We start from the raw sequence: 72,089 nt of genomic DNA, 5'->3' as shown, positions 1-72,089 counted from the left end.
TCCATAAAGAATTCCTGTATATTCTTCCTGTGCCGTTCCAAGTCATTACCAATAACTTTGTCTGTGAATTAATATTTACTGAGAACATTCTTCTCCTCAAGAACAGGAGTGTCCAACTCATTTTCTTCTAGAGCCAAACCAAGATCCTGAATGTGTTTAAAGAGCCGTTTGTGCAAGAATGTATTGATGAATCACATTAACAAACTGTCTCTGCATTTGATAAGTACTTCTTAAAATTAAATAATATTGAACATCTTTTTACATTATTCAATCCGTCCAAGATTTCACAATAGTTTATGTGGATTTATTTTATTTTATTTTTTTTGCAATCAAAATCATCGATTTTGTGCAGCTAATTTTGAAATATTGGTAAGTAATTTTGCAATATTTGCATCTATGTGTTACGTTAATTGTGACTTTGCTGATCGTCACATCGATCATGGTTTAACTAATAAGTTGACATGACACAAGGCGGAGGCAGCAGTGTTGTAGAAGTAAGAATACTGCCCCTTACAGGAGAGAGTTAGCGTCAATGTTCTTCACAATCTTTGCCGGAAAATTTGCAAGAAACGTGCAGCTATGCAGTAGAACAACAAAAATACGGGGATCTATCGACTTTATGTAAAATTCCGTGATTGCTAAAAACCAGAGGGACTGACTGATGTAATTTAGCGTAATTTAGTCTAGAGGGCCACATAAAAAAATAAACTAATGATGGGCCAGATTTGGGCCCCAGGCCTTGAGTTTGACACGTGACCTAGAAACTGGTGCATTCCTGGCTTCGATGGCCCCTACAACAGAAATTGCTTGTGCTTGTGAATCCAATTTTGCCTTTATTGTGTGAGTAACCTATGAGAAGCTTTGGTTAAAAGCCTCTCCAGAACTAATAACAGAATGCTTACTTACAAAATCCAACCTGTGAGTTTATAGCCAAGGTTAAGCCTCTGAAGAAATACTGCTCTGAATAATGGTGCTTTATCCTCAGCAGCTGCTTGCCAGACATGTTTAAATATCCTCCCAAAACGGTGACATTACCGCTTTTTATTTTTTACAGCTCGCCTTCACGCCATCTTGCTTCCACAGAGTTCATCAAGAGAAAAAAATCTCTTGATCTGGGTTTTTAGGAAATCTCTTACTCCATAAACACTTTAGTAAGAGATACTAATGGAGTCCCATTAGTCACCAGATCAGCCTCCGGCATCTTGGCATGGATTCATAAATCATTTGAAACTCTGCTGGGGAGGAGGATCGCTCCTCTTCCAAACGACGGTCCCTCACTTATTATTATGTACTTATTTTTCCTTGAGTGGTGACCTTTTTACAGCAGGTTTGAACAGCAACACTGGGGAATCCAAAAATAGAAATATTGTTGCTCGAGTACTTCCATTCAAACCGATGCGAATGAAGGGTTGTTCATGCACATGTACATTTTAAAAAGTTATCTTTGTTTTCTGTGTGTGAAGAGTGTGCTTTCTGTTAACTCTTCTTCTGCTGTTCCTCGTAAGTGGGATTAAACAGGAGCATCTTGTGTGAAAGAGTAATTCACAGCCGTAAACACGCCGGGTGATGCTAGAGCTTGATTGTCGCACAAAGTCTTGTATTAGTATTAATTAGTCCATTTTTATTTTATTTAGTGGAGGAAACACTGAAAAGTGTCAACAAAGTCACGTTTGGGTCTGGTTTCTGCTGGAAAGTTTGCTTTGCGCCGTTTTCTGTTCTCTGGTTTAGAGGCGACGCAGGATTTCACAACCACAGCGTAAGACGGGAGCCATTTATTTAAGTGATTTTCAGTGATGAATGTGTTAAGTAAATTGTCCCAAGAATTGTGTCTTTAATCTATGAAGACATAGTTGGAAAGAAAACTTCAAAGTCTTAAAATAACATAAAAAAAGCAATGAAGTTTGCAATATCACTGCAAGCTTCTCTCAGCAAATGGTAAAACAAAATTCCCAGATAATGTTTTAGGAAAGGTTAATATTAAAAGCAGAGGTGTGCAGTAGTGCAAATATTTTTTTATAGATCCAATCCTAAGTAAAATACAGGGCCTGTATCGACAATACCGATACTGATACGATACTTTTTATTATTTAAGTTTGTTATGTCATCAAACTTCTGACCGTTGGCTGTTTTTGTGCTTTTTTGCCTTTGAAATATTTCTGTTAAAAACTAGGAATTCAGACAAAGTTGCGAGGCATCTGCAATAACACCAACGTACTGAGCAGAAAAAATAGAAATAAAAAACAAAGTTGTGTGCATTTTCTTCTAAATGAACAAAGTATAAAAAAAGTTATCATTTGCGATCAAATCAAAACATATTTTCTTAGGTAGAGTTGAGAAACCACAATGCAAAATTAAAATCAATTTCCAGACGGAACCTGAACTGAAGTATTGATTTTGCATGCTATTATCGATCCGATACTGATATCAATATCGATATTTTGGATCTATCTGCCCACCTTTAATTAAAAGCTGATGGTGTCCAACCAAAGTGTTTAGCAACCAACTACAAAGGCCAGGTATGAAAAATGGGTGGATGGATATTTTCTAATCCCAATACAAATTCATTTTATGAGCGACTTCCTTTCTTTGTGTAACTTCAATTAACCATCCAACAATTCCAGCAGTCATTGTAAGAAATGACTGCCCCACTGTTTCCCTTTGATCCCTTGTAGCGTGAGATTAATTTGTATTTCGGTCCCTCTGGAAATTGCTTAGGGATTTTGTAGCAGCAGCACACTTGCCAAACAATTAAAACACCCAATTTGATCTGCATTTTTCCTGCAGGGCTCTCTGCTGACATTGGCATTAGACAACAATGACCCATGTTTGATAAGTGACTTCTTTTATGCATTTCATCAAACAAAATCCCAACCCTCAAACAGAGTACCAGCAAACTCAAGTAGAGCAAAAAAAGATCTACAATGCAAGTTTAATGCGCAAGTAGTACAGTAAAATATGAGCACGGATGCATTTCCTTTTTAGATGTGCTTTAATAAAATATGAAGATTTTTTTTAAAGTGACCCATTCAAGGCTGTAATGTTTGAAAATGTAACCTGAAGGACTCAGGTTTGAAGTCTTTGCTTTATGACAACATTAATTATCTGTCAGTTATAAAATGTGGGTGTTTGATCTTCTGCTCTCGTTTGTGTTTCTGTTTTGATCGGAGGCTTTCAAGGCGGCTGTAATTACACCTTTACCTATGAACAAAATGACAAATTACAGACCCACACAGCTAATCTTCCTTTCTTTTCTAAAAATCCTTGAGAGAATTTGTTGCTAGTCGACTGTGTGAAAGCCTAACCAGTAATGGGCTGTTTGAAGGTCTCAGAGATCTGAAACAGCACTGGAGAAAATCACTAATATTATCACGGCTTCAGATAATGGACTCATATCTGTCCTGGTCTTATTAGATCTTTGTAATTTTTTTTGACACGGTCGATCACATTATTCTCTTAGAACGTCTTGAGCTTGTTGGAGGGAACAGCATCAGGCTGGTTCGAATCCTTTTTGTTTGACAGATTCCAGTTTGTTCGTGTGAATGATAAATCTTCTTCACACTTCGTGGAAGAGTTTGCACTAGATCTTTTTGTTGTCTGTCATTTTGACTGACGGGAACATAAAAGAAATTTAATAAAAATTATGCCATGATCCATTTTCACCCATCACTTTTTAAATGACAATGACACATTATACTGCATTTCCTATTCATTCAGTGTAATTAACATCCAGTGTGACTAAGTGGTTGCGTTTGTGTTTATTTACCACTTGTCCCTAAAATATATTTGTAATGCTTGAATTTAAACATTGCTGTCGTAACTTTGCTTCACTCACTATCCTGAGTTTGTTTGCGGTAACAATATGCTGCAGACTACACACCGTAAATTCTGGACTACAAGCCTGTACTTTTTTCCCACACTTTGAACACTGCGGCTTATGCTGAGGTGCAGCTAATGCATGTTTTTTTTTTCATACCGGCAAAAACAGTTTGCCTCGTAACAATAGACCAATCAATTAATGACTAGTTCACAGAGGTCCAATGAAATTTTGCCATAAATTATGAGGACTTTCACAATTCAATGACCGGTATAGTAAATCCAGTAGCGCCTGCAGCTGTGCGCATTTTGCATACCTTGAGATATTCCTTTAAGTAAAATAGTCTTTGCTCCAGCTGGGTGACAGAAAACAAAGGCATTAGACAATAAAATCCACCAGAAAAACTAGGAACCGGCTGCTGACGCTGCTTTCTTTTCACTCTTTGACCACACAACCTCACATTCAGTTCAAACAAGCTAAACACAGAATCCTCCACATCAAGCAGATGAATAAGTTTAGCTAACTCTCCACAGTGACCAAACATTTTTATTGAGAGTAGCAAATTATGGTAAAGGTGTGCACCTAAGTCAACACACAGCTAGAAAGTAGTAATCGGGCCCGAAAACTGGGTCTGGTGATGGACCCAGACCTGCAGGTTCAATTCTGGGTCTGAAAGACTGTTACCAAGCCGGCCTTCTGTCGCCTGAAGAACCTTTTCAGGCTCAAAGGACTTGCGTTGCAGCAAAAGCTAAAGAAATTCATCCATACATTCTAGTTGCATTTACTGCAACATTGTCTTCACAGCTCTGCCTAATCTAAAACATCTGCTGTTGTTGCATCAACCTTCCAGGTCCTGTCAGGCCTCCTGGTTCTGGTCTGCTCTACCTCTCCAGAACCAGAACCAAACATGGTTTCTTATTCTGGAACAAACTTCCAGAAAATTGCAGACCTGCTGAAACACTGAGTCTGTTTAAATCAGGACTAAAAACCCTCCAGTTAAAGAGTTGATTAGTTGATTAAGAGTATGTTGAACATTGATTAGCATATTTGCTGATGATTATTTGTGATGATTCTGATGATGGCATTTGACAAAATATGTTGGCTTGTTTCATAATTGATGACTGTATGAATTTTTTTTATTGTCACGCCTTGCTTCAAAAACGTGTTATGCAAAAAAACTTAAGACTTTGCTGAACTAAGTTCCTTTCATCTTTTTAATGGTCTTCTATATAAATATTGTCTTGTGCATTATTTCCTTAATTATGTTTTTGCTCTTTTGTTTCTCATCCAAGATTTCGCTACAACAAATAGTTTTCAGTTTTCTCCCTCTTGCTTTGACCTCAATAAAAATGCCAGGTCAGCTGGACGAAGCAACAAAAAAAACAAACAACAAAACAAAAGTTCTTTATCCCTCCTCTGCATCCCTAATAACAAGAAAATAAACACAGGAAATGGCCGGTCTCTATTCTCTGCAATTAGGTCACCAACACGCACACATGCTCGCGCACAGAAACACACGTTTTACTGCTCGCTGCATCATCTGGTGTGTACGCACGGAAAAGCTGCTTGTGTTTAAGACAGAAATCAGCAGCCCAAATTAGTTTGGGCTGCTGAGAAAGGCAGTAACTGTGTTCAGTGCACAGAACTGGCACAAATAAGGTCAATTACAAATAATGAGCCTAGTGGGCTTTGACTGTTCCAGCCAGATTACCCACGGATATCATAAACCTCCTCACAGTTTCACTAAATCACAACTACTCATCACTGCATCACTGAAATTCTGAAGGAAAAAAAAAAAGTTACATGCAAGCAGATAAAAGACAGATTAGATCAGAAAACTTTTGACACTTTCAATTATTTTCTCCTTTGCCAGTTTGTTCCACAGCATGCACATATATATATATATATATATATATATATATATATATATATATATATATATATATATATATATATATATATATATTATATAATACAAAAGCTCCCTGCTGCCAAGCATTTCCCCAAAGGCCACTATTATAGTAGCTTCTGAAAAGTTTTGGACTTGCAGAACTTTGTGCAGTGAGCATAATTTATAAATGTGGAGTCGCCCCCCAGCAGTGAAAATGCATCTAAATTTTCTTTCAAACTTCACAGGAATACTATAAATAAAACTGCAGTTTTATTGACATGTAGTAGAGTTAATGAGTGGAAAAACAGCAGCTTATCAGTAAGCGTTGTAAAACATGTCCTCAGAAGAGCTAGCTCAACTGTTGGCTCCCCTTGGCTATTTTTTTCCAAGCCTAATTTTTCAAAACTTTGAAATGCTTTTTTTTTTTTTTTTTTTTTTTTAATTCGGACAGATCTTTACAGTAAATTGAATTGTTACTTGAAATATGTGAAGAAAAATATACTTTTAAAAGATATAGTTTAAATCTCCTACAAGGGAGGTATTATGTATTTTCCAGGCACATAAAATCATTTTATAGCACAATCAAGTAACTGTTACCTTGGTTTGTTATAAAAAATGATGTAGATGTCAAACAAAAGAATTTGACTTTGCAATTTGACACAGTGAAATTGGTCTCTATCTCGATTGATATGACTTGAATATGGCCAACAAAAAAAAACTACCTCATCCTAGCGGCAAAGATTTTTATCGATCAAAGGAGATTTTTTTCAAAATTGCCACATTTTCAAAATGCAAATTTGAAAATGAATGAAAACGCAATTCATGTTATCAAATCAAATTTCATTTGTATAGCACATTTCAGCAGCAAGGCATTTCAAAGTGCTTTACATCATATAAAACACAGAAACACAAAGTCATCAAGTGGGGGGTTCTTGCTTTTGCATCCATGAAAGTTATATTCAGCTGTTGTAAAAATTGTGGCAATATCAAATATAACTTGATGCTTTTGAAATTAGGCCTCTGTCTCTTTAAGAAGTCCCTGCTCTCTCCAGCATATGCACAGTTTCACCAGGTGTTTAATTACAGCTGACACTTGTTTGAAGGAGCAGTGTGGGGAAGGCAGAAAAACCTGTGCGCCTCATTGCACAAGTTCCAACGAAGGGGGAGTAACGTCTTCAGCAGCCCAATCTAATCTAGCTTGACCAACGTCTGCTCCTATCGGTCAAGCCCTTAAGACACTGGGGTGAATTGTCGGGTAAGACTAGCCTGGATGTTGTCTTCCTACGCAAGTCCGCTCGATTCCTCTGGCAGAATATCAACCAGGCCAATCAGCGAACAGAAGTTCTGCAGTCTGACTGTAGTTTTAGCAATGGGAGTGGAGGAAGTGAACAAAGCCATTTGGCCCATGTTGGTCACTCTTCGAAACATTGAATAAACGTCAACAGACACATTCGACTCAGCACTTCTGACTTTGCAGTGGAGGATGGTTGTTTGCAGCACAGGGAATTTTCAGTAAGCTTCATATTGTCAAACTGACTCATAACATATATCAAGTGCAAATGTTAGAAATTAGGTACATTTTGAAACCTTCAACAGAGTCCACACCTCCAGGAAGCAATTGTTTCTCAATATCTGAGAGTACGAAGCAAGGCGGGTGGTTTTACCAGACTATCAAGTAGGTATTTTGCAGTAGCCATGGGGTTTCAGTCAGGGATAGTAGTATTTGTCAACTATACCTGAACAATATACACGTTGTGCAGGACAATGTACAACGTGTTCATATATATGCAGCCCAACAATGCATATATCAAGCAATACATCAACGTATTAACAAAATACATAATTGAACAGCCAGCAATTTAGCTAAACTTTTCTATGTTCCCCAGTGAAGCTCAGCCTTAATCCATACTGCTCACATGGCACATGTGACCAATTAAAAGAAACAATATTAAGTAAATTTTGTATGAGAATGTAATAGAAAAGTAACACTCACCCATTACTTGTAAATAAAAGCCACAGGTTGTTTGGCTCAGTGCTAGCTGTTAGCCACTTGTAGCGCTCATGGTTACAGTGTTTTAAAATGCCTTACAAAGTTCTTACTGGTCTGTTAGTGAATCCAGGTGTGGTGTGGGTTTTTAATCATTTCTTTTTTATCCGTTAAAAAGCGTCTTGAAAGAAGGTGATTTTGAAAGGTCTGCCATTGGGTCAACCGGAGTTGATGCAGCTGCCATTTTGTAAATACCAAGTTCACTACAGGCAGAGAGAAGCTCTTCACTTGCAGCAAGGCGTGAAGGACGAACCGTCATTGTGTGTCAATTTTGATTGGCTGATAATTCTGTCAGTCACGCCAACTACGGCCTGTTGCAAGGCATTTTTGACACAGGGGTAGCTGAATTTGGTACGCAGGTCTTGAGGCAGAGCAGCTCGCCAGATGCATTTAAGGCACTTTTTAAATTAGGAAATTAAAGTGAAGCCTCAATCATACCAATAAGCAACTCGTTTGTAGAGTAAAAATTTAATTATAGATAAAATGAAATATGATTAAAACATTTTACGCTTTTTATTTTCAGTTTTCTAGGGCTAGCAGAGAAGGCCCAGCTGGCCCTGACAGCCCACCACTGGTATTTTGCTTACCTACAAAATACCTACCTAGTAGGTGGAAGGGTGGCTCATAAACCACCTCTGGATGATGAACAAACTTCTGGACAATTTAGCAAACTAGAACAACCCACAGTTTACCAGTTTTGTCTCTTGGCTGCCTAGACATTTCATTGTTACATTCCCCACTTTGATTGTAGTTTTCAACAGCAGAGTTAACTCAGACAGAATATTGATGCAAACGAAATGGGGAAACCCAAGAGGGACTCAAAAGAGACCAAACGCAACTCAGGTTGGCCTTGTTGCCTCCATGCGGTGAAATGAGAACGTAGGGGAGAAGAGTAAAAGGACGGTAGCAGCTGTCACCAGGTGCTGTCCTGACCACAGTCTTCATCTGTGAGCCCCATGTTTAGAGCTGGCACCACTGCTCTGACCATGACTGAGCCTATTTCCCAACAAACAACTCACGCCCCCACGCACACACAGAGGACAAGCCAGGAGAGTGGGGCCAAAGCTGCAGTCTGATATTGTGTGATAGCAATTAGTTATGTCTAAAGCCAAATGGCCATGTTTAAAAATTTAGAGAGGAGGGGAGAAAAAGGACAGAGAAAAGAACGAAAGGGATATATCTGGATAAGGGAAAACGACAGGAGGGATTGATCACAGAGACAAAACTGTTGCCAGAGAGACATAATGAGCGCAGCACAGAGGATGAAATGAAAGACAAAACGAAAGAGAGGACGGGTTTGAAGGAGGCTAGGACTAGGTGGAGCAATAAAGTTTGGACAGAGAAGTAAAGTCAGCTTGATCTATGTGCATCTCTGTGTGTGTGTGTGGGGGTGTGTATGTGAGAGAAGAAAGCTGTCAGTCTAATTGATGCTGGGACAGCCTGACCATTTATTTTAATAGTGTTGTTTTGCAGTGCTTCATCACAGTCTCGCTCTCATGTTGGACAAGTTGCTACATTTTTTTGACAAGAGGGGGAGAGGGTGAAAGTCAGAGTTACAAAGGGATCGTTATATGTGTGTGTGTGTGTGTGTGTATGGGGCATTTGTGTCTTATCATCTTTGCTCGTTCTGGCAAGACAGAAATAAATGTCTTTGTGGACGTGTCTGTGTGGGGGAAGAGTGTGAGGTTTGTGCAACACATGCTTTTTTTATGGTAGTTTCATGAGCATGCGTGTCCTTTGTGCTACATCCTGCAGGATGGATTGTTTCCTAGTTCCTTTCCTGCTTTGTCTTATTTTAACCTCTGGACACAGGAAACACTCGTGCGTTCGCACACTAAAACCTCTATATCCCCTGCGCTGCTTCTGACCAGAGCTGCACGCTGTCTAATCACCACCTTTCTTATTTGCTTACACATCTGTGGGCAGCTAGCATTCTACTCTGTGAAAGATGTGTTAGCAGACCACACATGGACTGCAGGGCAGTGACAGTAGCAGGGGTTTGATGTTATTTTTCTTACCCACACACTGTGGTCTTTTTTTTTTCCTGTAACACGTACACAATGGAAAGGAGCAGGCCAGCTACCTAGGGACTGACCTCTGACTGCCTCTTCTTCCTCTGACTGTTTTATTAATGGCTTGCTCTGGTACTGTGTAAAAGCTACAATGCCCACAAATCTGTCTGTCTAGGCACGACACACACACACACCCACAGCCCCAGGCACAAGCACAGACACTGAGTGAGACCGAATGATATACAAATGTACTTGTGCATGCACACTCAAACACACAATGGGAGCAACAGTCAGATGGGTCCACTTGTGAGAAGGGAAGCCAAGAGATTTCCCATCCCTGAAAAAGTTTGGCAGCTTCTTCCATCCTCCGGACGTGACCTTAACCAGTACACACACGCACACACCCCTGTGTGTCTTTCTATCTTCACAAGGACTTTTCATTGACTTCCATTCATTTCTATAGCCCAGCCCTGAACTTTGTCCAAAATATAACCATTACTAGTATAAGTCTAACCCTAACCTAAACTTAACCTAACCCATTACCCAAAACAGGACTTTGTCAGTTGGTCCTCACAACATGGTGTTTGTTGGAAGAATGGGTCTTGCAATGTGTCAAAGGCCACACACATACAAAACTTTTTCATTGACTTCCATTAATTTTTCAACCATTTTTATAGATTAACCTTTACCTTAAATAAAAATATTTCAAGTACTTTTAAATATAAAAAAATATATATATATCTTTAAAAATATGTACATTGGATCTGCATTTAATTTTTTTTAATGTACAAATTAAAATATTATAAATCAAGAATATACACTTTAAAAAAGTGACACGAAACATTTAACGTTAAAGAGGCGGACACCTCCTCAGAGATCGACGGCACATTTTCTGGTTCCTGCCATCTGGTAATAAAACATGAAGCCTAGGCGCAAATTCAAACTGGAAGACTCTTTTATCCCCACCGGGACCCGTTAATTGAAGCGACCTGCCCACAATCGTCGACCTATCAACGCTGGACCAAGCCACGTCACGTCCAATCATCGACCAAGTCCCAGCTGATAAGGACCTTCATTCATCGTGTCCTTCGCTCTCCAGCCGAGCTCAACCCACCACCACCCCGTCTCCTCCATTCGCCCGGTCCTGAGGCCCGCACCCTTCTTCAACCTCCACCACCTGGGGGATGACGTTCCTAACAGCATCGGGGATGCTCATCTGAAGCTTATCACTAACGCTGCGATAACCGTTATCCCCAGCCGGGGCCCGAGCGCCAAAGACTTTAAATTCTGTTTGTCAATAAACTCTTCTAATTGTCTTCCTATCTCCGTCTGAGTCTCTCCAGATTGAATTATATTACCAGCACATGCCTCACAAAATGTCAGTCCCCACAACAGAGATTGTTAGGTACATAGTCCTCACAATGTATCAAATACAAGAACACACACACGCATATAATAGTCCGTTCAGCTGGGAAACCTCATCATTTTTATTGGATTATTCCCGCTATTATAGTACTTACTGTAAGTGGATAAAAGATGTCATTTTGAACAGTGATTTATTCGATTTAAAATGTGAGACATGCACACACACACACACACACACACACACACACACTGTGAGAGGTTTGATTTTCCAAAGTAGAAGTTCAAAGAATTAAGTGTAGCAGTAGCTCTCAAAAGACATGAATGACATGGCAGAAGACAATGCCTGCATTAGCATATTGTTATGCAAAGAGAAAGTTTGTCTGAAGATAAATTTTTTTGTCCCTCTTTTGATGTCGTCAGTCACACAGCTTCAGAATCAGATAATGCTAACTCGATTGAGTAGCTGTCGTGCTTTTTCACTGCTTTGAACTTTGTCTTTTAGGTTTAAAAAAAAATCACATCTTAAAAACTGTGCAGTGCCCAGTGTTGGTGCCACTGTTGCCTTGTAGAAAGAAGGTCTTTGGTTGAAATCCTGCGCTGGTTTCTTTTTGCATAAAGTTTACATGTTCTTCCCATGCGTGCTTCCTCTCCTGGCAGAAATATGTGACTGCTAGGTTAGTTAGTCTCTCTAAATTGTTTTTGTAAGTCTGTGTGTGCATGGATGTTTGTCCTGTGTCTCCCCAAGACGTCCAGTGATGAACTGGCAACCTATCCAGAGTCTACTTTGACTCTTGCCTAATGACTGCTGCAGAAAATAACCACTTCCCCTGGAGGGAGGCAACAGATAGATGGATGACATTTTGAGCCAAAGGGAGAAAAAAAAGTAAAAACTGTGCCCTGCTGCGGTACTTTAGGCTGGCCATTACCTTTCTACACAATTCCACTCAATTCTCATCTCCCTCCAGTGATCTGTCTCAGCTTCTTCCATTGAGATGGATTCCTCCAGTAGAATTTCAACTGGAAAAAGTTTTTTACTTTAAAATCAAATTTTTGCTCACTTTTTGAAATGCAGTCTGCCTGTCGTCGTCGTTTGACAATGGCAGCAGAGGAAGTGAAGGAAACCGTTGAATCCACATTAGCCACATTTCCAAATATTGAATCAACATTAAAAGCCGGGCCGGCCCATTCAGATTGACACTTTGTAGTGTCGAATTGGTGGAATAAGTACACCACGAAACGTTTTCAATTGGATAAAATTTAAAACTTCAAGACAGCACGCCTCCAGGAAGCCATCGTCTCCAGAGCCCCGAGTCCATACCCTCTGTATGAAGCAAGGGGCTGGTATTTATCAGGCTAGTAGTATTTATTACCCCTGAAACTTACTCACAGATTGTCTCATTATTACTAATTTCAGAGGATTTCACTAGGAAGAAAAATGTAAATAAGATGTATATATATATACTGTACATCTGTCATTTTATTTTTCAGTTAAACCATCAACTCATTGATAACCTGTTTAAAATATCAAATATTTAGGCTAGACACTGGAAGTGTCTTTTTCAGTGGAGGTTATTAGTACTTAAAGGATAGTCAGAGTAATATTATGCAGATTGTTTTAGACAAAGGTCAAAATTCTTGTAATTGATGTTTTATTATCTCTAGAAGCCTGTAAGTTCCCATGAGAGTAGCATTGAAGTCGGAAATTGATCTCATTTAAATACCATCCAGGTTTAATTGCCATCTCTAGTTAGCTGCAATTTTGCCAATTAGCCTCTGTTAGCTACCTTCCTACTAACACTTGTGCTATCCAACAAGCTGGGCTCCATCTGTCTGTGGACATATGGTGACAGTAAAATGGGACCTAAAGGACCAAAGTTGCCAGTAGTCGGAGATCTAAGATTACTTATTGTGATAAAAAAGAAACAATTATTTTTCTGGCAACAAATTGTAGAATCCAAAAAGACAAGTCAACATAATGGCATGGGAGAAGGTGGTGTGTGTGTGTGTGTGTGTGGGGGGGGGGGGGGCGGGCGGAGGTAGAGCTCAAATTACTTTTTAATCACATCATTAAAGGATTTTGAATTATGAATTTGTCATTATAGATGACTTAAGGCATGAAAGCAAAATGAGATATTTCCTTTTTTTTTGAAAAGTGAAGACAAAGATAGCCGGTGCTGTGTGTATGCACATGCTTATGGAGGCATGTACATGTGTGTTATTGAGGAGGTAGATTAAAGCAAATTTACAATGGCAAATAGACCTGGATCAGAAAAATAAACAATGCCCTATTAATCGTTTGTGTACCAAAGCTTCAGGCAAAAAACAGCAAATATTCTGCAAACTTTGCAAGATCCTTTTGAGGTGGATCAATGACGGCTTAAGTGTTTTCACACCTGCTCTGATAGACTCGGTTCGATTGGGGACCATGACTGTAGTTTACTTTTTCAGCTGGTGTGACTTTCTTTCACATTGCACTGGGTCAGACAATTGAAAAACCTGTTCGCCTCTTCACCTGTGGTGGCGTTGGACCAGGAACCACTGAAGGAAATGACAAAAACCTGAAAAAAATACATGAGTGCAACTTTCTTCTTCAAAATATGTGAACAAATGGTAAATTTATTGAACTTACATAGAGGTTTTTCAATCATTTTGACCACACATAGCGCTTTACACTATAGAGTCACATTCACCCATTCGGACTCACAAATGCTCACACATTTATACACAGACATGCAGATGGGTAGGCAACTTGGGGTTAAGTGCCTTGCCCAGGGGTACATAGATATGTGACAGGAGGAAGCTGAAATTGAACCTACAACCCTCTGGTCACAAGACGACGACTCTACCCACAAAGATGGAGTAGCATCAGATTTAAGCTGTTGTGGCATTTTTATTTTTTGGGATGTTGCGTAAGATGTAAATAAACTCAAATTGCAACAGTTTGGACATTCATTTACATCTTTCCTTACTGTGTGGGAGTCACTGCAAGTTTACAGAACGTTGGACTTTAAAAGAAGACAAATTATTCAGAAATTGTTGAAAATCATTAGATCAGAATAAGAATAAATTTTCTCCCCTATTCCTTCATCAACGAGCCAGTTAGTTTCCAGCAGAAAGAGGCGTCGTAGAAAACCCCACACCTACTTCCACCAGCCAGTCGTTGCTTGCAGCTCACAGCTTAATGACTGTAGGCCAACATAGAGCAAAGATTATAAATTAAAGTACATGATAGCTATGCTCTTCATAAAAAATGACCAACAAGCTCTGGTAACATTTTATTAGTTTGTGAAACTCTTGCTTTTAAGTTTAACCAACAGGCCGATGTTGTGTCAAATGATAATAGGTGTCATTGTGTTAATGAGCCACATATCGAAGACATCCAATAAACAATCATCATGCAAAATAGGAACTTGTCATTCTTTTAATACTTTGTGACAACCATGTAAAAGTAACTGGTGCCAAAGCAGTGAGAAGAAACTCAAGGTTGTGACCTTCTTGAGGATCAACTTTTACATCTGTCTATGTGTTATGAACTATGGGTTATTTTTCTGGCTGTATGATAGTCAACTTTACCTCTTTGGAGGCTTCAAATGCTGCGAGTTTCCAGGTTGGTTTGTGCTTTGGTCTCTTCAGGCTTCAAAGTTTACAGACTTCTATTGTCTTCTCTTCTGTAGGCCTTCGAATGGCTGACATTAAACCTCTTTTTAAAACTTGTTCCTTCTGAATTCTTCAGGGTGGCTAGTTTTCCACAGAGTTGATTGTAAATTGGCCAGAGAAATCTGGCTCCATCCTTCCCACTTTTCTTCCCTGTTTCCTCATATTTAGAAGGAAGACTTCTTTGTGATTTACACCCTAAGTCATGAGTATGAACCAGACACTCGGCGGCAAGTCGGCTGCAGTCTCTGAAGGGAAGACTGTTTCTCTCCGATACGTACATCAGAAGAAATGGGGAGCACTTTGTTGTGGTGTGTATTTTCGACCTCAGGGAAAAGCGTGTGGCTTCCAAGATCAAATCCCAGTTGTTCTGTTGATCGGCGACCACCTTCTTTAGGGCGCTACAATGTAAGCAACAGAAACCCCCCAGAAAACCATGAACCGCTGTGAAAGAACAACAGAAAATGTTTCCCCAAAAGATTGAAATCATAGATTTTACCGTTTGATGTTGTCATTGGTCTTTGTCTGGGGAAGCTACGCAGCAGTGATACTTCTCTCAATTCCAAGGAGTGGACTTATTTTCTGGTTTACCTATTGGTGGCTAATAATAATGTTTGAAATCATCAAATGTGTATTAAAAATTTCCCACATATTCACTCACCTTATTTACAAGTTCTCTGCCTCTGAAACCAAGTCAGCAGGAGAAGTTGGAAGGCGTCCACCAGCACCTATCAAATGAATTACAACTTACTAATTATAAAACATGCCTCAGTAGTAAAAGTAGTACAGTAGATGTGCTGCCTATATAATGGGAAACAATGCAGTAATAAGAACTGTGGTTGACTATCTCCTAATCCAGATTATTTCTCTTTTTTTTTTGCACTGACCCAAAATATTAGCAAAAACTGTGTAAACTTATTTTTTCTGATTTATTTTTCCTGTGAAACAAAATGACAGAAAAGGTGATGAATAAATACATCAATCATCTGTCATTTTGTTTTATCTTTAATTAGCTGAACCCAGGGGTTTGACTGGCTAGCTATTAGCCTTTCTTCACTTACAATGACACATTATTTTAAGCTAAGAGAGATGTTATTGAAAACACCTTAACTGAAAAACTAAATCCAAACTCTGCCTTTAAGGGGGAATTAGCAAAACACCAGGCAGTACTATAAAATCAAGGGACATTTCCTCATGTAACTAAAGATAACTATAACAAAATATAGCTATAAAAAAAAGCTATATTTTTCTGAAAGTAATAAAACAGCAACTTGTTGCTAATAATTTGAACTGACTACATTTTGTTTTGAAGTGTGCTGCTAGCGTCTAATTTTGAGCTAACTTTGCTAACATGATGTAGAGGTGCTTTTCTCTCGAGTGCTATTTGCTTTGTAAGATAAAAAGCAGAATTGGTTTTTAAGGTCGGAATAACAAATGTGTCTATCATTTACCTCTCATAATAGATGCCAATGTTTTTTTTATACCAACCAAAGAGCCAGTACATTTACAAACTCTTCAGTCTTCATGCCTTTTCTACCCAACAATCAACATAAATTCCTCCTAAATGACTCGTTCAAACGAGACTGCAGAGGCTTCTGCCACACCTATAAATCAGCAGGAAGTTTGCTGTTTATTGGATGAGGTGGGAAAGAAGAAAAATCTATTGCAGCTTCCAGCAGCAGAGGTGCTGGCAATAGAGTCAGTAATTGAACTTAATTTAATGGAGCCACTTTTTCCACATCTCGGTCCTCTTTACATAAGAGAAGACAACATCATGGCTGAATGCTCTTTGAACTGTAAATTATGCAAAGCTACTTAGGTGTGCAGAATATAAACACAGAGCAAGAGATCCCTCTATTTCCACTTTAATGATGATTTACCTTGTAAAACCAATACACGACATTAAATAGTCAACTGCAATGGAGATTTTCTTTAGCAACTTTTCAGAGTTATGTGAACCTAATTAGCTGCTGAAACTTTTGATTCAGTTGGAAAATGATCGAGTTGGTATAGTACAACCTTGTTTTCAACATCATTCTGATATGTTTAAAATTAACAATTTATCTGACTGACCTTTAAACATAGGAATTTTCTAGCATCTTGTGTCTAATTGGAAGCCAATGAGAAACTACAGCACATGTTAATTAGGATATTAAAAATGCACCACGGTACTTCTGAAGATCTCTCAACTTTAACATTTCGCAAATATTAATTAATGGATGTGCTTTTTAAAGGGGCAGCACTGTGTAGTTTTCAGCTACATCATTTTATAGTACAATCAGGTAACTGTTACCTTCAGCTGTAAAAAAAAGATATATATACAGTACAGACCAAAAGTTTGGACACACCTTCTAATTAAAATGGGCTTTCTTTATTTTCATGACTATTTATAAGGCAAGAAATCCCACTTATTAACCTGACAGGACAGGTTGACCTATGAAGTGAAAACCATTTCAGGTGACGACCTCTTGAAGCTCATCAAGAAAATGCAGAGTGTGTGCAAAGCAGTAATCACAGCAAAAGGTTGCTACTTTGAAGAAACTAGAATATAAGGGCTATTTTCAGTTGTTTTACACTTTTTTGTTTAGTGCATATTTCCACATGTGTTATTCATAGTTTGATACCTTCAGTGTGAATCTACAAGGTCAATAGTCATGAAAATAAAGGAAACTCATTGAATTAAAAGGCGTGTCCAAACTTTTGGTCTGTACTGTATATCAAATATGACTTAAAAGAAATCTGTCTTCAAAATTTTATGTCTTGAAATTGGGCCTCTAAAACCTTCTGCTCTTTCTAAAACTCTGCCTTCAGGAAGTCATCACAACAGCGTTCCTCTAGTGACCCTTTAACAATGTCTTTACCAAGGTCTCACTGAGAAACAGCATCCGAGGATAAAGCTCCAAGGAGGAGCTTTATCCTCAAAGGCGGAGCTAGGCGCCCACCCAAGTGTTTGGCACAGCTGAATGGTTACAGTGGGAGATTAAAAGATTTTTCAAACATTCATGAAAGAATCAAGCCGGCGCTCCAGCTATGTTTTTGATGTGGAAATAGCACGATTTAAAAGCTCAGAAAAGTCAATTTTCTATAATACTGCCCCTTTAAACGTATATTAGTTATGAAGGTTTCTTCATAACTAGATATTTCAATCATACAGTATACCCTTAGGAACGTGTGTGGCTTGATAGGGAACATTAATGAGCAAACATCATGATAACCAAGCAACCATATATAAAGCAATATCATTAGCCTTTAACATCCAATGGAACATTGTTTAATGAGGACGGAAAGATTATGGCACAACTGCAACCCTACAAAGACATGGCCGCCCACCTAAACTGACAGGTCATGCAAGCAGATAATTGTGATTCTGGCGGTGCTACAGCGAGCCAAAGCTCAGGCAGGCTAATGTGTTGACAAGACAACTGTAAGTCATGCCCTTTACAAATGGCCTTTGTGAAAGAGTGGCAAGGAGAAAAACTAGTTGAGCTTCATGCAAAACACTGTGTGGCGATACAGGATAACTGTACAAAGCTGGCATTGAAAGAGGCAGTGTTATGTCAAATTGACTTTTTGAGTTTTACATCATGTTATAATGTTCTGTCAACAAAAACATAGCTGGAGTGCTGCCTTGATTCTTTAATGCATGTTTGAGAAATCCTTTAATCTCCCGTAGCAACCATTCAGCTGTACGATACGACTGGGAGGACCTAGCGCAGCTTTCAACGGTGAAGCTCTTCCTCGTAGCTGCAGTTCCCAAGCTTCGAATCGCCCGCTCAGCTCCTTCAGACTAGCCAGCAGCAATTAGCAAACAGCTGATTGAACTGTGCATCTGTTGAGCTCATTATGAGCTACTTCTTAGTGCAACGCTGGTAAAAACGTTGTTAAAGAGTTGATAGAGTATCAATGCGCTAATGACTTCCTGAAAGTGGAGTTTTAGGAAAAGCTGGAGTTTTGAAAAAGACACCTGAGCAAAAGCAAGAGCTTGTTTTACAATGCATTAACTTAAATGGGGCAGAACACAAATCGCACCGATCTGAAATATTCAGAATATCGATAACAAATCAATATCGGCGTCAGATCGGTACTAACCTGATAAGATTCATACTTTAGTTTAAGATTGTTTCTTGAACTTTTACTTTTGTATTGTAGTTTGTTTAGAAAACAATGCACACACATTTTTTTCATATATTCTTTCTGGTTGTCTTGTAAATATGTTAAAGTATTTTGTAGGCACTTATAAACTTTATCTAAATTCTGTCCAAGTTTTTAGCAAGGTAATTCAAAAATAAATTAATAAATAAGTTTTGGATCAATATCAAAATATGCAGTTTCACTCACCAGACTTTTCAGAATTTCAGAAACATTGGACCCTTTCCTTTAACTTCACTATCTTGTACAGCTTTGTGTTCACATAGAATCTGATAGATGTAGAAAACATCAAGGGGGAGGAATACCTGGAAGGCACTGTATGTTACAGAAGGATGAGATTAAACCCTGGAGGTTTTTATCACACATAATCTAAATTACATCTTCACCCTATAACATAAATTGCAATGTGTTTGCAGTTGTACACTTCTGATATTTCACTGCAGTATCTTAGATATCATAGAAAAAAAACACAGACAAGCATCTCACTAGAAGGGGCAACACTTGGTAAACTTGCTTGACATAAACTAATGGTCATATCTAACAAATTGGGGCCACATTTAGAGGAGCACTGGTGTCAGACAACCAGGGGGAAGAGAGATAAAAAGTGATTAAAGATCAAAAGAGGGAATGGAGAGTCAGATAAATAGTGTCTTGCTTTCTTCCTCGTCCCTTCCTCCCTCCCTGCTCCTGTCTCGCTCTGTGCCGCCTGTGCAGAGGACACCTCACTCGTTGGAAATCAAATGTTGATAAAGAGAAAATTGCGTTGGATGATGGCGAGGAAAACAGGAAAGATACACTCAAAAAAAGTCCCAGAGGAGATATGAGGAGGGTAGAGGGAGGGTGGGAAAAAAGCAAGAAATGTGATAACAGATGTACTCCAACAAACCAGAAAAAAAAAATGCCTGCACATCATTTGAACAACATTTGCTAAACAGACACACCAACCTTTTCCCTTGGGTTTTTATCTTGGTACACTGGGGACCACGAGGAAACCGTTTTACCCTGGAAACAAACACATTTACAGAGAAATTGGTCCTCTAGTTGCTCTGCTTTACTCGTTTGCGGACACCTCACTTCTCTCATTACGCTCCATTACGGCATCCAATCAAAGATGGAGGAGATTCCCCTCCGCAGATAATAAAAAATCAAGTCAACAGCCTATTGTCCTCTTTGCAAGGGCACTGATCTGGGAGGACAGACGAGCATTTCTTAAGCTTCAGACAACGCAAACAGAATCTAATTTAACAATCGAAGAATGATGTTTGGTAAATTTGATCTTAGCTCCAATGCATTTTGCAAAATTTAAATGCTCACTTTACTACACCCAAGCAGGGTCAAAAATGAACCATCACGTGGGCGTGCCGTGGTGGCGGAGGGGTTAGCGCGACCCACATTCAGAGGCAACGTGGCCTTGACGCGGCTGTCGCGGGTTCGACTCCCGGACCCGACGGCGTTTACCGCGTGTCTTCCCCCCTCTCCTTCCCCCTTTCCTGTCAGCCTACTTTGAAAAAGGGACACTAGAGCCCACAAAAAAAAAAGACCCTTAGCGGGGCGATTAAAAAAAAGAACCATCACCTTCCTACTACTTCTTGTCTTATTCAGCGTTTTTACTGAAATCAGAAAGACTAGAGGAGACTACTGGAGCTGATGCCAGAGACAATACAAAGAATAACTGCTTTAAGTACCATGTATTTAGGAGAAATTAAAGTGAACAACACAAACCCAAGAAAATACAAATACACGATACTGCAGTTAACTTTCTACATCAGTGTTTCTCAGCCTTTTATGGACCAGCTTTATCCAGGTCCCTTTCGCCCCCCACCAAAGAATTTGTAGGCTACTTTGCACTGAATATTATTTTATTGTTAATATTACTATCACTATTGTTGTTTTGATTTTTATGTTTTTTTTCTGTATTTATCATCAAAAATAATCTCCCAGAGAACAAAAAGGCCATGTGAACAGAAATTATTTTTACAGGCGTCCGCGAAAAATGCAATGAATGGAGGTTCAAGTTAAAATCAGCAGGCCTATCAGCAGCCAGAGTGGAAAAAATATTCTTGTTCTGTGCCATTTTCTGATGTTAGCTGTTAAATATTTCACAAAATGACCAGATAAAAGATGCACAATAAGTTTGAACTTGGAACTATTTGCACAAAGACTGAGCTCTGCATCATTAAAACATGGGTAGAACTGCGACTATATTAATCATAACTCTTCTTCTCTTCAGTGTTTATGTGAGTTTCTGGTGGTGCAGCTGTGCTGCCTTCAGGAGAATGGGACATCAGAGTACCATCCATTAAATTTCACCCACGTGGCATTTACTGTGCAGTGCTTTCAGTGGAAAAACTAAAGTTCCAGATCCTTTTAATGCCATACAAATATGAGCCAGGAACATGGATTATATCTTTATATAGACCTGACTATTGATTTATAGATTAATAGTTTTACTGGACAGAAGTTACAAAGAACAAAGCTGGTTCTTAATCAAATCCTAATGAGTCAGATTGAAAGTGTGATGGAGTCACCAGCCTCATTACATTTACACCGACATGAAAAGTAATATTGAAGAAATAAATATATCAAATCTCATTAAAAACATAAATAAGTGATAAGTTCTTTATTGTTATTGTCTACAAGATATATTTCTTCTTAGTAATAGATGTGGTACCCATGGCACTTCAACAATATTATCCTACGTTTTATCTGAAAACCGTGTCTATTTATTCTTGCCATACAGTCCTCTGTATTAATTATTGCTCGAAAGGCCTTGCCATACCAGATTATTCCTCTGTATTTACTTTAGTTTCTTAGTTTATTCTTGCATTTTGTTCTTCATTCATTTCCATTTAGTTTTCTTTGATTAATATTATCCTCTCTTGGTTTATTGTTATGTCCTCTTTAGTGTCTTTCTTTTTAGTTTTATTGTATCGTTTATTGACGCTCACCACCAGTAATCGTCACTCAACATGTCATTCATCTGGCGCCGCCAAATCATCATGTGTTTCACATAACGTGTTGATTTGCCACTCATGTTGATTTTTCACCGCTCAGCGTTGGGTTCCCTTTATTTTTTTGAGCAGTGTATATATATATATATATATATTCGTATTTCTTTTTCCAAGTACTGCCTTTAAATTCCTCTTTACATTAAACTCTTATATTTTGCTACAAAAAATACCAAAGTGTGTTACTATATCCTGGATTGATCTCAAAGTAGCCTGTTTTTCAGGCTACTTTGGCTTCTTTAGGCCCCTTTGTATTGTTAAGTGCAGTCTGTGAAAAAGCGTCGTGTGTGAACGGGCAGTTAAAATTCCTGGCCCAACCTGCTGTGGCGCTGTTGAGCATCTATTCGACACACTCACACACACTTAAGTCCCCTCTTGGCAAAAGTTTTAAAAAAATTTCCAGATGGTTTTTAACATGATTTATAGCATGTCCTAAAAATGTCCCCTCTTGGTCGGATGGTCCCCTGTTGGTGAGTGTGTAACGACATGACTGTCCACTGTTCTACAGATGGAACAGTACACACACACACACACACACATGCATGCAAAATAGATATTCATTTTGTTCTACTGTTGTGAAGTTTCCTTCTCCAACTTTCACAATTCATAACTTTCAAAAGTTATAAATACAATTATTTGAACCTTAAAATCATTCCAGTGTGGACAAAATTATAACACAATATATATTACAAATGAAAACACACCAATTCTAATGCGGCTCATTTTTACCCCCTCTTATGGAAGAGCGTATGGTATTGATAGATTACATTTCAATGGTTTTATTCAATATTGGATTACTTGGTACTACAGTTACAATGAATATCATAAAACAATTTATTAAACAAGATGTTGTTTGCTTAATATGCTATGGAGAACTAAGCCTGCAGCCAAGCAATGCAGCAGCTTTCTACATCTGCCTCTACTATCCAACGTTACCATGCCAACTCCCCAACCGCAGTTGCAGAGGGGCAACACCATCACTAAGACAAAATGACAGTTACTAAATCGTTCCATGGATGAAGTGGTAACATAAACATATTTTTTCTTTTCCAATTCTAATTCGTGTTTCAGTTTGCATCACAGTGCATTGAAGTTTACTGAGGTTCTGGTTGTTCTAAAACGTTTCAGAATGACTCTTTTGTATCAGCAAGATACAAAAGAAAATTAAAATTAATTTAGATTTACAAGTAAAAAAATGAGTGAAACATGTGCTTGTTCATCCAAAACTTCCTTTACAAGCTGAATGAAAACTGTCCACTTTGCTCACTTTTGTTCACACAGCTTGACCTTCGTGTCAGAAATGTTAAATCCCTCTGACCATTTACAATTAGTCATTCTGCAGTTTGTTTTTTTTACCCCAACCTGGAACACAAACTCATCCGGTGAAGCATGAGGGTCCTTTTTCCATTTTTTGTACAAAACGATTACTCGTAAAATGTTCAAGAAGAGTGACGATCTGAACCGCGGGATGGATGGGATTACAAAGACCGGGCAGGATTTAAATATGCATTAGGTCACTGTAATAATGTACATGATGGATGCGATGCCACCCATTACTGGAGCATGACTGCTTTCAGGGTAAAACTTTCATGACGCCTTACAGCAACGAGAGAAGGCAGGAAATAAAACAATGATGCCTGTTACAGAGTCACACAACATGGCTAATTAACAACCTAAGTGTGCATTCACTCCTAACACAATGTTCCTTTGTTCCAATGGTCGTTTTTCCAAGATTTCCCAAGAGAGCAAGAGTTTGTTTCCCCCATTGGTCTAGAACTTTTATGCAGGTGTGAATACACTCAAGAGAACCCTGGTGTGGACTGAACAACTGGACCGAAACCCAGTTTTTGAGGTGTGGTTTGCTTCTGCCGTGAAAGCAGACCGGTCTCGATGTGAACCAACTACAAGAAATGTTGTGTACTGATGTACTGATATTGCACCTTTACTGTTTTGTGCTTGGCAACGCTGCTGCCAGCGTGTTGTAGGTCAGAACATGCAGAGCATTTCACCTCATGATCATGTTGCATTTTTTTCATGTTAAATCACATTTTCCACTGCATTTTATGTGCTAGAGTGGAAAGAAGCAAGGTCTGTCTCTCTGTGATTCATCTCAGTGTAAATGTAGCTGTTCTACGAAGGCCTCAGAGGTACATGGACAACATTAGAGAACAAACGGTGTGGTGAAGACCAAGGACGGGGTCAGGTTGTAAAACAATATCCTAGGCATTCAACACCTCACAGTCTCTAATTCAACAGATGAAACTAGAGAGAGTGTAGCACAACTGCAATGCTATTAAGACATAGCTGTCCAGCTTATCTGACAAACTGGGCAAGGAGAGCATCAATCAGAGATGCAACCAAGAGGCCCATTGTTTTTGTAGAGGAACTGCAGAGATCCACAGCACAGGAGGAGTAATGTGTCCACAGGACAACTATGGGTCATCCTCCTTCTTCTGGTAGTTATGAAAATGTGGAGAAGAGAAAGCAGTTGAAGGAAAGCCCTAAAAAATACTGTGTGCTGTTTGCCACAAGCCCTGTATGTAGAAGACAACAAGTGCTTCAGTCAAATGAGGTCAAGATTGAACTTTCTGGGCTACATGATCTGTGTGGCAAAAAACTAACAAAATCCTTCTCATATAAGATAATGAGATTTTAGTTTGGTCAGTTCTGTGTACTTTGAGCTCCTTTCAGAACAAGCTGTTTCTAGGGCCTCTTGTCACTTTAAATTCAAATAAGCTGTTAAGGAGAAAAGTTATTATGTTAGCTTAAATTTTGGAAAAAGCATGGCTCTCCTTTTCCTCCTGTTAGCCGGGTCGCGAGCGGATGTCATCACGGCTGCAAAAGTACGGCGAAACAGAATGACGTCACAGATCACAGAGTTTAATTCATACAGAGCAATCGACAACAAAGCTGCAGAGATACAGAGATATGCATTTTCTCATGAAAATAAAAACACACAAGGGAAGACAAACAAACACAGAGACAGACAAAGGCGCCCACGTGGAGAAAAGATGAAAAAACTCAGAGCTCTCGGGTACGGACCTGAAATTATAAACCAAAAGGGTGTTTCCCTATTTAATATATGCAAAGAAGGCGTTCTGCTCTTCGACCAATTAGAACTCCCTCAGGCCCCCTGATTTATAGCACAGGTGTCTGTTTTTTATCTAAGCAAAGGGCGGACTACCCCGTGGTCATCTCTGCCTGATACGGAAGATCCCTGGCGCCAAGAAGTCTCTTCTGCTCTATCGGAATTGTAAATTTTATTGCTGTGTCTGTCAAAAGGGGGAGGAAAAAAAGGGCCCTGCCTGCCTGTCTGCCATTCCCAGTTCCCACATGCTCAACAGAAAACCGTTCCAAATAAAAGTGTTGGCTATACCTTTACACGTGTCGTATATTAGCTGTATTAAACGCCAACAAATAATCATTTTCCTTTACAAAGCCCACCAACTCAACGTTTACACTTCCATGTAAAAATGGCTTTCAAACAAATGCAACAGAGCAGAAGTGGCGCTTCCTGCACAATCAACAAGAATGCAGCATGTGGCTTACGTCATACTGCGGGTAGAACCAGCTGACCAAATGTGCTGGAGCTCTGCTTGGGTTGCTAGGTGAGGGGAACACCCTGCTGATTTGTGACGTTGTAAGGTCAGACACCAGACACCAAAAACATTAGCTCATTGACAAACCAACCACCAAGTTTTAAGAGCTTGGACTGTTTTCAAAAGCAATGGAAACCCAAATGGAAGTACAAAAAAAGAGAAAAATGTCAATTTTGCATACCTTTAAAATCTTCTAAAAAGTGTTGAAACCCATTTCAATGTATTTCTGTTACCATTGTGTACAACTTTACATTGCTGTGCCACAGTACTTCCTAAATCAAGTGCATTGATGGCTGTAGTTACGTGCGCACCATAAAAATATTTCAGGACTGTTTAGAAATTACAACAACATTTTATTCTGTGAAACAGATGAACACTTTGATGAAAGGTTGTGTAGTTCTCATGTTGGTGTGTGTTTCCAGTAAGAAGCAAAACATTCATTAAAGCAACTTTTTGAGGCTTGAAGGAGAATACATCTCCTTCTCACAAACAAGCTTTAATTTTTTTTTCCTGCCCTCTACCAGTAAATATCTGTCCCCGTAACCATCTGCTGTTGACCGACCTTGAGAGATGGCTCCACCTGGCACAACTTCAGTAGCAAGGCGACGCTTCTTGTTCTTGGTATAATTAATGCAGGTTTCCCAAACTGGATCACTGACTGGAACGGACTGGCTGCAAAGTCAGCCCTATTTGCTGTCAGAGAAATTAAATAAATATACACCCACTGACAAAAAAAGGAAAAAAAAAAACCCAGATAGGAGTGGGTAATTAAATCAGTGTGCATGTGAGATCCCACATAAGTTCAATTGAAGTAAGATTGAAAGAACTATCTATCATTTGGAAGATCTTAGCATGAATGAAACAGCCCATCAATAGACACACCATACAGTGTGTGGACGGCCAAAAAGTCCACTGCGGTGAAGTGTCTCGCCCATCACAGGTGAGAAGCAAACACAAGTGATTAACTTGGCAAATTGGCGTAAAAGCAACAACCTCTTTTTCATTACTGCTGATAGAGGATGAAGATAACGTGTGCAGTTTTACTTTTACAAAGTACATCTTGGAATGCAATAATTGTTGCTTAATCATTTACAAGTGTCATTAGTTTGCACTTTTTATGACAGTGCAATATTCAACTTGTTGGATAAACGCTTGCTATCAATGGATGTGCACAGCTGTAGGTGCCTTAAGATGCTAAATGTCACAGTGTGTAGGAAGTAAAGATGAAAAGATGAGAGGGAGGGGGGAGAAAATTTGGATTTATCATCACAACTGATATTGGTATCAGAATTTATCGATAATGTCACCATTACATGATTTTTCTGATGTCGTACCTCTTTGTTTTGATGTGTTTTATCTGTTGTGTTCAGAAATGTTTCAGTCGAAGGTAGAACCAGCTTCTCATGGTTCTACCTCAGTACTTCACCACATTATTAGTTAACCTTTGTTCATACCCGTCTTTCCATTACCCATAAAGTTGCGCAAATTGAAATTTGCTGAATATTTTTTCGGCAAACCCGAAAATATACGTTTTTCTATCAAATGTTTTAGCACTCGAATGAGGCAGTTTCTCATCTGTGTCGAAATACATGCATTTCACGTAACTGCAATGGAAAGACTTTTTTCACATCACAAATCCCTTCGTCAGCAAGCAGATGTTACTACGAAGAAAACAGGCAGTAGTAGGAGATCTTGGATAGTTTTTGTTGCAGCTCACGGCATTGTACAGTTCATAAAAGTTGCGTGTCATTCAAAAGTGTTGACTTGCGTAGCTACCACTCCAAAGTTTAATGGGTTTGTTGCTCAACGCCTGAATAAGATGTTTCCCCTAAAGAGCTGATGAGCGCCATGAAATATGAATATAACTCATGTAACTGTTTACATTTGTCGCCGCTATGATTTTGAATGACTTATCATGTGAACAAGATTATTTGTATGACTTTAATTTAATGTAGCCCATTTAATGTATTCAGTTGAAATATGTTTTTTTTTGTTTTGTTTTTTTACATTGGCAGAATATTGACATAGTTTTGTGCACATTTGTAATGGAAACAGAGCTCGCTATGCAATCACCCAACAAACTTTCTGGTTCGGTATTCGGTCTATACTAAATGTAAGAGAAACACTGGGGTAACACAGGAATGATGACGGCCGGTGGGATTCATAATGAACATGGTTTGAACTGGAAATACTAAAAATGTTTCAAAAATAACTAGAGACATCTTCAATAAATATTATCTGGGGGAGTTGGTTAAATGTTCAACATAGGAAAGGATTGCAAGAATGTTAGGGTTGTGCAGTCAAACTTTGCTGTTAGTAATCACTACAAGTGAACTTGCTGCACTAGACCTCTGTTAAGGCGCCCATGTTTATGTCAAATTAGTCTGTATAAGAACATGTGTATAGTAAACTTCTTGTCAGTAAATTGGTTTTCATAGAGTTAAGAATAAATTATATATTTTGTGTAAATATAAAATACCTATATTTTATATCCATGTAAAACATATATATTTTGCTGGTGGGGTTTGTAATCAAAAGAAAAAACAGTGGCTGGTGAAATGTCTGAGTGGGCGGTAGAAAATGTTTAATTTCCACCCCTGGTTGATCTTTGCTTGTTTTTGGCCGACTGCTGGACAGTCCAGGAGCTGCCTGAAAAACACGTTACTCCACTTGCTGTGCTGCTACTTTTCCCCTCCAGTTATTTAAAAATTCATAATCGAGTGTATGACTTGACTTGAATTGCCGATTTGCTCCATGGTCCCTGAACTCATACTATGTAGATAGATTACACACAGAGTGATGCATTATACGCATCTGAAATGGCTGAAATAACTTTGGACTTGAGAGAACGCAGTAGGCCAACACCAGCAGATGTCTTGGCTCCCAACATCGTCACCAACAGTGGGAACTTCCCACTGGACATAAACCAGCTTGGCTTCTGTGCCTCTCTACTCTTCCAGACTCTTGATAGATGTTCAAAGGAAATGCAAAATTTTACTGCAGTTTAAAAGAGGACCACTGAATAATGCCGGTAGCTCATGTCCTTTATACCTTTGTGTATGTTGGTGCATGTTGCTCTGACATTAGCTGCAGCCCGCTTCTTGTAAATGCCCACCAAATTACCAAATTGGCTTTTGCTTTACAATCCTCTTAAGCCTGGATTAGATCGTATTGCTTCTACACCTTTTTCTACCACAACTTGTACAACTTTCCTTCAGCTATAATCATCAGTGACTTATTTAACTTGACAACGGCCAAGTCAGCAGCTTTCTCAGTGATTGTGCAAGCCATAACACTTCTTTTTTATGTTATTAGAGGTGTTTTATTTGTCTTCTGTGACATTTAAATTTTCCACAAAACTAAATGTAGCATTTTATGTAGCAAAAAAGCCTAAATAAAACTCAACTGAACAAAATGTTGAAATACATCAGTTTATAATGAATGCACAAGTTTTGCTTCTTTATTTGAATTGAGATAAATAAGCCTCTCAATTGTATTTGTATTTCTTCAGGTATAAAAATATCTGAAGAAATATTGCCACGCTTGAATATTGTATACATATGAATCTAAATATACAAGACAAACATATTTCTCATTTTTTCATAGTTGGATGAGTTTGTGTTGTGTGAATTTCAAACACTCTTGGTTCTGGTTGCTATGCGGCTTTTGCAATATTCTGAATAGCACATTTTGCATGTAGTTATTTTAAACCCCTCCTGTTTGTCTAACCTTTATCCTCCATTCTATACTGACAATAGTAAATATGTTTTATAGCCTGCCATGATTATTTTTACCACCATCATTAAAACCAGAAAACAGCTAATATTTTTTAGAACAATGACATTCGCCCTTCTCGCGCTGAACAAAAGCTGCTCCGAGAGCCTCTCTATGTTTAGGTCCACTGCCTTACTCAAGCACTGGTTGTATTTTTATGCTGTTTGTGCTTTTGCACTTTCTTGTGTTGCGATGTAAGACAAATTCGGCACATTAATGATATGTGTGGGTGGGATGTTCGGAGGCTTTCACATTGTAGATGAGTTCTCCTTTAATGGCCTCCACAAAAGCTCCAAACTCAGCTGGAAATGTTGTTCTCCCCCATCTCGGTTTGTCTGCCTGTCCTTTCAAGTCGTCCTATTTTCTTCGTTGCGTTCTCTCAGGCCAGCAGATACAGTGGGCCAGGGGAATAAAGCATGTACAGTTTGGAACGTAATAACAGAAAACCACGCACTGAACAGGCTTACATTTAAATCCACTAATTGACACACATGGGTCTGGAGTAAAAAAGAAAGAAAACAAAAAAACACTTGGTTGCCATCTTGGCACATAGTTTACTGAAGCAGATCATAATGATGCAGCTCAGTGAACGGGCAAAGGCAAGGTTAAAAACAACAACAACGTGCCACTTCGTGATGACAGGGAGCAGGAGTGTTTTAACGTAGAAAGTGCCTGTTAAAAAAACGGGGTTATGAAAGCAGTGCTAAAAGCTGCAATTTGGCCTGGCATTACACAGATTACCGCATCTCTCCACAATCCTCTTTGAAGACAAAGTCAAAGTACTTTGAACCCTGTCCCATAATTTCATTGTGGCAGCTTTTCCCAGAAACAAAAAAACACAGATATGTACGTACAGGCGCAATCTGTTCCCCTCTTTTAAAAAATGTGGGTGAACGTCGAAACTTTCGGGGTTTCTGTCACTTCTGGAAAAAAATAATTCATAAGCAGGGATCAATGACAGACATTGTTGTTACTCACACAATTCACTGATGTGTAGGCGTCAGAAACCTGTATTGTCGACACACTTTGGTTTGTCTTGCAATCTATACGTATCAACTTTCTAGTCACGTGTCCAACATTTTGTCTTCATTTGGCACTCAGTGTTTTAAAAAATTAGATTGAGAACCACAACATTTTTCCATCGTACTAGTTTTATGATTTGAAAATCATAAAAATAGTGAGATGCCAAAGTACGATTAGACTATATTTCTTTTTCAAAGTCATGATGAGGCATAAAAGGGCAACATTATGTAAAAATTTACATTTTTTTTAGCTTTACATTATCTCATAATTACATCCATTCATCAAAAACATACCTGGAGTGTTGCTTTGGTTCTTTTATGCATGTTTGAAAATCCTTTACTGACCCACGGCGACCGCTGAGCTGTGCAAACCTCCCGGTGGGACGACTCTGTGAAACGCTGGTAAAAATGTTGACTTCCTGAAGGCAGAGTTTCAGAAAGAGCTGAAGCTTCTTAAAGAGACAGAGGCCCAATTTCAAGGTGTTAAATTACAAAGTAAAATTTCTTTTAGGTTATATGATATTTAAAAGCTTTTTAAAACAACTGAAGGTGACATAGTTACAAACTACGTGGATGTAAAACACACAATATTGCCCCTTTAAAGGTGCAATGCCAGTATTATGTTAATGTTTTTTTGAAAGGACAGTGGACATGTGAAGAGTCTAAAGCAGTGTTAAGCTTTGACGGCAGGCCTGCTGTCTCTCCTGCCCTCAGGCAGACCATACTGTAGCCTGAGGTGCAGGTCGCAGAGCTTCTGCAAAAGTTTCGTTCCAACCGCCATCACTGTTGTACAGAAATAGTTGCTATTCTAGTTATCATTCTCCACAAGCCTGTCAAACATTTTCAGTGAAATCAACATTTCTCTTGTGCGATAATTTCATTTTTTAGTTTTTAAATATGCACTAGCCTTCATTTATTGTACTTGCCTCTATAAACAGTAAGTGGCTCTTATATGCTTTTGCTTGTGCATGTCTTTGATGTTGTGCTGCTGAATAAAGTAAAACTGGCATCTTGAATCTAACTGAGCCATTACCCCTGCTAATTTACCAGCTAATGTAAGCCTGCAGTGTTACTCTATTTAAAGAGCAGAACAAGAAATTATGCACTTTGCAATTAGCATTTTAAGGGAAAGGAAATCTATATTCACCAGGTATTTACGCCATATTTTGCTTAACTCTTCCACCACTGTGTAAATGACCAAAAAACGTTTTAAAGCAAGCTCATGTTGTAATTAAAATTCTTTTGCTACTGGCGATTGGAGCAGTAATAGTTTTTAGCTAAAGAAAGCAAGTAAATCACTGTAATGACGAAGGAGCTAATACTCAGTACCTTGCTAATGAGGGGGTTTAGAAATAATTTCTGCCTGAAAAAATACACAGCAAAAAAATAAATGAGAAACAGCATCACAGTTATCAGATTAAAATGCAAACGTTTTGTACCTTTGTAAAGATATCAAAAAATGGTTTTCTAGTGTCAGCCCTACTGTAGCTTTTACCCGACAGTAATCTATGGTTTCGAATTCATCTTTCTGTCCCTCAAAATAAACTCCCCCATCTGGGTTATTTTTTCCTCCGGTAAGACAGAAAAAAATCTCCATTGTCTGTTTGGGCTGTGGCTCCACAGATGATCTCGTCTGAGGTACGTTTCAATTCGAAGACATTGGAAAACATACCGTCATGCAATGTGTTCCTTGTCAAATTCATAGCTGTGATTTCACAGTCTACTTTCTCCTCTTCAGAACAAACTCAAGACTTTGTTCCTTCTGGAAAAAACAGGGGACTCAATTAACCAAAATACACAGACACACAAAGACCATAAAAACAGAGGCAGCGCGAGACTTCAGGCTGGGTCAGAGTTTCGCCTTCCAGCAGGAAAATGACTATAGATATAAAGACAGAGTTATATTTAAATAGACCAGATCAAAAGATATCTATGCACAACACCCCAAAAGAGGGAGAGAAAAAATGTTGATGTCGATGTGAAAAGCTGCCAGACCTGAAAACCCTAGCAGCTATAATGGCTGTTCTACAAAGCTTTAGCCATAAGAGGACAGAGAAAGGTCTGTGTCACATACTGTCAGATTTGTTTTTGTAAAAATAATTAAAAAAGAAACCTTTCTACTTCACAATTGCAGTTCTCTATAACTTAAAAAGCAAAAACTCAGAATTTGGACTCACTGGTTGTAACGTGACAGAAGGGAAAAGACTTGAGGTTTATGAATCCTTTTTGCAAGGTAGTAAAAAGAATCTAGCACAATCTTGATGAAACCTGTCTGCCGTACAGGCTCACCATGAAAGCTTGGTTTACAATCTTTTTTTTTTTATTTAAAAGAAACAAGTTTTCTACAAAGCCACAAAGAGATTCTGTCCTCATACCTTTACGTCAAGAACTATTTGAGAACAATGTTTTTCATCTGTCTTTGGATCTTTTGTGAAAAATACGTGCATAAACACTTCCTGCTCTACTTTTGAGAGCTTAACTCAGAGTATAATAAAAATTCACAGCTTTCCACTGCCATTAAATGCATCATTATCTACTGAGTTTGGCTGTACCTCCACACAGGGCTCTCGGCCATGTTCACTGAACTACTCCTGACCAGATTTCGAGCTGTCTGCTTTTGGAACGCTACAGCCAATGAATCCCAGAACAACATTTCCCAGCACAACATTCAGCTGTAATTAGATTATCACTGTAATTGACCTTACCTCCTGCACTTTTAAGGCTTTGGTGGTATACTTGGAGAAAAACAGAGGCAGAGACAAGAGAGTGGTTGGCAGAAACTGAAACCCAAAAGGTTTAGTTACAAGAAACCAGAGAACACAGAAGGGAAACAAGATGAAAGTTAAAGGGGCAGTGTTATGCAAAATCGACTTTTTTGAACTTTACATCATGTCATAATGTTATTCCCTCATCAAAAACATACCTGCTTTGATTCTCTCATGTATGTTTGAAAAATCTTTTCATCTCCCGTGGCAACCATGCAGCTATACAAAACACTTGGTGGGACCTAGCCCCTTCTTCCTCTAAGCTCCTATAGTTTCCAAGCTGCTGTTTCAAAGAGCAGCCCTCCCCCAGAATCTTCCCCATCAGCTCCTTAAGACTAGCCAGCAGCAATTAGCAAACACCTGGTGGAACTGTGCATCCACTGAGCTCATTATAGGAGCTACTTCTCAGTGAAACGCTGGTAAAAATGTTGTTAAAGGGTTAATTGAGGAGTGATGTTGTGATGACTTCCTTAAGGCGGAAGAGACGAGGCCCAATTTCAAGGTGTTGAATTGCAAAGTAAAATTTTTGTTAAGTCATATTTGATATCTATACCAATTTTTGAATAGCTGAAAGTAACATAGTTATTTGATTGTGGCATAAAATGGCAGTGTCAGGAAAACACCTCCCCTTTAAAGAGACAGAGGCTAAATTTCAAGGAGTTAAATTACAAGGTAAAATTTCTGTTACGTCATCATTGATATACATATTCATTTCTATAAAGTGGAGCGCTGTGGAATGCACACAACACTTCTCCAAAAGCATGATGAACAAGATGAGAAAAAGAGGTAGAGACAATTGAAAAAGAAAAAAAAGAAGAAAGTCACAGCAGAGAAATGAAAAGGAAAACGAACAACAGATAAAAGAGAACTAAACGCAGCATGGAGCAACCGACAGCGGAGCGTGTGGCCAGAAGCCAAGATGAATGAGTCATAACTCGGCTTCATTAGCGGCTATGTCTCCTGACCTATCGACATCCAGATCGCACCGTGTAATCCCCGCACATCGATCCGCTGACCTCCCGAGCAGCAGCAGGCTTCTCACCGCTCCTCATTGTTGCAGCCTTCCAGCTCGGCCCGCTGTGTTTCTAAATCTCTCCCATGCCTCCTCCTCGGCCACCGCTCCCCTGCGCTCCTCCCAGCCCCACATTCTGTATTTACCATTAATATCGAACTCCCACAAGCGAGTACAAAGGTCAGGATTTGTTTATGCATCTGGCAGGACCGCATAAATTCGGCAGAGCAGTCAAATGTCAGTTTGAAAATGCCAAAAGTTTCAAACCCCTCTGAGTTGTGCAGTCTTGTGAAGGTGTGACCGTTTCTTGTTCAAAATGCGGCTCGTTTGAGAGCTGGTTAAAAAATGCAGCGGTGAGGTTTTTTGTTTAAGGAAAATGATTAAGTAACGTTCAGACTCCAGATTGAATTGGGTTGCGGCGAAGTTCAAAAAGCAGGTTTTCAGGACTGACAGGCTGCAGGTTGATATAAACACCCAAAAGCTGTAAGTCCCCTCTGGTCAAATCAAACCAGAACAAATCAAACTGAAACTTCCAGCTGCAAAACAAGTTGAATCAGATATTACTCCTAGTTGTTTCTGTGAAATATTCCACTAACCTCAAACATCATTTATTGACATTGAGCTTGGATGGAATGTCCTCTCAGGCACAAGCAAAACTGGGAAAGTTCACAGCAACAAATCCAGGTACACAGCAACGCCCCCCCCCCCCCCCCCCCCCCCCCACACACACACACACACACACACCCCAGTTTACATTTCACTCTATTTCCTGGTAACCCTAACCCTGGATTTACACTACGTGCGGCTCCGCTCTGCTGTGATGTCCAGAGGTGCTCTGAGAAGCGTGCCTGGGAAATGACAGATCACATGTTAAAGCCAGTAATAAAAAGTTTGAGTGGTCTTATATAAAACACTGTTGTTCTCAACTTCCAACGATAATCTTTCTCCATCCACTGCTCTCTTACTTTGTCTGGCTTAACTGGCGCTCCTTCTACCACTCGAGCAAAAGGAGACGCTTTTACTCAGTTAAGAATAAATCCACATTTAGTCAATGTTCTCTGTGTATGCATAGCCATAAAATATTCATTTTAAGCCTGGAGCAAACAATTTCTTTTACTAAACGACTAAAGGGAGGGACTTTGTTGACTTTAGCTATTTATTTTTGTCACTTTAATATTCACTTATTATTTGTGCTAAGCTAAAGTTAGTTTTGCTTTATTTGTTTCATATGTTGCTTTAGCTAATTTTGCATTTGTTTGTTCCATTTTTATGTAGTGCCTCCCTCATGTGGCAGATTTGGGTACTCCACCCGTATTTAAGCAGCCTGTGGTTAGCAGGTCGGTTTTGTTTGTGTTCAGTTGACCTCAGTTGAGTTGGGCCCAAATCTCTTATCATTTGACTTATTTTTCATTGAAACCTGATGTTTTGTTAACTATTTTTGGAAGCATTAAATTGACATTTTTTAAAATACTTTTTGAACACCTTTTGTGTTTCTTAGTCTGGTCCCTTACATGTGTGAAGAATTATTTTTAAAATATGGATATAGTGTTTGTTTATTTTCTCGGTGGGGATCTTTGTAGGTTGACTTGCTCTGGCGCTGAGTCAGGTTGAATTTTGACTGATAGCCATGCGATGCCTGGGTTTGTCTTCCTGTGCGCTTCCGCTCAAAATAATAATAAAAAAAATTCTTATTTCCCCGCACAGTCTGGGAATCTCCCCTTAACCTGGATTGTCTCCGGTTCATTTTTTACCAGGCCAATCAGCGAACTGAAAGAGAGGTTGTGAACAGTGATGGGGTTTTTTGTGCTGTTTAAGAATTTGCAGTTTTAGCAGTGGCAGTCCATGTTGGCCACTCTCCCAAATTTTGATTTAACGTTAACAGCCGCCTTGTTTGGACCGGTTGTTTACACCACAGGCGATTTCCGATAAGCTTCTTGGCGTTGAACGTGAAGTGACGGTGCTTTTAAAGACTGTTAAGTTAACAAATTATACAGTTGTAACAGACGAAGAAGGTGCAGGGGATGGATGGGTAATTCTGATAACATGCAAAAGTATTCATACCATTTAATTATCTTTTACTTTTATTTTTTTGGGAATTTTTTTCAAGTAACAGACCCAAATATCAATTGAGATTTCTTTTTTCTGTTTTGATAGACAAGCAGAATAGTGATGTACATCAAAAACATAAATGGCTTCAAACTTTCTTACAAACAAAATTCATATAATTTGTATTCGGCCCCTTTACTCTTAACACCACCAAATAAAATTTAACGTAGATAATCAGTCGATACGGTCTGGCTCAACTGGAAATATTTCTGTGAAGAATTTAGAAAACGTTTGAGTCTCTCAAAGCTGATAAAAGCTGAGTCAGAGAGGCTGAATCAACAGATGCATGGATTCATTGCTGCTGGGAAGCTTTCTTTGTCAAACTCTTTGCTCTGCGAAATTCTCACCTCTCATTCAAAATGCATAATTTAAATTTCAATATATTTTTACCACATACTCCATACCACTGCACTTCATAAATAATGAATGTGCAATTTTGGCAGTTAAGAAGCCAGCCAACTGTTGTTTGGTAGGATAGACAGTTTTATTTGTCTGAACAGACACACGGCAGCTGTCTTCCTCTGCGCTCCTCTTTTTTTTTGTCGGAGTTTGTTCCTGGCCGGGATCACACTGATTCAATCTTACAGAATGCTACTTGTCTACCACCGAGTGGGAGAAATGTCTTGCTCCTGAATCAATGACCAATTCAATTTCATGCACCACGGTGACATTTAACCAAAAAAGCCAGAAAGGTTAATGGAATTCCATATGTACGCACACACACATACGCACTCTCACGGCGGTACAATGTCTGATTGTATCGCAACGCTACTTAGCAGAAGAGCCCAAACTAAAGAGAGAAAATCCTCCTCCAGCTAAGCTGCATATCAGTGCATTGTCATACAAGGCCACCTGGATCTGAGAGCTCCTTTGTCTGTCTGCCACTTACCTGGTCACCCATTACTCTCCCTGCTTTTATACGGCGGCTTTCTCCCATATTTCAGACGGCCACATTGTTGGTCCTTGATTACACTTTTCTCCTTTTTGTTCATCCCCTGTTTCTAGTTGTGTTTCCATTGGCCATGTAACTGTACAAATTTGACTTACTGGAAACACGGCAATTTCTATAAAACTCAGATTTTTGATTAAAAAATTCGATTTTGGGGCTGTATCAATGTCAGTGTGTTTAGCAAAAACTGCAGTGCAAACACCTTTTTAGTATCACACGAGTCATGTGATTAACAACCAGGTGTTACTACAATCATCCTTCAACTTCTTGTTGTCGTCTAATTTGTGGATTTTGCCAGTGGTAACATCCGTTTGTTGATCATATGACTTGTGTGATGAGGGGGAGGGAAGCGTCTCCGTTGCAGTTTTGTGAAATAAAATTTTTTTGATACGACCAAAAAAACGACATCGTCCTAGCAGCAAATCTTTTTATTGCAAAACAAGTTTTTCGAAATTGCCATGCTTCCATTAGGTAATATTTATTTTTCAAATGTCAAATTGAGCGATTATGTGCTCAACAGAAGCACAGCTACAGTTGCTACATTAAAAGACAAAAGTTTATAGCCAAGTAGTTTTCTCCACCTTTTCTCTAACCTTCTTTAGCTTGTCTGCTAGACTGTAATGCCTCAGAAAAACCATCGCAGTCATAAAGGTCTCCTGCCGGAGCCAAGGATTCGTATGGGATCATCATTGACAGGTAAAACCTTGTTTGATGTCAAACCACAGTTGCACTGCTGATCAGAGCAGGGTAGACACTGGGCCCCCGACTCTACAAACACAGCTAGACAGCTTTAACAAAAAACACCATTACTCAAACACCGGAGTGAAGTTCTCACTCTATTGCTCTGACAAGACTGACTGGAAACTGGACTGGAGCCAGACAATAAGTTGTAAAGAGGAGCATGGACACCACATCACATGGGATACATGAATTATAAAAGCTACAGCTCCTTCAATGTATCCTTTAGCTGAACATGGAGTTCACAAGATGCAAAAGGCCAACATTCAGAGGGGAACACAGAGAATCCAACGCAGATGGAAATATTGGAAAATACGCAAGACTAAGAATAAGGGCCTAGAATTTTTTATTCTACAATAAGAGCTTGTCGGAACAACTTTTCTAAACTGTTTTCACAAACTAATCATGTCACCATGTGAACTCATATGTGACATTGCATTTACAGGCGGCTATTTCTCCACCATGAAAGGTTTCATCTCTTCCACTAAATCCTAAAGTTATACAGAAATTCACCGCACGATTATTGAATAAATAATCGCCTTGATGATTCTCCCAACGCTCACTCGCCGGAGCTCGCTTTCCCACACATGTGGCCTTCCAGTTTCCTTCCTCCACTCACTTGCTAACACAAGTTAAGGATTTAGTCAAACAAAGTCAAAAGAGAAGCAGTATTAAGTTAAGTTCTCTGCCTCTGTTTGAAAGAAGGGATTAGAGATGGTCTTACTGGCTTTGATCAACCTTGTCAAAGTCGCTGCAGACATGTTTAGTCTACATACAGTTTCTGTCAGGAGATTACAACCAAAACTGTGAAAAAGGTGTTTCCTCCTTTACAGATTTCTTCTGTTTTTAATTCTTTTGGACAGAGGGGAATTTTAGCCCATGAAACAAATTGTAGTATCAGACGAATATAACCTATTTAAATACAAAACGCAGTTTTCAATTGATGATTTTATTCATTAATAGGGGGCGAAAAAAAGCTGTTCAGACCGAGCTGGCCGTGTTGGAAAAAGTATTCCCCCTAAACCTAGTTGCTGGTTCTGCCCTTGTCAGCAGAACTTGAAATCAAACCTTGCCAATCGCTGCCAACGAGTCTTTCTGAAACATTTCAAGGTTTGTTGCAGTTTATTTTTTTACATGTTTGACCAAGACAGTCAAGCCTCAGTTTATTTACTATTAATTTTACATTGGCTGTTTTACTCCTAAATGCACTGTTAGCTGGTTCACAATTAACGTTAGCTAAGGTGCTAATTTTACCGTTGAAGGTTTTAGCTTGACTTTTGCCGCTTAATCTTCCTCAGGCGGCTTTGGGTTGAGATGAGCTCAGTGTCTGTTAGCATTGTTGTTACATCCTTTTGTCGAACAATATAACCTTAACTGATAATTGATACCCCCCTCTCCTTTTTTTTTTTTTTTTTTTACATCTAATGACTGTTCATTTGTTTAAACCATGATCTCTTGCAAATGTTTAAAGTGCAGATTAGCTATGTAGGTCAGCAAGGATGAATTTCTAACTTTGTTCTTTTTTTTCTTTTCTTCAGATGACTTTTTTTTTGACTCCCAAGCTTTTTCCCTCCAAGTGGCTGTGCAGTTCTGTCCTGCTGACTGCTAACGTAGTTTCATCTCTTCAAAAGACAAGACAACAGGTAAAAAGACAGCTCTTCAAACATATTTGAAGCCATATTTGAAGGTGAAAAACATTAAAGTGGTTTCTGTTATTTTTTGAGTTTGTTCAGCCACAGTGGCAGGTGGACAAAAAAGTTAATTTCCAACCCTGGTTACATATAAGGACTGTTCACATGTTTAAACCATGCTCCTGTAAATTTAAAGTTAAGTCAGTACTAACAGGTGCAACTACGTACAGGTGTAAATTCTGCAGCATTTGTACTTCAGAATTTACTGAATTTTGTAGTCATGTGAAGAAACATCAACACACAGCTAATTATCGGTTTGCATGTGGAATAGAGCAATGTCCTGCTTCCTTCAGAACATTTTCTGCATTCAGGTCCCACATGCACAGGAGTCACCGCCATTGCAGAAGTCAGACTGAACACACTCAGTTCAAGGGTAATTTTGCTTGTGGGGTTGAAGCATGTTCCTATGTGGCAGAACATTTTTCAGCATTTAGTATGTCAGGTTTTAGTATGGCTTCTTCATTGTGAAGAAGCCATACTCAAATTTTGGAAACCAACCAGCATAAACAAATTGTGAATCATGCCAGAAGCTTGTTGATGTGAACAAATCGTGTGTTGTTGGTACAGAGCGTTCAGCCAGATATTAGCAGAGGTGTGTGTTTAATGTGGGCACTGGATGAGATAAATTCAATCTTTCACAAGTGAACTTAAAAAAAAGCCTAAATCAGTTTGCCTTACAAAAAACCTAAAACAAATAACCCAACTATTCCCAGATTTTAGTGTACCTAACCTTCTGGTTGGATCTAGATAGAAAATGTGATCATTTCTTTTTAAAACAAATGTCCAACATCTTTATCAAACGTGTAAAAGTGTTTTACGGCGCTTGTATCACAATAGATTAAGCAACATTTATCTTTCCACTGTTCCTTCTCACCAGCTGACTTATATCCTACCAATATATGCTTTGTGAATGATGACACTGTTACTAAGATAAGAGAAATGGTGAGTCTTATCTCAGACAACAGCTTGTGTTCGTCCCTCATGTTAAATGCCACCGTGAGTTATACACACCACACGCCGTCCTCTAATTCTCAGTTCTGAGCAAATGATAGGCTGCAATCAATAACGTAACGGAAATGGATGCATTTTAGGATGAAATGGACCCTGTGTGTGTGTAGTGTTTTTGGTGTAGGCTGGGAGAACTTTCAGCCTTTATGGATAAAAAGATGTTCAATATCCAGGCAGATGATTATATCAACAGAAAAACTGCTAAGAAGGCAGGTTAGATTTATTTTTGATTGCAAAGCAAGCCCACGGTAGTTAAAGGCCAGTTCTTACATATGGTCATATTCAGAATATGTTACAATGACTCAGTTTTCAGATTAAAAGTAGATTTTGAAAATGACCTTTTAGCAAATATAACACACACCTTCAAGCTACATTTTAGTTTAAGATTTTTTTTATTGGTGTGGTGTGATATTTGAATCTTAAATGTTTTATTTTCATCAGCTGCAAACAGGAAATCGTCATAATTAATAGAAATAAAACCTGGAAAACATCAGTCTGTTAGTAAACTATATCTGTTAAGTGTAATGAATAGAATCACTAAGAAAAATAAACATTTCAATTATATTCTCATTGATTAAATATGACGCTATAGACTCCATATTATATGTAATAAGCCTTAGAAATTTTACTTTGCAATTTAACGCTTCAAAATCGGGCGTCTGTCTCTTTAAAAACTCCTTTCTGAAACTGCGCTACAGGAAGTCATCACCACATGGCTCCTCTATTAACCCTTTAACAACATTTTTACCAGCGTGTCACTGAAAAGTAGCTCCTATAACAAGCTCAGCAGATGCACAGTTCCACCAGGTGTTTGCTAATTGCTGCTGGCTAGTCTGAAGGAGCTGCTCTTGAGATGGTAGCTTGGAATCTGCAGCACTGAGGAGGAGCTTCATCCACCCATGGCGTTTTGCAGAGCTCAGTGGTTGCCATGGGAGATTAAAGGACTTCCCAAACATGCATGAAAGCATCAAGTTAACACTGCAGGGAAGTTTTTGCTGATGGAAAAGCATTATAACAGGATGTAAAGCTCAAAAATGTGAATTTTACATAATACTGCCCCTTTAAGCAGTGGGGAATGTAACCTGACCATTTGTTTTTAACAAAATTGCTTGTGGAAAAAGGGACCCAAAAAGAGACAGATAAGAAACTTGCACAACCTAAACAGTTCATCACCATGCACAATGCCTTTAAACTAAATGTAGCCCAAGCATTTCTTCTGTTTCACTTATGCAGCTGGATGAGGATCTGTGTTTGTTTTTCCACCATGCACAGTGAACTGGATGGCAAGAGATAAATGTCCTGAGCTTCCTGTTAAAGAGCTGCAGCCAAAAGGGGCATGTTGGGGTCAGTAAGTCTCCATAACAGCTATTAAACGCTCTCTATGAACCGGCAAGTTGCTTTGGAGGCAAACAAGCAATGTCTTCCTTACAATTACTATTGTAGAGTTTTGCTCAATTTTATTGGGGCTTTAACTAACCAATCATAGCCAGGAGGTGGGTCTTAGCCCTGTCAATCAACCTCATGTACTCGCTGCTAAACATGCTAATGGCAGAGAAAAAACATACCCTTACAGGAAAACCGTTTATAAACTGTCATCCACAATTTGAACAAATATGTAATATATATACAGTATATATACAGTACAGACCAAAAGTTTGGACACACCTTATAATTCAATGGGTTTTCTTTATTTTCATGACTATTTATAAGGCAAGAAATCCCACTTATTAACCTGACAGGGCAGGTTGACCTATGAAGTGAAAACCGTTTCAGGTGACGACCTCTTGAAGCTCATCAAGAAAATGCAGAGTGTGTGCAAAGCAGTAATCACAGCAAAAGGTTGTTACTTTGAAGAAACTAGAATATAAGGGCTATTTTCAGTTGTTTTACACTTTTTTGTTTAGTGCATATTTCCACATGTGTTATTCATAGTTTTGATGCCTTCAGTGTGAATCTACAATGTCAATAGTCATGAAAATAAAGGAAACTCATTGAATTAAAAGGTGTGTCCAAACATTTGGTCTGTACTGTATATGTTTTATTATTTTTATTTTATTTTTTTAAAAGTTACATAATGCAGCTTTAATACTACAACTGACTTTGGTGTCATGTTTCCACCTGAATGTGAACCATTATATTTAAAGCAGCTCTATGGCCTGGGAGAATTCATGCTAGGTTAAAAGTATGTTTTAAAAAACCTCATAAATGTCTGCCGCTAGCATAATCCCAAAACAGCTAGAACTTCTGTAATTTGCTCCTTCTATGTAGAAAGGAAATAATTTATTTAAACCCACTGGACTACAGCTGAAGCTACCCATTTGAATAGAGTTAATGAGTTAGTGGACTTCAGCTTGAATTAATACTACATAACTTCATAAAACTGCAAAAAGCAAAATATTAATAACCTTCTAGGCATATTTTCAAAGTCCTGAAATAATAATAAAAAAATTGCCTTCCTGGCTTGTAAGACTTCCTGCTAACTGTGTTTATGGAAAGAAAGGAGGCAAAAAAAAAAAAAAGATTTTGTTATTTATAAACCAATACATCGCTCTCTTCCGCAAAACCCTATGAATCATTCTGCAGCATCCTAAGGTGCTGTCTGCCCAGATGGCATATATACAATGCACACAAAAATTAGGCATGTTTGATTTCTGATCAATTTCAGAACACACCTAAAATGCAGCTGGAACTTTACATGTGAAGTTCTGTGAACTTTCCATGCACCTGTTCGGAAAAGTAGCTCCACTCCAGCCGGATTATTCCACCTCAATAATCCAGTTATTCTGCATGTGCATGAGCAACACAGGCCTGATTTTATCGTCTCGGACGACAACGATCCGTCTTTTCGAGGCCACATCATCATGGAATGTCTTTTGAGAGTCTGTGGCACCTTAAACTGGAGCAACATACAGTTTTTCTAGAACTGACTCCCATAGAAAAACCTCTGGCATCATCTGAGTCCGTGTTCAGAGGGTTGTACCTTTAAACCCCAGAACTTCAGCGACCAAGAAGTCATGCCTCAGCAGACTATAAATCAACTTGTTAACACTGTGAGTAGCAGTTGTCATGCTATAATTGATGCTCAGGGACATGTGACAACTTACTGGGATTTTTTTGATGTGGTATATCCACCACTGTTGCTAACTTTTATTGCAATACATTGAGGTGAACTGCATTTCCTGCTTAAATGTCCATCTTTTTATATATATATATATATTTTGTGTTTCCTTTAACTATAAAATCGTGCAAACTGAAACTGTGAAAATAAATTTGCCTCATGGAAATACGCCAATTTTGAACAACAAAAAAAAAGAAGTCATGCTTATCGAAACACTTTATTCGCATAACTAGGGTCACATCCATCATCAACATTCAGATGTTAGCATTGGCAAAAACCACGAAGAAGACAGCCAGAAGCAGTAGGAGGATGTTGTTTGTTTGTTTTTTTCCAGACAATCTGCTGTTGGCTCCACCAGAGCTCTTACGGGATTGCTCAGTTCAGAAAAAGTTGTGTCATTCCAATGTGTTGAATCCATAGCTCTTCTCTAAGGTGGCCGGCTACAATGGCTCCTGATCGCCGCTCCCAAGTATAGTAGGCTTGTCTCTCCAACTATCTTGAATAAGACGCCAATGTCTCCTCTTGTGGCATTTCTTATTTAATTGAAACATTGGAATTGCGAAAATGTGTTTTTTTCAACCTTAGCAGAAAAATATGGGCAAAGGGTTACTGGAAACCCGGCTTATGCCAAGACAATTGCTAAGTGAAGGTATGGGGAACAAGAAGCTACTGGACAAAAAAAAACAAGAGAGACTGCAATGTCAATAAGAGAGAGGTGGGGGAGGGGACTGACCTGCTTTTCTCTTTCTGTACCACGTTACAGCTCAGTGCCTGTTTCAGACGTGTGAGGCTTTACTCAAAGAATTATAGAGGAGAGACTGAGGGAGGATCGGGTCACCCAAGATTCGCTTCACCTCTATCCCCAAATCAGTTTTTCCCCCTTTTTTTGTAAAGCAACAATACAACCTGAGAGAAAAAGGAATGAAACGAGATAGGCAGGACTGGCCTGGGAGTTATGAGAGAGAGGCTTGGTGGAAGATTGATGACACAGTAAGGAGAAGTATGGACAGGACGAAAAGAGGTTAGGGCTCTCCCAGAGTTTAGACTCGAGAGTCTTGCAGCTGCTCTTGGCTTCAAAGTGTCTCCGAATTGAAAAAGTGAACTGAGACCAGGCCCGGGATGAGGCGGTAAGAGGTTAGAGAAGAAGTGAAGGAGGATCAGAGTCGGGCGGGTAAGAGGAGGAGACAAAAGACGAGTGGGGCAGCCAAACCTCCCCGGGGATGAGTTCTGCATATGAATTTTGAAATTGGAAACTAGAGTGGCAGGGTCACTGCACAGCACTGGAGCAAATGCAACTAGGAGAATAATCATTCTCTCCTCCCTCCCGTCCTCCTCCACCGCCGTGTGCCGAGGCGGTGCAGATGGTGCGTCGTTCGCCCGCAGATATGAAGAAGCCCAGGAGGACGGAGCGTGTGAGAATGAGCTTCATTCCGCGTTATCCGTACAGCGATTCAACCGAGCGCTCAAATTCACCGGAGAGCCGTCTGTTAGTTAGTGCCTGTGTGAAACAAACGCTTAAAGAGGAAGAAACCCCGGGATCCCATTTCCCTCCCACAAATGAACAGATGCTGGCCTACAAGCCTTTCCACACAGAGAGACCGTCTTCACGTCCGCTTTCATACACACAAAAGGCACGGGAGTCTCGTGGCTCAGCTGGTAACATGCAATTATGTGGCTATGATGTCATTGATTTTTCCTGCAATGTTTGGAAGCTGCGCCATGCCAAGCATTTAGAGAGTGCACAGAAAGTGCCTTGCTGTGTGGAATACTAATATGCTCATTTGTGTTGCGGTGGCCAAAAGGGAAATGTTTTTCCATGCAAGCTCCCCCTGCTAATGGATACCTCTGCAGAGCTTAGAGCTCAGGGAGGGAGACTGACTGACAGACTGCAAGAGTGGCAGTCTGACTCAACCCTGATGGGCGAGTCGGCGGTCCGGTCAGGCCAGCGGTCCGGTCCCGGGGTCTGGACTTAACGTGGAAGTAAAGGAGAAAAAAAAGGAAATAAAGACATTGATGGGCTGTATTCCAAAGATTATCTGGTGTTCTGTAGCAAAGTGGTAAGAAAGTAAATAGTGTGGAATATAAATGGATATTATTGTAAGTCAGTAAGAAATTGAAATCTGCTTACAAGCAGAGAAGATGACCACACAGAGGTCTGTTCTTGGAATGGGCGCAAGCACTCAAAAAGGAAAGTTATTTTAGGTATGTGATTCATGTTAGATATAGAAAATATACAGTGAATATAAAAAATATTCACCCCCTTGATTGTTTTTTTTAATTTTTAGCATTTTATTGCTTTGACAAATCCATCATGATCAACAAAATGTGTCTTTTTTGACAAAACAAATCACGAAAGCCCCCCCCATCCTTTTTTTTTTTTTTTACAAAACACTGACAATTTGTTTTATATTAAATAAGTGATAGCATCAATTAAAGGAGCTGTTATAACTTGTTATATAAATGTTGTTGACCATGGTTCATTTGTAAAAATAATAAAAGCTGAATACCTTTTATATGCATTGTGTTATAATATAAAGCTTAGAAATGGCTCTACAAAAATAACCCATTAACATCTAAATATCTTATTCAGTTATTCATATTCCAGTTATGGGGAAACATTAAAATCAGATTTTGGGTCAATTATTCTATTATTACTATTCAGTCTTCATAAACTTTCCCTTGCAGACGGTTTTGCAGGTTGACAATACTTCACCTTCTCAAGGCTTAAATTCCAAACACCATTTTATTCGATGCACTATGGATTAAAATGAATCTCAGATTATTTCCAATTCAAAAATCTAAAACTTACACTTATCACTCGTTCATAACACTGGGAGCACAGACTTTGTGTCTTATACTTGTATCATGACGTTCCCAAAAATCGCTGTCCCTTGATCAGACTTTCAGTTCTATGTCATTTTGCAATTCAATGAACTCCACGTCAACACCAGTTTGTAAAGAAAACACTTGATGGAATTTGGCTCCTACTCGCTTGACCTTAAGGGACTGGAACGGGTTTGAGACAAATGCAGTAATGTCTTCCACGACATTTAGCTCACCAAAACCTGAACTCAATCCCGTTGTCACTTTTTCCAGATGTGCGCGGTACTCCTCCGGGTGGAAAGCGTCCTCGTCTTTGATAGCTTGAGGTACTTTTTCCAGGTTCGGAAAATGCGTTAGCTGCCCGATGTTCAGATGCGTCGTCCAAACAAGAAAAGCTCGGCTTTGAATGAATTCACTGCACTTATCATGTGGGACAGATGTTTTCTCTGGAGTTCAGCGTTGCATGCATTCAGTTTGAAAGTTAAATCCGTCAAAAAACCCAGATCAAGCAGCCGCGCATCATCAGACAATTCGTTGAGCTCCTCATTCCTTGGTGACAGAAAAGTTTTTATCTCTGGAAGCAAATCAACAAATCCCTGCAGCACTTTGTCACAACTCGGCCACTGGACATTAGCATGGAGAATTAGGTAAGCAGTATCAGGGTCATGCGTTGACGACTTGAATAAGCAGTGTTGAAGAGTTTATGCTCTAATAGAGTTGATCAGTTTCACTGCCATTTTGTAGACATGAGAAAATCCCAAGGCTTCCCCAAACATGACCTGTTGAGTCATACAGCAATGCCTCAAAGTCTGGGAAATCAGAATCATTGTGCTATTAAACCTAAGCACACACCACGCATCGCCGGCCTCGCATTAGAATCAATCAATCAATCAAATTTTATTTGTATAGCACATTTCAGCAGCAAGGCATTTCAAAGTGCTTAGAAGTGCTGGTAGCAACCCTTCCAGTTCATGGAAGGGTATGTTATTTTCAAACTTCTTTTAAACTCTTTGAAAATATCTCCTTTTTCTATCCTTCAAGTCCAAAAGAGTGAGAAAGTCTGGAAGGCCATCTTCACAATTACGTGTTGCGCTACGTCGGTGTGACAGCCACCTGTGTGCAGTGTGGCTGGTTAACTGTTCTTCTATTAAAGTCCTGGATATGGGAGGTGTTTAATGTGACGTGTCCACCTGGACCGTATGTAAGGAGTGCTCGTGTGTTTCCACATGTGGAAATGTCGCCTGACCATACCTGATGGGAGGTCTACACCCGGGAGCAGATGCTGGGACGTGTGGGAGCCAGCCGGTCCATGTCTAAAGAGGGTCTGCCTCTGTCCTGATGGAGGACCATTCTGAGGGTCACACACGTCAGTGCAGTGGTTCCTGGGCACAAGCCAGTGGCCTGAGCCACCGCCCACTACTCTTACACTTAATTAAAAAAAATAAATGCCTCAAAAGGGCTTAAAATGGTTCTTGGTGTCATGTCCTCCCATTTTCTTGTTGCAGGCATCTGAGCCGGGTCGTAGCAGTCGGTTACATCCAAAGATTCAGGTATTAAATAGTACTAAAAATATTCACAAAGTGACAAGGCCCTTAAGACTTCTCAATCTCTGGTTTGTTGGTGGAGGTGAGAATGCGTAATCGAACTCTGATGTGGATCAAAAACAAAAACTCTGGTCTGCCTAAAAACCTCAGTCTGAGTGTGGTTGAGGTGAATTCTGGTATGCTTTGACTGCATATGTGACGGCCAAGCAGACTGGAGACCGCTCCAAAAGGAGGAAGTGGACTGTAGCGCAAAGCATTCTGGGTATATACAAACACGCCAGCAGGAAACATGGCTCGTGATCTTTAACCAACGACAAACTGCTAAAATCTGACGCTGCTTCGTTTTCTTTTACACATTGTGAAGAAGGAAGTTGTGCTCATGTCTTCTTCTGAGGTTTTTGTGTCGTTTCCTTGGGTGGTTCTTGCTGCAGCGCCACCACAGGCGAGGAGGTGAACAGGATTTTCAAGTAGCTTGGTTTGTTTGACAGAGCTCAGTGTGAAAGAGAACCACACCAGCTGAACATGTAACAAATGTTTTCTCCAATCGACCAGACTATCAGGTGTGAAAGTAGTCTATGATGAGTATATTAAAAGCTTCTCCATGACTGGGCAGAGATTTTTTAACTGAAGCAAAATTCTTGCCTGTGAGAGTAAGTGGTAATAAGGCCACTATTATGGGAACGGAGTATGGAGGAGGCGATGAAAGCAGCCTGGAAATAATTGAATAATAAAAAAGCTAGATGCAGAGTTAAAGCGAGGACAATTCTATCTGATGCAGTGAAGACAGTGGGATGGTGAAACAGACATTAGATGACGGGGACAGACAGTGATGACACTGCATTTCAGAGGAGAGACGGGCCGGTGAGGACTTAATGCCAGAGCAATAGGAAGTTTTGGGGGGTTTTTGTGCTGACTTTAGAGAGAAACAGACAGAAAAATAGATGAAATGAGACAGACCAAAAAAAAAAAAAGCCCAGAGGACAGAAAGCAAATATCCACTTCTGCTGCCTTGGAGTCAGCTCCGCCAAAGCATCTCTGTTTTAGTGATTCATCACGAAGCAGAAGGAAAGGATGCAGGGAGGCTATAGACGCTCAGGTAGTGTGAGAATAGTTGGAGCTTTCAAGAGACACTGATTGAGAAAGAACAGGGAAGAGTTTTAGTGAGGCAGCTTGGGAAAGAAAAGCTGGCATGTTGAGAGCAAAAAGGAAGAAAAATGGAGAGAAATTTAGTGTGAAATCTTACTCTTCCTACTGAAAAGCCACTCTTTGATCCTGAAAGACTTGGTGAAAACCATCCTGATGAATGCCAATATGTCGGAGTCTTTTCGGTGCGATTGTGACCAGCAGAAGCTGCAGACGGCAGAGAAACGACGCCGCAGGGACGATAGGAGGGAAGCAGTATGAAGAGGAACAACTCAATATCAGGATGTGGAGTCGGAGGGAGCTTCAATAATGTTCAATTACATCAGCGCCTGTCACCTCTCTTAAAAATCACATGGCAGTTTAATGAACGGAGAGTTCGGGGCTGGCTTCTCCCTGGAGGCGGCTCGAGTCATCAAAGCGTTATTACATCGAAGACTCGACTTGTTGGCGAGACAGAAAGTACAGCTCACCACGTGACGAAGTCTCGGGCGTAGGCCATTGACTTTACGTGAGATTGGCGAATTTATGACACAGAGAGGACGTTAAAAACGCAAACACAGTACTCACATTAATTGAATCTTTCAACAGTTGATTACCAGAGGTTTCAATACTTTTAAAAGGATTTTATGAAGGAGGACACAACGTAGAACAGAGATTTACTTGTTGGCCAAAAGAAGAAGAAGAAAACAAGTTGGGGAACTTCAAAAGCTTTTATTTCAACAATGGCTTTCTCCAGACTACTTTACCTAAAATGCAGTTTTTAAAAAAAATATTCATTTAATAGTTAACATACCGAGAGATTCTTCCAATCACAGCTCCTCCAGTTTTACCACGGGCCTCTTCGCTACTTGTCTGATAAATGCTTGTCAGTCATTGTAATGAAGGTCTTCATTACTTCGCTGGAAGCACTTGGATTTATATTTATAGAAACGTCTTTTTAGAAATGAAATGTCTGTTTAAAAATCAATAGTATTTGCTAATATTATTCTGAAGATTTGGTTGTTTTTGTCAAGTTTGTTTGTGTATGTATTTTGTTTGACCCTGTTTCTTGGTGGGTTAGTTAATTGGAGCAGCCAGGAACTATAAAACGCTGCATGTTGGCCACATTGCAGGTGGTTGCTGCTGAGACCTTAGGCCATTGTGAGCAGGGTTGTGTGTGTGAACCTTTTAACTGTTGGTGTATAAACACCCAGTGGGTCTGCACCGTTTGTCTGCCTCAAGACTCCTACTTAATCCAGCCGCTAAGGGCCATTCTAACAGTCATGTTTTGGTAGGTTAGATGTTGTGGCGTTCTTTTTTTTTTATTTTTGAACAATAGAATGAACAGAACTCTCTGAGATGTTTAAAGCTTGTTCATTAATCTAATCCTGCTTTAAACTACTTGTCCGCCACTTTCTTCCCGACCTGTCCGTTGCAAAAAACAAAATCTAGACTAGAAAAGTAGTTCAATCTGGAGAGACTCAGACGGAAAAACAGCGATTAAAAAGGTTTATTGACATGCATGAATTTAAAGTTCTTTGGCGCTCGGGCCCCGGCTGAGGACATTGAGCTGTGAATTGCGATCAGCTCGGATGAGCATTCCCGATGAAGGTTAGGAATGTCATCCCCCGGGACCCGACACTGGTGGTGGAGGTCGGTGAAGGATGGGAGCCTGAAGAGTGGAGGTGGAGAAGGGGTGGAGGAGGGTTGAGCGCAGCTGGAAAGCGGAAGATGCCATGGATGGAGGTCCTTATCAACTGGGCCTTGGTCGGTGATTGGACGTGACGTGGCTTGGTCCAGCGTTGATAGGTCGGTGGTGATGAGCGGGACGCGCCGACTGGATGATGCAGGTGGGGCTAAAGAGTCTTCCAGTTTGAATTTGCGCCTAGGCTTCATTTCAATCTGGAGAGACTCAGACGGAAAAACAGCGATTAAAAAGGTTTATTGACATGCATGAATTTAAAGTTCTTTGGCGCTCGGGCCCCGGCTGAGGACATTGAGCTGTGAATTGCGATCAGCTCGGATGAGCATTCCCGATGAAGGTTAGGAATGTCATCCCCCAAAAAAGGGAGGCTGAGGCCGGGGCCGAGGCCGGGGAATTAGCATCAGGGTCAGAGAGTAATGTGGGGGAGCTACGCTAGCTCGGGGCTTATGGACTAGGACTTGAGGAGATCGTAGTAGGTGATGTTACTGTGATGGGGGTAAATTATGAAGCTGATGGATAACGGTCAGCGGGGGATGCCGCTAGGCGTGTATTGGCGAGATGCTGGTAAATGTAAGACACTGGGATGGTGCGAGGTATGAAATGACAGGATGTGGGTAGATGAAGGCCAGCTGGGAAAGAGGTGCGACGTTAAATAGCAGGATGCTGGTAGATGAAGGCCAGCTGGGGACGCCGCTATGCATGAAATGACTAAATGCTGGTAGATGAAGGCCAGCTGAGGACGCCGCTATGCATGAAATGACTAAATGCTGGTAGATGAAGGCCAGCTGGGGACGCCGCTATGCATGAAATGACCGGATCTGGTAGATGTGGGCCGGCTGGGGAAGCCGCTATTTGTGAAAAGACTGGATGCTGGTAGATGTGGGCTAACTTGGGGGCGCCGTTAAGATGAAACGGCAGGAAGTTGGTAGATGAAGGCCGACTGGGGAAATGTGGTGATGCTATGAAATAGTATATCAATTAGAAATAATATCCCCCCAAAAATGAAAGCTGAGGCTGGGGCCGGAGCTGGGAGTTAGAGACTGGGAGAGTGAGAAAAGGCCGGGAGCTACGCCAACTCGGGGCTTGCGGGCTGGGACCTTAAGGAGTCTATACAAGGTGACGTTACTGATGGTAGGGGAAAATGATAAAAAGCCGGTGGATGAAGGTCAGCCGGAGACATAGATGGGCGTGGAATGGCAGGGTGCTCGTAGAGTAGACCGACTGAAATGATGATTTAGCTGTAGGAAAGAGACCAGCTGCATGGTACTGAGATAGCGAGAAAAGGATGGGAGAGGGAATAGATTAGGATGTAAGAAGATAGCTGCCTGCTACTGGAGGTGAGATGCTAGAACCAGGATTAGATTCGCAGGGTGACGTTAGAGGATGCGAGCGAGGTATGGGGACATTCTGGAATGAAACTTAAAATAGGGGAGTGAAGGACAACAGGGAAAGATGAGCATAACATCTGCTGGATGAGAGTATGCACTTTGCGTGAGGTTGACCAACCACCACCAGTGAATTGCGCAGTGCACGTCGGGCACTGAGGGAAGCTATGAAGACGGAGACGAGATACATAAAATTATATGAAGAGAATGCTGAAGATGACTATGGAGCTGTTGGCGTAAGGTCGAGAGAATACCTTGAATACTATACTGGTCAAACGTGATCTAAAGAGGTGAATGATGTCGTATATAAATTATAGCCTCAAGGTTGCGAGAATGCAGGGGCTTGGAACGATGGATGAGCATGAAGAGGAAACTAAGACTGGAAATGAGGATGAGAAACTGAGGAACTATAGGGAATAAAAAACGGTGCGAGACGTGGATGAGGGTTTGAAATAAATTATTTTGTCTAGTAGCTGGACTGGACTGAAAGAGGGCTGGGAGAGACAGCTTATCAGCGAGAGCGTTAGAATGGCAGGATGCTGGTAGATGAAGGCCAGCTGGGGAAGCGAGAGTGTTCGAATGGCAGGATGTTAGTAGATGAAGGCCAGATCTGCGATAAGCAGAGGTGATTAGATTGATTAGTGGCAATTGAATTGATTAATGGCAAATGATGGCAAGGAAAATGGTGGAGATTCGGCTTTGTGGGTCAAACATGATAGCTTATGGCGGAGAGCGGCGATGTGGGGATGCTTGCAGAAATGACCCCTCAGGAAACAGGTTACAGAAGTGGAACGGGTTTCGTAGAATGCTGAGGACTCGAGCTGCTGAAATGGAGGTTGGAGCTGAACCAGCTGGTGGAGATTCCCCCTCAAAAGGGCCATGCCCGACAGGCTGGATAGAATGGGAAAATTAGAGAGGAGGTGCCATCCTGGATTCCCAGTGATAAGGAGGTGCTGGCTTCACCCCCAAGGGGGTTGAGAATAAGGGCGGTAGTAAACTTTTTTTTTTTAATCAAATGATATGGAAAGCTTTTGCACTTGTGAAACGTACCATGCAAACTAACTTGACTTGGACCTAAGCAATGATGTTGGAGGTTCTGTTCCTCCGGAGGGGGCCGTGGCTTCAGAACAGCTTGCGAGTGCTGGTAGTTTGTTGTTAACGGACAGCAGGGATGACTTGTAGGTGCCTTATGATGATTGGCTCGGAAGAGGGACTGGAACGAATGCGCGAGAGTGAAACCTGGGAAAGCTAGAGGATATGCTGCATAGACCTAGAAGTGACAGGATGGCCTGGGAATAGCGTGCAAATTCGGACAGTTTTTTGGTGAAAAATGAAGCTTAGAAGCGCCAGCAGGGACATGAGCTTGAAATGTCGGCATACGAGGCAGTTTATTGTTGGCGGCGAACAGCCGTGGTTAAGCAAGTTATCAGGGGGCATGGACTTGTTTTGGGGGCAAAATGAATCTACGTGGCTGAACGTAGGAAACGACTCGGTAGCCGCAGGCTACTTGTTAACGGCTTACGGTGCTGTAATATTAGCTGAGCATCATTTAGCTGTCATTATCTGCATCCGACAGCATTACTCAACTCTGTCGGTAACTTTGGGGGAAAACTTAAGAGTTCTGCGTTTCTGGTATGATTATAATGCACATATGCAGCTCTGCACGGCAGCAGCAGGTCTCCTTTGCTGCCGCACCGGTGTAAACCCAGCAAGTGTTTCAGAGTTTGAGTTGCGTTTGAGGGCGACTCGGGAAACAGGTTACAACATTTAATGGATTAAACGGTTTTAACTGCTGAATGTGACGGGGACACGGATATGTGAAGTGCGGGAGCCCCTAAAGTATCAAATCAATGTAGTAATGACGGAGAATTGGGGGTTCTGAGGTGGAAACAGGCAGCTTCCGGTTCAGGGGGTGGGGAGAGGCACTACTTTCTCTGGGCAGGCAATACACTTCGGAGCTCACCCATACCGTTGGGCCTGGCGGGGAAGCAGGTAAACTTGAGACCAAGGATATACCCAGAAAACGACTTAGACAATTCTAAAAACTTAAGCTAAGAAAAGGGGACACTTGTTAAAGGCCTGGTGAAGAAACCACTGCCAGATCATTAAGGTCTTCTAGTTTACTCAGTGCGCATGTCTGAGATGAAACATGAAATAGCAATCAGCCTCTAAGCATAATAAAACAGGGAAAATTACTGTAGGTCAAACGCCAAAACGCATATTCTTTTAGATTGATGATAAACCACCTTCTATTTAAAGTTACCTTGATGAGTAGTGAATGGGACACTAAACGAAATTTGATGATAAACGATGATGGGATGAAGACCCTGGCAAACGACGATTAGTGACTTGGGTAACAGTAGGTGAAAGCACTGAGTTGACTTGTACCAATGTGCCCTGGAGGGATTATTAGCCAGCTTCACTACGGCGCATGATGCATGCCTAACTACTAAGACAAGGGGCACAAATAGGCTGTTGATATAATTTACAACTAGAAGTCAGTAAGGGTCGCCTCTCTTCGGCCAGCGTACGATTGTGAATGGCTGTCGAGAACTGTAGTGGTGGGTGGTGAGGCAGATGCGGTGGAACCAGGTAGCAGTAAAAATGATGTTTAATGATGAATAAACAGTACGATAATCCGAAAACGGTCCTAAATCCCAGGCAGCACTGCTGAGCGGAAACCAGGGCTCAACGCAGGTAACAGGGTGAACAAAAGGGCCGAGAATGCATGACAAATGACTGCTACGAACAGACGACTAACGACAGGGACCCGACAGAGACGCTGAGACACAGGTGACATTAAATACACAGGGGGTAATCAGGGAACGAGACGCACCTGGGAGCAAACGAGGGGAGACAGGACAACACGGAGACTCGGAGAAACACGGAAACTCGAAATAGATAAGCAGAAAACTCAAATCCTGACAGCGGCATGCAAAATGTCAAGGTTGATTTTTTTTTTTTTTTTCTTCTTCCCTTTTGGTTATTAATGCGCATCCTGCTCAGTAATGTCAATGGGGGCATGACGTACTGTCAAGCGGTTAAAGACGGCGGGTGCACTATTTAAGATAGTCAATGTTGAAGCAGAGAAATGAATGCGGTAACCATGACGACCCATGAACAGCTCTACGTAGCTGGGTGCGCATACGTCTACTGTTTTTTATGAATGAATAATCCCGCTGTGCGGATAAACGTGACCAAACACGGCCGCTGATTTGAGAGGGGCCGAGAAAAGGAGCAGGAAGTCCAGTGCGGGCATAATGAAGTTAAAGGAGGAATATATGGGGCTTGATAACTGAGGCTACTACTGAGAGCGGGAAGCTGTAGAAAAGAGGTTGGCGATCCGCCTTGGGTCACACCTGGGAGGGAAGCTACTATTTACTAATTCATGTATGCATTCATACGATTAAAAGCTCTGAAGCATTTGAAACGCGCCCGGGTGGCGCATGCGAAATGGGCCTGCAAGTTCGGGAAGGGGATAGACTAAGTTCCGCGTTTCCTAACGTTGCAGAACATGAATGAGTCTTGTGAGGCTACGTCTTACCCTGAAAGCCCGAGGCGGGCATAGCGTGTGAAATCCGAAGGGAGGAGCTGATGACCGGACCGCCAGCAGCTATGCGGAAGTGACTGAAGCTGTTGAAGTGGCTGAACCAGAGCGAGGAACCGGTGGAAAGGCGATGCGATGAACGGCGGTGGAGAGATGATGAGCAACGGGCTGGGAGGGCGACGGAGATCGGTGCAGCGAGACCGTGGCGGGTCGGCCAGGGCCGTGGAGTGGGTGACGCGGGAGCCAGAGACGGTGGATCCCGGTCAGGCGAGAGAGCGGCGGCAGAAGCTGCTTAGACTGAATGGGGCCGGGGGGATTCTTCTTCCATCTGAGGAGCGACTGAGGGGAGGAAGGGGCCGAGCAAGCGGCTTAGCGGCTTTTATGAGGGACATTAGAGGTGGAAGGACGAGCAATCACGGAGAAATGGATCTGGCGAGATAGCTGGCTGGGAGCTGAGGCGTGCGGCTGAACAGGTTGAGCGCAGCTGGAAAGCGGAAGATGCCATGGATGGAGGTCCTTATCAACTGGGCCTTGGTCGGTGATTGGACGTGACGTGGCTTGGTCCAGCGTTGATAGGTCGGTGGTGATGAGCGGGACGCGCCGACTGGATGATGCAGGTGGGGCTAAAGAGTCTTCCAGTTTGAATTTGCGCCTAGGCTTCATTTTTGGTCTAGCTGTATTACCTTAGCTTTCTCTTATGTCAAGTGTACTAACTTGCAAGTACATTTTCAGCAATATATGGGAGCTTGTCTTTAAGTTAATTTACTTGTAAGTTAATTTTGTAAAATTGTGTTTTTGCCGCGTTGCTACTTTCTTTGGTTTTCACGATGCTGTTTGTTCTCTTAAGAAATCTCGGAGGCTTTCGCAGAACGATTTGATTTATAATGAAATTCAACTACACTCAGGTGAACTATTTATTAATTACGAAACTTTTTGTTTGACAGTTTTTATTTTGCGACAGCAGTGAAAAATATCTCCTTTCAGATTTTCTTTCTTGCAAGAAATAATGAATCCTTATCATTTTTCTTTCCCCTTCACATACAGGCATTACTCTTAATAGTATAATTTGTGGTTGTAACGTGCCAAAAATGTGGAAAGGAATACCACTGCAGCGCATTCAATTTACCTTTTTGCTCTATTACAAGTCAGAAGGTTGAGATCAGGACCGGGGCACATGAGCTGTTTCTGAAGATCTGAGTGTTCCCAGGAGCAGTGACCTCCATAATTGAGAAAATGTGGAAGTTGAGAACAACCAGAACTTTTTAAAATTTTTATTAACTGCTGGCCACAGGAAGCAAAAAGGAAACAAGAAGAGAATATACCACTAATAACATTTGTTTCACAGATCTTATAGGAGGAAAAACCTGTTGGTTTAAAAAAATGGAAATGTGATCGCGTTCCTTTTCACAGCAATATCCTCTCACACTGGATTTCACATTTCCAAAAAACAGTTTTATTTGAGATTTACTGGAATACATGGAAGCATTACATGCAGATTTCAGGGTGAATTTTGTATGTTTTCCAAAACACATGCAATGGGATTTATCTGAGCCATACCTCGTCCCACTCTAAAAGTAAAAAAAAAACTGCATGTGTGGCTAAATTGAGATTCTAAATTGTTGTTCTTGTGTGTGTGTGTGCATGCGTGTGGTTTTTGTCCAGGATGGATGGATCTCAGCTCAAACCTTCAAAGTGATGTATTTAAGTGGGAGTTTTTGGAACATGTCTCCATTTTCACATTTTAGAAATGAAACGGAACCGGTGAGCCAAAAACAAGGATACAAGGAGTGAATGTGTAAGTAGCAAGCAAATGAGTTACAACAACAAAAAAAGAAAATACTCAGTTAAACAGAAAAAAATTTGTCTTCTGAAAGTTTGGAGAGTCATCACTTTTTAAAATAAGAAAAAGGCTTGATATGTGCAGATTGTATCATACACAGTCATATATTGTTTATGTATGATCTTTTTTTAAAAATGAAACACTTGAATACACATTCCCAAACTAAGCCTATATAACCACAGACAGGCACACACACACCAGATGGATATTCATCACTGATCAGGATCTGCAGGTTTCCACCAGAGGGCGGAGCTGAGCTGAGCGGTGTGACCCTGCACACCTGCTTCTAATCAGGCCATCAGCAGGAGCTTAAGAGGATCTGGCTGCTGGTCATTTGATGCCTCCGTCTCAGTCTAAGTGGTAGTGCTAGCTTGCTGTCTCTGCTGAATATCTTTGTTTTCTTTTTTGCCTTATGCCACCGTGCTCCTCCTTCCCACCAAACTACTCATCTGCAATCAGGAAGACGTTTCACGAAGTTCCACCAGCTATTTCCACACCTGTTGCTCGCTACGTCTCCAGTACAAATGTATGCCAATTCTTTGACTTATGTTCTGCTGCTGGTGAACACAATTCTGGTGTTTCCACTAAATAAGGAATGACATTAAAATCTTGTGAATAAGTTTGTTTATGTGACAAGTTATTAAAAAAATTCCCGGCAGCAACTGATGTTATACTTATACTTGGGAGCAGCTACAAATGCTGCGTTTTGGGGACATTTTTCAAGAAGAGCTTTGGATCGAACATGTTAAAATGTGTATGAACTCGAGAGCTCTGGTGGAGTCGGTAGCACATTGTCCAACAAAAACAAACCATCCTCCTCCTACCTGTAGCATATTTGTAAATATACTATATTTTCAATAAATGTAAATGAATTGTGACCAATAAGATCAATGGGCTAGTTTTCACAGAAGGTAGGTGCGACTCATGAAGGAGCAGACAGACTAGAAGTTTGCAGTTGCGAGTGCCTTGTATTTATAGTGTGAAGTGTATACATATTTACAACAGTGGAAACCTCCAAATGGCCATATAAAAATGCGCAAAAAAGAAAGAATAAACCAAAATGTATCAATCCCACAGTTCCAACATAAATGGACTCGCACCCTTCAGTTCATCTACCTCCAAGCTGGGGTTGATTAGAGGTCCCAAGCAGATTACAATTAAAGTGCTTGGTGCAGTGCAGGTCATCAGCTGACTAAAGTCAGATCAGAGTGGGGACAAAATTGTTAAATTAGCTGCAAGGAGCCTCCTACCAGCCTGGCAGGAGAAGCAGAAGTCTTCCAGCACCAAAAGTGCAATATTTTCTTGGGCTCTAGCTCACCATCGAACCTGGCCTGAATAATAAACAGGACCGTTTTCTCAGTATATATACAGTATATAAATAATCAAACCATTCTAGTGTGCACACAAATTCATTAAATGGCACTCTTTGCACTATAAATAATTCTAAGACAGTCAATTTCAGTTAATATGCATTTTCAATAATTATAAAATTCAATATAAATTACATCCATGAAAAATCCAATAAATATGCAATTAGTCAACATGAAATGTAAAAAACCCCAAATCTAAACAAGTGCTCAATAAATATTTAAGGCACCTTATTGTCCATCAAATGGGTTAACGGTCAGTCATTTAGCAGCTACACCGACAAACAGTAACAATGAGCTAATGCTAAATCACACACACAGATTTTTTTCACCTCCTTTATGGCTCCTACAGTTCAGCACATTCTTCTTCTTCGTGTGAGAGGAGGGTGTGTGTGCGGAAGAGCGGAAGAAGAGTGAGAGAGCGAGCGATTGTATATTTTCTATCTTTGTTTTTTTCTTACCGTTTTTTCACTGGGTGTTTGTGTTACTTGTTTATTTGTATTTTCGTGTTAGTTTCGTTACGTTTTAAGGGGTTTTTGTGGGTTCAGGTGTGGCCGTCAGGCCGGCGTCTGAGGACGCCATGGTGGTTGTTGGTGGTGGCTCTTTCTCCACGCTGACACGGAAGAACGGCATCAAGGTGGGTGCTGCTTCTCCGTGCAGCGTGGAGGAAGTTTGTTTGGCTGTGGGTGAGGTGATTGGGCACGGGAATATTAGGTCGGCAGCACGGATGAATGGAGCGGTGGTGTTGTTTGTGGAGAAAGTTGAGCAAGCTCAACAGTTGGTGGAGGCGGGCGTTTCCGTAGGGGATTTGTTTTTGCAGGTGTCGCCGCTAACACTACCGGCGACAAAAGTAACTTTGTCAAACGTGCCACCGTTCATCAGCGATGAGTTTTTGATAAAAGAACTGGCAAGGCATGGTAAGGTGGTGTCACCACTTAAAAAAAGTTCCGACGGGGTGCAAATCACCTTTGCTAAAACACGTTGTGTCTCATAGGAGACAACTGTTTATGATTTTAAATCGTAAAGATGAGGAGCTCAATTTACGGTTTCATGTGAGGATTGATGATTTTGATTATGTTCTGTTTGCCATGTCCTCTAATATGCGGTGTTTTGGTTGCGGTCAGGAGGGCCACATCATAAAAGTGTGTCGTAAGAGGGCCGACCCGGCGGAGCAGCAGCCTGCTGCTGCTGAGCAGGAGAGGGCCTCACCTGGTGAGGATAGGGCAGCGGAGGAGCCCGCGGTGGCTGCGGAGGAACCTGCTGCAGAAGAGACAGCAGACGGTATTGTTGAGGTGTCAGTGGTGGACAGTGGGATGAGTGTGTGTGTGGGAAAGGAGGGGTGAACGGTGGTGATGGGGTGAATGGTGGTGAGGGTGAAAGTGTAGAGGGAGAGAGAGACGGTGTGCAGGAGGAGGTGAAGGGCAGTGAGGAGCTTTTAGTGTGTGGAGATCAGGGAGGGAAAGTAGATGTGGAGGTAGGTGGACAGAATGAAAGAGAACAGTGTGGAGTTGGTTTTTGGAGCTGGAGTGGAGGGAGAGACAGGTGAGGCAGAGGAGGAGATGGAGCTGGAAGCTTCTGCCCCAATAAAGAGGCGCAGTAAAAGAAAGAATGTGGTTGCTGCTGTGCAGGCCAGCAGGCAGGTCAGCAAGCTGGTTGCTGAGAGGAAGGAGGTATCAGACAGCAGCGACGCTGAGAGCTGGTTCTCTGATACAAGTCTGTGTCACAATCTGGTTTTAAAGAACCAAAGTACCCTGCAGAATCTTTAAGAACCTTTTTAAAACAAACTAAAGGTTTTAGAGGAATGAAAATCGAAAGCTACTTTCCTAATTTAAGATGTTTTTATTTCTCAGCAAGGCATCACATTAGGAACAAAGAAGCATCAGGGTTATCAGATCAAGAAGTTTTTAGGTTGAAGAAAATAATGTCCAAAGTCAGGAAACAACTTTGATCAAAATGATGCACAGTAACATTTTATTATTATTATTTTTGATAGTTCGTCAGCCACCCCATAAAGAGCTTCAACCGGAGATGTCAGATCCCTTTTTCCTTGGGCCTTGATCTGATGTGATCTTGTCAGTGAGCTGATTGTTTGTGAAGACGTTGTATGGTTTTGCTGTGAGCATTCTTGTGAAGCACAAAGTGTATAACTTAAGTTTTGTTTCTCTTCACAGTGGAAGCTGGTAGGGGTTCTCTGCCATTTTCTTTAACTGTTTTCTCCTGTTTTTTGGTTAGTCAGGGAGTTCAGGTATTGTACTTTCTTTTTCAGTTCTCTTCTAGAAAGTGTTTCTATTTTACAATTAAGAGTGGGATGTTACGTTTGTTGTTTTGGCCTTGGAGACCCTGAAGTTTAAAGCTTCCCTGTTTGTCTACTGTGAGTGACATTTTACTTCAACTGTAAATTAAACTATATTTTTGGTACTGACACTAACTGTTTAGGTTGCCTTCTTTTTGTGCTACACCCAGTGCCAGACTTGACCCTTATTGGTCTTGTGTGGGGTTGTAGCAATGAGGAAATGTGTTGTGACTTGGATGTTTGTCACAACACATTTCTGGGGGAAATGTTTTGTGACAACACATTTGGGGGTGAAGAAAATTGCAGTGGTCGACCAAGTGAGTAGAAAAGGTGAGTTTTAATAGTCAAAACCAGCAGAAAAGCAACATCTGCTCAGCCATGGACTCACAGAACTCAACCGTTTACAGACCATCCAATGAAAAACAAAAGGCGCAGGTGAACTTAAATACACACGGGGAAAAAAAAAAAAATCAGGGAACAAAGAACAGCTGAGGGAATCGGGGAGAATGACACGACACCCAGGGACTAAATGAACCAGAATACCTCGACACAAACTGAGGGTCAAGACACCAAAAGTTCAGAATTGGAGAAAACTAGTACGGCTCTTGGTTTACGCTGAGCCTTGTAATTAATCCTTTTCAGGTGGACAGCTCTTTCCTCTCTCATGTAAAATTGATCCACCAGGACATGACGACTCTTTAAACGGAGTCTCACTCAAACGACCAGTGAAAATGTGCTGAATCATGTTCGCCCTCATTGGTTATGCATCGTTTCCAGCACCGTAGTTTATAATTCATCGACATTCCTCTTTGTGTTTCAGCGTGAACGCCTCCTTCATATCAAATTCCCACCCAACATCGAGATGTCTGAAACAACCTGACATTTTTCAGTTGATATGCAGTATTTTTTATTATTTTTTTAAAATCTTTATTCCATTGGTATGTAACCTACCTGTAGTCCAACTAACATTGGTATGCCTGCAACTGTATAGCATTAGAAAATAAACAGCAACACTTTATTTGAAGAGGTGTGCATGAAGATGAAGGAAGATAAAAGTTTGATTGTTGTCACAAAGTGTTATTTGATAAATGACATTTTTAATGCAACTTTGCATTAAAAGTGTCATTATTTACCAAATAACACTATATGACAAGAGTCATCAATATTCATTAAGACTCATTCGTGTTTATGAGTTATGTCAGTCTTATGCACACCAATTAAATCAAAAACGTTACCAAATAAACTGCAAAAGAGAATTGTTTGGTGATTATACCTTCAACTCTAACATTACTTTCATGTTACAACCACAAACTTTAATACATCGTGGTAGGGTGACCATATTTTACTTTGGGAAAACCCGGACATAAATGTGACAATATGTGGGAGGATTTGCAAGGCACAGTATATAGGAATAATAATAAAAAAAACACACTTACCCCTTTTAACATGAAGCCAAGAATAATATTTTTAAAAGGACATCTGAAAACTTTGATTTTATTTAATACATGATGTGTAAAGCATATAGTAGCTTTCTGAGAGACTGATTTATATGGCCATTTTATAAATATGGAGAACTTTCAATCTGTAATCAGGCCAAGGAATTTGGAATCGGCCAAAAAAAAAAAAAAAAAAGTCTGACAATAACAAATATGACAGAGTGCAGCTGTGTTTGCATTTAGATTAGTGGCCTAATCTGAATGACCACTGTGAATGCATGATGATCATGGGAGATGACATACTCCAACACCTGCCTCCGAAAATTCACTACTTAATCCAATTCCGAGGAATTAAATGGAAACAGAGGATTATTTCTGTCAGGGGTTGCCAGCCCATCCCCTGGCATTTCAACCTCACAATAACAATCTTAGCCAAGCGTCTAGAAACGCTGACGCAGACGAGCAGCTATAGACCGGACTCACACACAGAGAGAGAGAGACACAAATACATCAGCAAATAAGCCATGCAAAAAAACACCCCCAAAAACAAAACAAAGCTCACTGAAACTCACACACGTTCTGGTTTGATAAGCGCACGCACGTGCATTTGTTCGTTCAGCACTTTAAAGCGAACCATTAGTCGCTCAATCAGGCAAGGCCCCACGAGGGAGAGCGAGCTAATTAACGGCCGTATCGAAACGCCAAGCCTCGCACTTTATCAAGGTTTCGGAAAACACAAAGAGTCCTCACAAACGCCATATTGTTCTTGCGCTCTCTGCCTGCTCATTATTCTTCCGCCTCTCTGTCTTTATCTCTAACGCTAATTACTAATGAATCAAATTTTATATTGATTCAAATGAGCTTAGTAGGCTGCCACATAAAAGAAAAAATTTAATAAAACAAAACCCTCACAGACGGTTTGGATGATACGCAATGCTTTTTCAAAGTCTTCATTAATTGGTCGTTGCCGAGAACATAAAAGCATCCATGATTTGTCCTGGTGGTTATAGAGCAACTCTGCGCCACAGAAGCACATGCTACCGAGATGGTCTCCGGGGCATCGGCTGCTTTTACCGAGTTGCCTTTGGAAGTTGACGACCTGAAGAAAACATCAAGAGACGAGCTGGCAATCCGTACAAATCCGTGCCAGCAAAGGGGATTGGCTTACTGTTTTAATCAGGTATGAAATATCCAGATGGGCCGAGGCTCCGGGTTAACCGCCCTAATAATTACAGCGTCTCAGAAGATAATGGTGTGGCTGATGTGACGTCACCACGTTGTCTCTCAGTCCCACCAGATTTGTTGGGACTGAGGTCGTACGGTTCATACCACAAAGAGAGTTGATAACAAAAAACTTTATAGTTTATTTATATAATGCAAATTCATAAACATTTCCACAAAGCACTTAAAAAAAACATCTTAAGGCACACTTGTCATCAGTTGCTAAGTTACAGAGTCCTCTTCACAAGCAGGAGACAGGCAGAACTGAAATCTTAGATTTGCTTAATTGAATTATCAGCTTTAAAAAACATTGTTGTGAAGCTTTTAAAAATATCTTTTTTATATATTTGCTAAAACTGGACTCAGATCTGAACCTTCAGAGCCACATAGAGACATTTACAAAGACGGCCTGAGGAATATTTCCAGGATTCACAGACCAACTCTCTAAAACCAGGAAGATGGAGCACATCACCACGGTACTAAAGTCCTTCCACTGCCTTCCTGCAGCTCAGAGAATAGACTTTAAAATACGTCACTGAACCACAACACTTTCAAATTGAAACATTGATCAACATATCTGTTGTGTATTTGATTGATTTTGACAGCATTTGACAAAATCTAGTGCTTGTTTCACAACTGATGTTGTTTGATCATATAAAGCACTTTGAACCAAAAATGTGCTAGATAACTAACTCTGACTGAACTATGTGGTGACATTATAGTATGGGACAATCTGTGAACAAATTTAGTTCCTCTGCCTTTTCCCAGTGCCAACTACAGAAATACACAGCTTGGTCAGAAACAATCAAGCCTGTGTATGTGCTGCTCACACCCTCCCTTTTTGCTCTCTGCCACTAATGCTAATCCTAGTTAGCATGCCCACCGATGACTGTAGGTAAGCAGCTTACCTGGAGCGGTGAATTGTTTCTTCGTCACATACACACTTAGCAGTGCATACACAAGCATGATTGGCAGCACTAAGACCCTCCTCCTGGTTCTGATTGGTTGTTTTTGACAGGGAGCGGTGCTTTTCTTCAGAAGGCAGTAGTAGCACTGTGAGGAAGTGGATTTTTTCCCACAGAATATCTGCCTCTTATAAGTAATGACATAGTGACAGTTTTAACAAACATGTCTACCCAGTTTATATGCGTGTTGGAGAAGCATGATTAGCATATTTCATACTTCTAGCACAACACACTGCATCTGTTCTCTCTAATTCAGTGGGCTGCTGACCCAGCTAACCTGCTAAAAAGACTTGGTACTACGAGAGAGGTTCCAAGACGGGGATCACACCCAACTCAAAAATTGGCTGCTAATGGCTAACCTCACACATAAAAGTGGTGAGCTTCTCTCAAGTTGTCTGACTTAATTCAACTGGACAAGAGCGCGCACAACAGGAGCGCAGTTCAGAAAATGTTAATAGACGTATTGATATCTCATTCCTCACACAATTACACAAAAGGTTTTCAGCACTCCGCTAGATATTAAGAGACAATTCCCATTTATTACCAGCCAACTTTGAGGCCATTACTTTCTGACTGGCCATTTGTCAGAAATGGAGCCTCAATGGAAACACCACCACAGGATAAATCTTTAAATTATCGAACTCACTTGGCTCTCATTTCCCTCCTTTTCTTCCCTTTTGAACTCCCTAATTAAATGTGACGGCGCAGACAAGATGCTTCTGTATGCCTCCAAGTTCATTTGGCTGCCATTATCAGTAACATCATTGGACTCCACTGAAGCAGGTCCGGGCGCAGCCATGCGTGCCGCAATCACGAGACCACTACCCAGATGCCATGTTCTGCAGCGTTCTCTTGTCTTTGTGTTTGTCTCCGTGTTAAAAGCTGATTCTTGTCCCCGTAGTTTATTTCTGTTCCTCTCTTGTACGACACCTTCTCTACGAGAGAAATGTTTGAAATCTCAACCCCACAGTTAATTTCTTTGGATGCTTTTGTTCTTGCTTTGCTTAATTTGTTGGTTGCAATGTTTTTAATGAAATCCTCACCGCTGCTGATCGCACCTTCAAGAGACATTTTCCACGCCGCAGCGTTCACTTAGACTAGGGTGACCAGACGTCCTCTTTTTCCCGGACATGTCCTACTTTTCAGACCTAAAAAGATGTCCGGGGGGAATTTAAAAATCGTCCGGGATTTTGGTCAACTGCCTCAAAACACATTACATAGTTTACAGTGCATTGTAGGGCACTGCGCAGGCGCTGCGTGTCACGTAATCCCTGAGCCGCGTCAGTGCGGGCAGCCCTGTTCTTAATCAGAAGATGGCTGTCAGTACGCAAAGAACATGCGAAAGCGCAAATGTATGTAGTTTTCCCGCTTTTAGACTTTCTGTTCAGCCCCCCCCCTTTATTGATTCTCAAGGGGAAATTGCTTCTTTGTCAACGAGCTTCTCCCATCCAAAGTGTTAAGTATTCACATATTTAAATATAACAATCAGTAATACAACATTTATCTAAATATGACCAAACTATAAGACAAACTTGTGTAAAAAAAAAAAAAATTCTATGGTTCATTGAAATGGAAACAAAATGCGTAAATACGGTGATGAGTTATGATTGCTTTTTAAATTAAAAACAAAATAGTGTAAAATATTCCAAACTCTGCTTCAATAATGTGATATACTGTAGTTGGTATTTGATTTTGATAGGCTTGAGTAAATATATAAAAAAAAACAATTTGACTTTCAGAGCTAAGAGATGAATACAGGAGCAGTATGTCATTAAAACTAGAAACTTTTTCATTATAACCAGATTACTTTGTCACTCTTCAGCACAAACATATGTTACAACTTCTTTAAAAGGCTGAAATGAACTCTGTCTTCTCACTTAGTTTCTAGACGAAGTGTTGCTATGTTACTGCTATGACCTTTCTCGTTTAAATGAGAACATGCTTTGGTTTTAATGGATGTATATGTCTCGTTATAATGACATATAGAAATCGTAACAACGTTGTCATTTTAGCAAGTTTTATGTCTCGTTATAACGGAAACTTTATTTTAATTAGATGCTGCTCCTGTATTTCATTGTTCTGGCTGTTACTTCTGCAAAATAAAGAAGAGAAAATGCCAAATTTTAATGGAGTAAAACAAGCCCATAGAAGTTGGTTCTTTAGTCAGGCTGCTTGGTTAACCAACCTGTTTTACACAAAACGCCACACCTAGCTTGCAGGAGTTTTAAAATGATGTTGAAAAATAGCTTTCCTGACCGAGTCTGTCAGCAGCATATCACACCAACCTTGTATTTTCGGTAAACACTAATATTTGCAGTGTTTTTGAAACCGTGAACTCCTTTACATGGTTTGTCAATTAAGATTTTAAAACCAAGAAAGGAAAAAAAAAAATAAAACATTCGACTCCCTCACATTTCAAAAGAATAGCTTACGTTTGCGCCGGTCACCAAATTGTTAAGAAGGAAAGTTATTAGGTTAGCTTAAACTTTTGGAAAAAGCATGGCTCTCCTCTCCTCCTGTTAGCCGGGTCGCAAACGGATCTCGTCACAGCTGGCAAGGAGACGGCAGGCACAATGACGTCACAGATCACATAGTTTAATTCATACTAAGCACCGCATGAATCCGTTAACAGAGCTGCAGAGGTACAGAGATATACATTTTATACAGACAACATGAAAACACATAAGACAGACAAAGGCGCCCACGTGGAGAAAAGATGAAAAAAACTCTCCGTTTGCTTGCTGACCTGTACTTTTTAAATGAAAAAGGTGTTTCCCTATTTAATATATGCAGTCAAGGCGTTCTGCTCTTCGACCAATTAGAACTCCCTCAGGCCCCCAAAGAAAGTTGGGACTTCCTGATTTATAGCAAAGGTGTCTGTTTTTTATCTAAGCAGAGGGCGGACTACCCCGTGGTCATCTCTGCCTGATACGGAAGATCCCTGGCGCCAAACGTCCTAAGATGAGATTTCACAGACACCTGCGTAGCCCCACTCCCATTGGAATGCAAATTTATTGCTCTGTTGTGTCAATAGGGAAGAAAAGGCCCTGCTTCCCCCATGCTCCACAGAAAACTGTTCCAACTAAAGTGTTGGCTATCCCTTTACACATGTCGTAAGATTAAGTGTATTTTTAGCATTAAATAATCATTTTCCTTAGCAAAAGCTATGACATTTTTAACAAAATAGACTGAATAAAGTCACAAAGCGTCTCTTAAATGACTTTTTTTTTCCCCCCCCAACTCTGTTTTTTACTTGACAGCACTTTCTGTAGCTTTGTCAAAAGCCACAGATGCAGGAAGGTCTTTAAACACAGACTGCAGAGCTAGAAGTGCAGCATTTTCTTTTTCTTTTTAAATGTATATAAAAAAAGTCTAACTTTGCTTTAAATATTTTTTATTGTGCCAGCGAGTCTAACCTTTCCTTTTAGCTCACAGTTTAAATGATTTAGTGTCCAAGCTAAGGTTGTTAAAAATATAAGGTCATGTATCTACTAAGTGCCTTCGTGCAGCAGTCACCTTTGCACATTATGGTAAGTTTAGAAAGTCTGGCTCGCCTCTGCATGTTGTCCCAGCATCTGATTCTACTATTTACTTCTTTCTTATGCAGTATATGACATCACACTTTGTGCTGCACTTGCTTTTGTGTTGTCAAAGCTAATGAAACATATATTTCAGTATCTTAAAAATAACTTTCCACCGAACATTGTAAAAATAGTGATTTTGTTTTTAAACTTTACTGACATTCTCCCTATTTTTAGGAGGCAACGAGATACGATGAGCTCCCAAACATGGGTGTGTTGAAAATACTCCTGGCTTTCCAGCTTCTTATATTTGTGTTTGTCACTGAGAAGCTCTATGAAAAAAAAATACATCCATTTTATTTCAGTTTCGCATATTTCCTCTACACAGAACAACAATTAGACCATAAAAAAGAACAAAGAATAACTTGAGCATTACTTATTGAGCTTGCCTTGTGGACAACAGATGTGATCTCCCAACGGTTTTCTCTGTGGAATCTGGATATTTATTCAATTTGGTTCAAGCTGTTGTAATAATTAATAAGGTGTTGAGATGATGATTAACACATACATAGTATGTGTGTTTTTGGCTCCTACAATCAGTCAAAATGCTCAGAAACATTTACGAATCAGTACAGCAGCATAATCTTTGTATTCTTGTTACTATTGACTTGTTACTAACTTTAGTTACCGAAGCTTCCTGCTATGGTTGAAGAACTTCCTTATTGGAGTACTTATAAAATCTGGCTGTGGACATGAATATGACTTTAATGTGGCAGTGTCATGCAAAATCCACTTTTTTGAGGCTTACAGTGTCCTACAGTGTTATTCCCAAACACTTGGTGGAGCTGCGCCTCTGCTGAGCTCGTTATAGGCTGGTAAAAACAATGTGAAAAGGTTAATGGGGACAGATGTTGTGATGACTTCCTGAAGGCGGAGTTTCAGAGAGAACAGAAGTATCTTAAAGAGACAGAGGCCCAATTTCATGGCGTTACATTTTGAAGTCATGGTTTTTTAGAGTTTATGGTAACATAGTTACTTGGTATTTTAAGATAATACCATGTGGCTGGAAAACACACAATACTGTCATTTTAAGTGAATATCTGTTGCTTGACGTTTCAAACGGGTGAGGCTAACGACTTGCTCCTTAATGGCTGAGATATGTCTAGATATTCTGTGACCATGTAATCTTGCATAGTAAAATACACAAAAAGCTGTAATAATCAAATTCTACAAAAAGAAAAAAGTAATGGGGATGAATTTTCCACCATTTCTTTCCACTGCAGCACAAAAACCCTTGAAAACTTGATGCAGTTTGTCGGAATGAAAAGGGGATTTCAAAGCAGACCTGGCCTGTATGTGTGTTTTGAGTCTTAATCATACGGCACAGAATTTCTTGATCTTTATACTCCTTTGCTCCCCCTTCCAGTTACTTTAGACGCAGCAGACAGATACTTAAAACTGGGTGGAAGCTCTTAACGATTACTTAGTGGATTATCCTTGATTAGGGTACTTTGTCTAAAACAGACTTGTGTGGGAAGACATAATGTCTTAGGCATGCAGTCTGCTGAGATGATGAGGCTGGATGGGCAGTAGAAGAAAAAAGGGATTAAGGGACAGGAAGTTTAGTGGGAAAATGATCCTAATCCTGGTCAGTTAAAGGGTTTTACTGTAATGCTGCATCATAAACACACAGGTGTATATCAAGATGGTAACATCTCAATTACTAAGTAGGAAAAACTCAAACAAAGCCGTATGTAGTGGATAATGGTCCAGCCATCAGCAGGATTAATGAGTGCAGTGTAGCTTTGCAGCATAAAGGTATTCAGGATAGTTCTTCTAGATTGCAATGTGCATATATCAGTTTTAATGTGTCACACACTGCTTGCCTAATGCAGGAAAGGGGAACGAGGAGTACGGAGCTACTAATTGTGTACAATTTTCCACGTTGCTGCGGTTGCTATTTTTCTGGGCTAGAAAGGCGGCCGTGGGTGTGACGCCACCAGGAAACAACAGCAGGCCCGACGGCAGGACTTCGAAAACACAGCTTTTATTTGGGATGGATGTCTGTTCTCCAGCCTTTGCTTTATGTGTATCAAAGAGATACAGCAGTGAGGTTCATTTTTCAGAAGAATCCCTTACCTCTTACTGAAAAGGTGAAACTTTCAATGGGATAAGAATGCACCCCGAAGCTAGCCTATTTTTTTTTTTCCTACTTCTACAATTGTATTTTTATTTTGCCTTTTACAGACGGCACATTAGAAAAGTGTTTGGACCCGACTGTCATGAAATGCGGTGTAGATGGTGGTGAGGCAGACGCTGTAGACCCAGGATGTGAAAAAATAAATGATTTTAATGATGAATGTTCAGAATAAGTCCACACAACCAGGCAGCACGACTGAGCAGAAGCCAGAGCTCAACGCCGGTAGCAACTGGCATGACGACAGGACAACACAAAGGACTGAGCGCACATTAGACGCTGACAAGACATTGACAAGGACCCGACGAGGAACACAGGTGGAGTTAAATACACTGGAGGGTAATCACAGAAACGAGACACACCTGGGAACAATCAAGGGGAGGACAGGACAACGAAGAGACTCAAGGACAAGGAAAACTCTAAATAAACAGAAAAACACAGATCCTGACACCGACACATCCTGTGTTTGCTGTAGTCATTCAGTTTGCAGTGTATTTCATTTAATAAGAAAGCTGCGTAGATGTTTCTATTTATGCACTATACTCACTACTTTACATAAACTGACTTGATCTGTGATCTTTTATTTGTATTTCCTCAATTTGAATATTTTGGATTCTAACAGTCATGGTAATTGCCAGGAATAGGATCTGTCTGCACCTCTAGTCCGGAATAAGTCTGAAATGTAGTACAACTGCATGTCTATATTAAAATGTATTATTACTCCCAGTTTGAAACAAACATTTAGACATTCAAGCTGGAGTATGTTTTTTTTTTTTTTTCATTTTTAACTTGTGTCCGGCAACGTTGCACTCAGAATTGCTATCCGAGTGTGAAGGTGAGGCTCCACCGATTTACTTTTGCGAGCGGATAATTATGGCTTTCGCCGTGACGAACGACCCCAGAGAGCAGAGGCGTGGAAAGACCCCAGGCCTCTCTCCGCCCGCTCAAATGTGGTGTTGCAGAGTGCATTTAAAACCAAGGCCTCTCATGTGTGGTCCATTTGCTTTGGTCCCGATGCAATCCTCCTCACGGAAGTGCGCACTACAAATCACGGAGTGGGACGACATGCTGGTGAAATCTCTCTCCAAGCCCAGAAAACTGTGTCTTTCTGTGTAGGAATTCAATGGACGCAGCGTCCAGACAAATTGGAGTTTGAACAACACCCACATACACAAGTAATTAACATATTTGAGTTCTTAGAATCCCCTTGACTTTATCATTGAAACAGAATCATTAGTTCTGCCTGGTTACTATACGAAGAGATAACGGAAAGAAAAGTGTGTTTGAGTAGTGAAATAAACCCGTCTATAATATCTGACTATGATGCAGGTATTGCTTCAACGCCTGGAACAGAGTGTTACTTCAGCCGTCACTGGAACAGACCGCAGCACATAAAATCCA

Source organism: Xiphophorus maculatus, chromosome 12 (assembly GCF_002775205.1).
Source record: "Xiphophorus maculatus strain JP 163 A chromosome 12, X_maculatus-5.0-male, whole genome shotgun sequence".
Classification (NCBI taxonomy): Eukaryota; Metazoa; Chordata; class Actinopteri; order Cyprinodontiformes; family Poeciliidae; genus Xiphophorus; species Xiphophorus maculatus.
This window is presented reverse-complemented; position numbering follows the sequence as displayed.